At 44.5% G+C, this 72089-nt stretch overlaps 3 protein-coding genes across 4 annotated transcripts; all 3 read right to left on the reverse strand.

Annotated features, from left to right (window-relative positions):
* Positions 1-214: 214 nt before the first annotated feature.
* Positions 215-14142, reverse strand: LOC142464523 (olfactory receptor 5AR1-like). Its single transcript, XM_075567901.1, has 2 exons — positions 14055-14142; positions 215-1256 (listed from the first exon to the last, which is right to left on the reverse strand). Exon 2 carries the CDS (start codon positions 1236-1238, stop codon positions 300-302), a length of 939 nt encoding a protein of 312 aa, XP_075424016.1. The 5' UTR covers positions 1239-1256; positions 14055-14142; the 3' UTR covers positions 215-299.
* Positions 14143-22882: 8740 nt separating this feature from the next.
* On the reverse strand, positions 22883-53278 carry PLA2G4C (phospholipase A2 group IVC). 2 transcript variants are annotated; one of them, XM_075568950.1, is made up of 16 exons: positions 52967-53278; positions 45633-45708; positions 45047-45087; positions 43427-43544; positions 42624-42766; positions 41302-41500; positions 40695-40812; positions 40354-40494; positions 39652-39705; positions 39035-39112; positions 38178-38294; positions 29840-29941; positions 25479-25580; positions 24950-25101; positions 24674-24851; positions 22883-23994 (listed from the first exon to the last, which is right to left on the reverse strand). In XM_075568950.1, the coding sequence occupies exons 2-16, from the start codon at positions 45675-45677 to the stop codon at positions 23843-23845; spliced, it is 1740 nt and encodes a 579-aa protein (XP_075425065.1). In that variant the 5' UTR covers positions 45678-45708; positions 52967-53278; the 3' UTR covers positions 22883-23842. The 2 variants fall into 2 exon arrangements, with proteins under 2 accessions (XP_075425065.1, XP_075425066.1); XM_075568951.1 differs by lacking the exon at positions 45633-45708 and having other exon boundaries at positions 52967-53276.
* A 1255-nt stretch (positions 53279-54533) lies between these two features.
* Positions 54534-56175, reverse strand: LOC142464524 (olfactory receptor 2D2-like). Its single transcript, XM_075567902.1, has one exon. The coding sequence runs from the start codon at positions 56171-56173 to the stop codon at positions 55229-55231; it is 945 nt and encodes a 314-aa protein (XP_075424017.1). The 5' UTR covers positions 56174-56175; the 3' UTR covers positions 54534-55228.
* Positions 56176-72089: the final 15914 nt, after the last annotated feature.

The following is a 72089-nucleotide window of genomic DNA, read 5'->3' on the forward strand; positions in this document are numbered from 1 at the left end:
ATGTATTAGCTTTTGAGTCACGGACCAATATCTCTGAATCTCTGGGTATGACCACCAAATATGGGCCATGTCCCCCTTTTGACCACATCCCCTCCAGCACAGGTCAGGTGTACCGGGGAAGATCTGGGTGGAAAGTGTTTTAAAGGATAAGCGGGAAGGGAGAAGACTGTTTAGTTTGACAGTAAAGATGAAAGCAGAAGGATAGCCATACATGTCAAAAAGAGTTCAAAGAGGAGAAGAATGAAAGACCAAACCCAGTAAATGGAACACACAAAGATCGGCTGATGAAGAAAAGAGTTTTATTTGAGAATCAGAGTACTACTGATAGTCTTTTTCAGGGAAGCTTTGACCTCCTTATTTCTTAGTGTATAGATGATAGGGTTCAAGGCGGGAGTCACCACTGCATAGATAACAGATACCAACTGGTCCTGATCCAACGAGTAGCTGGAGGTCGGCCTCATGTACATGAAGCTGATGCTTCCAAAGAAGAGGGTGACCACGACCAAGTGAGAGGTGCAGGTTGAGAATGCTTTACTCTTCCCCCCCTTTGTATGGATCTTCAGGATGGCAGAGATGATATGGGCGTAGGAGACCAGGGTCAGCAAAAAGGAGCCCACTCCAAGAAATCCTCCAACTGTGAGAATGAGGATCTCATTTAGGAAAGTGTCAGAGCATGCAAGCTTCAGCATGGGTGGAATGTCGCAAAAGAAATGGTGGATCCTGTGTGAGCCGCAGTAGGGCAACCGAGCTATGAAGGTGGTGTGTATGATTGCGCTTGTGAAGCCGATGAGCCAAAGGCCTGTGACCAATTGGAGGCATGTTCTTTTGTTCATGATGGTGGTATAGTGCATGGGGTTACAGATAGCCACATACCGGTCAAAGCCCATGATGGAGAGAAGCAAACACTCTGTGCTGCAACAGGAGACATAGAAGTAGAGCTGAGTCATGCACCCTCTGTGTGAGATCTCTGTGCTCCCCCCAAGTAGATCCACCAACATCTTGGGAACGGTCACTGAAGAGTAGCAGATGTCCAGGAAGGAAAGGTTTCCCAGGAAGAAGTACATGGGGGTGTGGAGCTGGCGGTCCATCCATAAGGTCGCAATTATGGTGAGGTTTCCACCAAGCGACATGAGGTACAAAAGCAGGAATATTAGAAAGAGAAAGGACTGCATGCCATGGTCAATGGACAGTCCAGCCAGAGTGAAATCCGTCTCTGCCGTCCAATTCGGCCATCGCATTGTATCAGTTCATACCACCTGTTTGGTAAATAACATATCATGGTTATTTGACTGACCTCTATCAGAGTTAAGTAGCCTCATACACTGTAAAAGTTTTATAATCATCAAATAGTTTTTTAAACCAGAATGAGGCACCATATACATAAGCACAATACCAACATATATGGTACACAGGCAGAAGACATTTGGCAGCCGTGGGTAGGAACCTCCTTGTCCCTTCCAGTCCTCATCTTAATGCCGGCACACTGATGAATACGGTCCTGCTCTTCTTATACTTGGAATAATTTATTAGCACAGGAGAGGAGCGTGGCAGTACAGTATTTATAAGTGCGTCACTAAGCAGCTGAGAGAGCGGTGAGAAGGTCCCATCAAGGTCAGTAACATCTCTCCTCCCTCAGCTCTGGGGAGTGAGGGGAAGTAGGCTGCTAGGGTGGGCCAACAGGTTGGTGGTGGTATTTTAGGCCAACGAGGGTCGCATGAGGTCCCTAGACAACCGGTTGCCCACTGATTGTGTAAACGAAACCTAGACTTCTACACTACCTGACTGCCACCCAACCATAGATAACAATATTATTATTTTTTTAGATAACCCTTCAAGACTGTTCCACGACCAGAATTTATTACGCCTACACTTACAATCTAATTTTTACTCCTGCATCACTCAAATATTTATTTGCGCAAAGCACATACTGTAACACAATAAAGATTGGGTTTAGTATGAAAATGAAAAGATAAGTCATACCCTAGATCAGGGAGGAGCGAGATTTTTCGGGGGGGCGGGCGGGCGGCGGTTGCAGAAGCCCCGCGCTCTTCCAAGGCATTTCAATTAAATGCCGGGGGACCGTGCGAGGCCTCTGCAACTTCACTTACCATGATTCAGAGGCTTGCTTGGAGCGTCACCATGGCAACGCGGCATCAATTGACCCCGCGGCATCATTTGATGCCTATCGCCATGGAAACGCGACATGTGACATCACGGCACAAATAGGTAAGGGGGGCGCGAGCACTGGGGAGGGTGGGGGTGGGAGTAGGCAGGGGGGTGCAGCTCCAGAAGTTTGTGCACCCCTGCCCTAAATAACCCTTTAGAAGGGCAGAAGGAAATAATAAATGTACAGTAAACTACCCCTTTTAAAACACACAAGAAAAATAGATTTCATATGAAAATAGTATTTCACTTTATTATGGTTTATGAATGCAAGCACAAATATCACAGGGCATATATAATACATAGAAGCTACTGTAGTTGGGGTCTCGTAGCCAGCAGCAATTAGAGAGTTACATTGATCAATAGTACTGAAGCAGTTTGTAGAAAAACACAAATTTAAAGCAGTTGTTCAAGTTGCTCTTTAAAAAAAAAATAACAATAATAATTCTCCATTCTATATGTGCATCAATACAAACTACACACTGACAAGTGATTAGCTAAGTTGCCGATCGATCCATTCTCCTGTAATCGATCGGCAAAGATTCGGCTTGGGGGTTCACCAACTTGCTGTCAGTGCAGCAGAAGAGGACCAAAGATGCAAAGTTGTGGGGAAGATCATGTGACCAGGTAGTCACTAGATACATTTGGTGCACTGCTAGAGAGAGGGGAGGGCCCAAAAAGGGGTGTGTGTCAGAGCCTGTTTCAGAAAAGAAAGAGGATGTGATTTTTTTTTGTTTTTAAATGCTACAAATATTTTCTCATAGCACACAACTGATTAATTTAAAAAAACAAACAAAAACACACATGCAGGATATTGCTTGAACGGTAGCTTTAAGAGGGACCAGTTTACATTAATATTTCCTCAAAACAGGAGACTGCCTGGGACTTTGCAACAGGATTTGTGATCAGGATGTCGTTTCCCAGAATCCCTAGCTGCAGTGGAAGCACTGTATGCCAAGAGATGATGGAGAAAAGCAGGATTACAGACCAGTCAGACATATGAATGTGCTCACCAGGGAGATTTGTTTTTACTGATCAGGATGAAAATGCTAAATAATTTCAGTTTTACAAACACATTTCTGGGGAACTGTCTAAATGGGGTGTGGGTTTAAATGGGCACTGTCACGCTTATGACAAGATATAATGAACACCAAATATCTGGGTTGAACTGAACGAGGCTTAGATATAATAAAATATAATTTATTCCTTGAAAAAGGTGAACACAGCAATATAGTACAATTAACAGGCAAGAAGGTAACACTTACTTAGGGTTGGGGAATGGAGAAGTATCAGCTGGCAATTCTCCAGCAATCTGGTGACATTCCAGGTGGAATCAGAAGAACAACTAAAAACTGTAGGGTTGACACAGTTTATATACCTGTGTAACCCTATTCGTAACATTGAATGCAGACTATTGGTGAACTATTATCTGTATCCAATCCCTAACGTGGAGACACAGATTAACCCATGCCCCTTAACCCATGCCCCCCAGCTAGTTAGCCCATGCATACTGGGACTCTGAGGGTCTTATTTCTGTAGCCACATAATTAAATCAGGGGCGATGACCAGTCTACCAAATGAAGTAGCTGATAGGATCTGCATTGTTTGTAGGTGTAGACATAACACTTACAAACCACTCCAGTTTGATGATTCTCCGCCCTAAGGTAACAATTAGAGTGGCAGAGTCTGTTGATTAGTACTTGGTTCCTAGTGTAAACAATCAGGGAAGTTAACTTTTGATCACAGTGCTTATGCTCAATCATCCGGCTGCCCTTCATGACCTATTAGCCTAGCAGATGGAGTCTGCATTTTCAGAGCAGATCCAAAATACCATATACCCTTTAATATCTACACATATTAATAAGTTCCATTCTGGTGGGCTCAGTGGGTCGAAATTTGGCAGTTCTTAATGCCTACAGTGACTCCACACATTGGCCAAATTGCAACTCTCTGCGACCTCCAGAACTGGAGATACAGAAATGCACTTTAAAACATTAAAATACAGGATTATAGAGGAGCTGAACGAGCTGGTCATAGATCTGCATAGCTCCGCAAACATACCTGCAGAAACCTTCAGGAACCCCACTAAAACCGAGGGAAAACCCCCTTAGGAGACTGCCCAAAAGCCCCCAGTGCAGATAACCCGGTCCCTGGTCTCACACATCAACCCAAAAGGGGAGAAATAGCCTTACTTGAGCAGATGATACACAGCTCCACTCTCCCTGGTGAAACCAAGATGGCCGCCGGGACCGCGCGGCTCATCTAAAGGGACGATCCTAACCACGGCAAACGGCCAAAAGGTAGGGAGCAGCCCTGTCGCAGCCGCGGACACGGAGGCTGGTCAATCTCGGCACCTACCGCAAGTAATTGTAGCCCCTCTCCTGAAAACGCGGCGCATCCCTGCTTTCCCGCCGAGGCTCGCGAAATGGCGCCGTCTGTTGTGTGAGCTATCTAGCTTACCTGCGTCCAGCCGAGGGGTGCAGTCCCTCGAGGGGGAGATCGGCGTGGGGCTTGCAGAATACAGGAGGGGACCTAGAGCAGTGGTGGGAGCGGAGAGAGGGGAAGGGGGAGCTCCGAGGAGGTGGAGAGGGAGAGGTACCATGCGTTCCAGCCTGAAACGCAGCTGTGTCCCAGCCGGATCCAAAATGGCCGCCGCTGGCCTGAATTAAAGGCACAAACACACACAAATAAATTCAGTGGCTGAAAATTGGAAAACAGAGCTTTGAATTGTTTTTACCAACACACTCTCTCCCCACTCCGACTCAGCCCCAATACCTACCCACCTACCTACCTAGGAGAAGGTCAACCCCCCCAGGGAAGGGGAAAAAAAAAAACCTAATAAATAAAAATAAAAAAAAAATGTGAATGAGCATGGTGCCTCAGGAATGAGGGGGCTCACGTCAATGTAAAAAAAGGAAATACAGAACTTACATCACCCAAACAAAATCAGCTTCAATTCTACAGTATAAATAAAAACGACCAATAAACAACAAATATGCCACCCACCAAAACACAAAAAAAAAACCCCACGGGAGGCCGCACTCTTCTTTAAAAAACCAAAGACAGGAACTAAAGATCAGGAAGCGTCTATCGCAGGCAAAGACGCAGAACCAGAGCCTGACTCCGAAGAAGAGACGGATACTCCGCTTACTCGCAAAGAAATGTTGAGGTTTGTCCAAGACATCAAAAGTTCCTTCCGCTCCGAGATGCAGAGTTTCCGTCAGAGTGTCAGAGAGGAAATAGCGTCTATAGGAGACCGTATCGTGGACTTGGAGGAGAAAGTGGACACCACCGCCTCTGCCCAGGAAACCCAAGCCCAAGAAATCCACGAGTTAAAAACACAAGTTAAAACAATTTTCGAAAAATTGGAAGATACGGAAAACCGATCAAGACGCAATAATCTGCGGATCAAAGGGGTCCCGGAGGAAGTGGACAATGCTCAACTGGACGCATATCTCATCCAGCTCTTTGGGTCTTTGTTACCAGAAATGTCGGAAGACATACTCCAGATGGACAGAGCACATAGACTGCCTAGACCTAGAGGCCTGGACCCCAAAAAACCACGAGATGTGATTACACGTCTACACTACTTTCGTAGTAAAGAGGAGATACTGAGAGCCGCTAGATCTACTCCAAGGATAGAACAAGACAACGTTCAGCTTCTCATTTTCCCAGATCTGGCTCAAATTACGCTGAACAAACGTAAAATGTTCGCACAGGTCACAAACACATTGCGAAATAACAAAATACTCTACCGTTGGGGTATTCCGTGCAAGATAATATTTATCTACCAAGAAAAAACATATATATTTCTCTCTCCAGAAGAAGGCGAAGAGAAATTGAGAGCACTGGGACTCCTTGAACCAGAGGAAATGGAGGCCTCCGAGCGGATCCAGCCCCCACCTAAACAACAGCGCCCAACATGGGTAAAGACCCCAACTTCACGAAGAGAAAAGAACCAGCACGCTTGAAATTTAGAGCTGATCAATCATTGAGTTTCCAGTTAATTTGACAGACTGACGGAATGTTGTTCGGAACATAAGATAGAGCTGAACCTGTCGTTTACTCCAGATAAGCTCTTTTTCTTGAACAGGAGTGGAGACACCTGGCATTAATTCACTAACTTGAACCACTCTCAAAGACCAAGGCGATCTGGTTAAGAAGAATCTCCCGAAGATAACTTCCCATACTGTGAAAGGTTTTAGTTTTGGTTTTAAAATACAGGCTACCACGAGGGTTGCTTTGGAAATGTTTTTTTTTTTTCTAAATTGACTGTGTTTCTAAATGGACTGCAAGTCCCAAAGCACCTAGAAACTGATAGACAGCCTGATCTAAGTTGAATGTTTCGTGCAGTTGACACATGTTGGTCCGGGTTTGGAGTTTTCGGGCTCGGTCCACGGGGCCGTCGGCGGGCCGGCTTCTGTGGGTGTCCCTGTTTCGGTGCGGGTGGCTCGGACGGTGGCTCTGTCTTTGACTGGGTCGCTGGATGGGCCGCCTGTGCTGGGGGGCGGCCCGCTGGTGGCTCTTGGGGCCCGGGTGTGGACGCCTTGGGCCTAATTCGAAACCGTTTTCTAGGTAAAAGTATGTCCTGGTTGCAGGATATCTATGTTATTTTTTTTTTTGCACTGTTCCGTTTGTGTCTCTCTTCCCCTATAGACTAAATATAGATTTTTAGATGGCCGAGCACTGGATGCCAGTCTGATCTACTCAATGTGAGAAAATGAAGGAAAGATAAGGTGATGTAAATAGTTACAATGTTTAATTTCCCCCTCGTTTTTCTGTATCCTGATGTGTAAGACTACACATACAATCCACCCCATACTTACCGGGGTGTTGCTTTTGATTTCTGCAGATTTGGCTCCCAAACAAAGGAGCATTGTGGCATTAAGCCGTTGGGCTGCGACCCGCCCCCCACAGGTTCGCGCATCCCGTAACTGCGATACAATCGCATCACGGGACCTGAGATGGTTGGCCCCCCCAAACATAGTTTGGAAACCGGGGTCCTCTTTTTACCCCACCCTACCTTGTCCACCCTTCCCCCACACCCAGTTCTACAAGCATTTGTTACTGCAGAAAGTTAATATGTGTATCTCTCAAGAAGTATGCTCACAATACAGACTGTTTACAATAGTTAAGATACTGTTTCATCTGTTATATATGTCATCACTCTGTTCACCTGTATCATAGACCTTTAAAGCATCACTATGCCGATTAATATAATTTCCCAAAACACCAAGGGCCTCAATACCCCCCCGTAAGAGCCGAATAGCCCTTTCAGAGGCCCAAAGACTAACAGGAGATATCATTTTGTTACAAGAAACGCATCTGAAAAAGGAGGATCAATCACTGCTGTACAGTAGCGACTACCCTCTAATCTATCACTCATCATCCCATACAAAAAAAATGGGGTGGCTACACTTTTCCACAAAAATCTAAATTTCAAGGTAGACAAAATTAAAAATGACCCTGCTGGGAGAATTTTAATTGTTACAGGATTACTAGACTCTACCCATCTGACAATAGCTAACATATATGCCCCTAATGAAAATCAAGAATCCTTTTTCCAGGAGCTCACAAATTTAATAAACTCTGTCCAGAAAGGTTTTCTAATTCTTGCAGGGGATTTAAACGCAATCATGGACCCAAATTTAGATACATTTCCTAGTCTCCCACTACCACCAAAGATAGCTCCCTCAACTCGTGGTCTCGTATCCATGACCAAAGATCTGATGGTGGTAGACTCCTGGAGATTAATGAACAACAAGGAAAAAGATTTCTCCTTCTTCTCTCACCCCCATAACAGCTATTCACGTATAGACTATATTTTAATTGACCAACAAATTAGCGATAACATCTCCTCAGCAATAATTGCCCCCTCTGCTTGGTCGGACCATTCTACAATTATAACTAAACTGGATGGCCTCACCACCAAAAACAAAACAAGGCTGTGGTCCTTAAACGAATCATTATTGTCGAACCCACAAAATCTCCAACAATTGGAAGAGGAACTGGTCCAATATTTTGATATAAATAACACCCCGGACGTTTCCCCTTTTACCCTATAGGAGGCCCATAAATCTGTGCTTAGAGGTAAGCTGATCGCTCTGGCTTCTCGGAAAAGGAAGGAAAAAGCGGAACACATTGTGACATTAACACAAAAGTTATCAGAACTAGAAAGTATCCATAAAGCAAATTCCTCCCGAAAAAACTATAGACAAATAATCTCAGTTAGAGGGCAATTAAATCTTTTGTTAGTGACAAACGCAGAGAGAGCTATACGAGGGACCCAACAAAAATACTATGAAAAAAGCAATAAGGCAGATAAAATGCTGGCACGTAAGCTAAAACAAAAGCAGGTTAAAGCTAGGATCCATAATATTTATACTAAAAATGGAAAGATATCTCATAGCCCCAAAGTTATAAGTGACGCTTTTAAGGAATATTATACATCTCTTTACAATCTGCCTGGCCCAGTGGGAGAATCGGCTAAAAACAAAAAAGCGAAAAAAATTCAAAACTTTCTAACCCAATGCCAGCTCCCCACACTGGAACCAGAAGATGTAATAAATCTTGAAAAAACTATACAACCCCCTGAAATCTTGGAGGCTATCAAATCTTTGAAAAATGGGAAGGCCCCTGGTCCGGATGGATTTTCAAATCTTTACTACAAAAAAATCTCCACAATACTCCTCCCACACTTAACCAATATATTTAATGAGATGCTTTTAGGCCTCCCCCCACCCAGAGATATGCTACGAGCAACCATAGTCGTAATCCCAAAATATGGAAAAGATCCCATGATGTGCTCTAGCTATCGACCTATATCTTTGTTAAATACAGATTTAAAATTATACGCAAAAATCTTGGCCACTAGATTAAACAATATTCTTCCAAGATTGATCCATCCGGACCAGGTTGGCTTTGTCTTGGGCAGAAAAGCACTTGACAACACAAGGAGGACGGGGAACTTAATACATGTAGCAAAACAAACCACACGCTCATCATTATTACTTTCACTAGACGCTGAAAAAGCTTTTGATCGGCTGGATTGGCAGTTTATGAAGGCCACACTTTCACAAATGGGATTTACTCCCAAAATCTTAAACAGCATAAACACGTTATACTCTGTTCCAACAGCCATAGTAAAAACGAATAACTCCTTGTCTGACCCTTTCCCAATATCGAACGGAACCAGACAGGGGTGCCCACTGTCCCCCTTGTTGTTTGCGTTGGCAATTGAACCATTAGCCTGCCAGATAAGAATGAACCCCAATATCACGGGTATCAATGTTGGACAGAAGGAATTCAAGATAGCTCTCTATGCGGATGACATACTATTGACGCTGTCAAACCCTCTTATCTCCCTCCCCAACCTTTTCCAAGCTCTATCTGAGTTCGGCTCTCTCTCAGGATACAAAATTAACCACTCTAAATCTATGGCTCTTGGCTTAAACCTTCCCAAGGAGATGGCAAAATTACTTCAACTTAATTTTGACTTCAAGCGGAATCAGACCCACATTAAATATTTAGGGGTTTAAATAACAAAAGACTACTCATCCCTATACAAAACAAACTTTAAACCTTTATTTGACCAAGTTGCAAAGGACTTGTCCACCTGGAATCCATACATCATACTGTATCTTGGTTCGGAAGGATCGCCACTATTAAAATGAACATTTTACCTAGAATACTGTACCTCTTCCAAAACTCTCCCAGTAAAGATTTGTCAGAAAGACCTAAACAATATTCAAAATAAAACTCTGAAATTTGTATGGCAAAATAGATGTCCTAGAATCCGCAAAGATATCCTTTATAAATCTAAGCTAGAAGCTAGAAGAGTTAATGATATTCTCATCAAAGGTAAAGTCCCTCCGTTCATCTCGTTACAAACGAGCCACGACATTCCCTCCACTGAATTTTTCAGATTTCTTCAAGTTAGGCACTATATTCAATCCATTTATAAGCCAAACCAACCACGTGTTGACGCTATATGAAGACTGGTGTGTACGTCAACCTCTTATGAAGGGCATTACTTCCAGGCTATACCATAGTTTGACGCCTGTCAAAAATAGCCAAATCCCTGATAAATATATGACATCCTGGGAGGAGGAGTTAAATACCAATTTGGACCTTGATGTCTGGAAAGATGTTTGGGAGGCTGCCTCCAAAAATTCTTCCTGTGTGGTGATTAAGGAGAATATTTACAAGCTAATATTTAGATGATATATGACTCCTACCAGGTTGAACTCTTTTCTCCCAGGTGTCTCTCCTTTATGTTGGCGTGGTTGTGGCAAACGGGGGAATATACTGCACATATTTTGGTCGTGTCCAAAAATTCAGCAAACATGGAGAGAAGTGTTTGCTTTAATACACAGGGTTCTGGGAATCACTGTCCCACAGGACCCAATATATACAGTATTGGGAAAACCAATGGCCAATCGTAACAAAAAAGAAATTAAAGTTATCTCCCAAATTCTAAATGCTACTAGATGCACCATCGCCAAAAACAGGAAACAACCGACTCCCCCATCCTTAAACCAAATCAATAACAAAATCTGGCATATAGTCTACATGGAAAAACTCACTGCCCACCTAACTGGTTCCACTTCTCAATTCTCAGAGACATGGGCTCCTTGGTTTAGACATGCAGGTATATCCCCATATTTAGACTAGATTATTCTGAACAGAGTGATTTAAGATTTAAGATTTATGATCTACGTTGTACCTCACCTGGTATTTAATATGTTATATGGTTTCAAATGCTGTCCCCTTCCCCCCTTCCCATACTCTCCTCCCCTCCTAATGTGTAATCAGATTATTTGCAATATTGTACCGTTGTATTGTTCCCCCCCTTTTTTTTTTCTTTTTGTACCCCTCTTACTTTTGGAAAAATGATTAATAAAAAACTTAAGTAATAAAAAAAAAAAAATACAGGATTATAATGAAACATGGGAACAGGGGAACATACATTTTCCTGACATGACAAGGTGTAAGCCACATTCCTGGACCGCAGTCCAGTTAACCCCTTGCCTCCCTGGTGAGGTCAGGGGGTGGCCATATGGGGTGCAACCTCTTTAATACCGGGCCAACCCCCTTCTCCCTCTCCCGGCACCGTTGACCCAAAGGCCAAGATTCACAAATCTCTGTTAGACTTTAATTTTGGAGATGGTAACAAAAAAAGGAACACGCATTTGGAAAGTGACAATTATCACTTTATTCACTAACATTTGTATCTTCAGAAAAATCCGGAAAATAATAAACAATGAACGATTGCAATACATCCTCCTGTAATTTAACACAATTTAAAATGGAGTTACAATGATGTCAAAATGTTGTAGGGGAGGGGGGGGGCTGCAATAGGATTTCTCAGAAAACTGCGTGGCAATAAATAATGTGACAGCAAAAATCCCAAAAATTAACGCATATCCAAATTCACCAAAACCCAACATTTCAACGTTATTATTCCTTTCTTGTTACTTATATCATGCTGCATTAAAGTACACACAGATACACAGCAAGCTCTGATGAACCCCACAAATTACCACATAATATATATGTATATAAGTGTCAGAAGGAGTGCTACTGAGCGTGGCTAAATGTATACAACAAAAAATAAAGAAGCCCAGAGCTACATCCAATATGACAAAACTACAAAGTGAAATACCTATATATCTCTTGAAAAAGGGTCATTTAGTTAAACCCTTTGGCCAAAGCATTTTAAGCCTGCGAGCCACATCAAGGCATGACCAAATATCGCAGGTCCTAAAACTAACTGATTAAAGTGTTCACATCTTTAATGCTCTCTAATATTTCATTTGGGGTTTTAGTTACATACAGTATGTTGGTCAAAGTATGATAAGCACCCAACACTCCGAGCCAACCCCAGATCTGACCAGTGATTCTTATCACACAACCTGGGAGACCAACCATGTGTCTGGGTGTCGAGGACGAGACATGATCAGAAATGGTGGACAATAGACTGTTAAAATGTGGTTATGTTAATAAAATAAAGAATGTGGAACTGGCAACAATGTGACCAGGAGTACACAGACAGAGATTTAAATGTATAACCGAAGACAAATGTATCATTATGTAAGAATGTAAACAAATGTTTACAAGCGTGCAAGATTCCCAATAATAAAAAAAAAGATTTAAAAAAAAAAAAACCCCCAGAACAAAGTAGCAGCCTAGAGACCTACTGTAGATCAGAGGTGAGCCATGGATCACCACCATCGAGCCTTTACTCGGTCCAAGAGATCTAGATCTCTACGCTGCTGCCTGTCCTTCTTCTGCTGCTTTGTTCTGTTTTTATTGGTAAATTAGTATGGATATTTTTCTGTGGACTTTTCCCCCATACACTGCCCTCGTTATGTTTGTTCTTTGTTTTTTGATGAACGGATATTACTGTTTTTTTCTTTATTATACGTGTTTGCTTATATCTTTTTGAGCGCTGGAACTTTCTCGTGTATTTATTTTCCCACCCGCCAACAGGTGGTTCCTTTGCACCTCTTATTTATATGGATTTAAATGATCTCTTATGGAGTGCCGTTTCCTCTCTCTCTTTTCCCCCCCAATATGTTATGATTAATTGGGAGAGGGAGCGGCTCATTGAGTAAAGACACTGACTGGCACTGAGTTTGGAGCAGGGGAGCCTGGTTCAATTCCTAGTGCCAGCTCCTTGTGACCGGGGGCAAGTCACTTTATTTCCCTGTGCCTCAGGCACCAACATCATAGATTGTAAGCTCCATGGGGCAGGGATTTGTGTCTGCAAAGTGTCTCTGTAAAGAGCTACGTAAAACTAGCAGCGCTATACAAGAACATGCTGTAATTAATAAGAAAGGGTATCATGACATTTTGGGGTTTAACATTGATCTTGTGATTTTTTTTTAAAGACCTAGTCGAATCCTCACAGCTTTCCCTGCTATCCAGTTAATAAAAATACAAGCTATAAAATATGCCTCACATGGCAAGGAGGTACCTGTTATAATGAATAGAAGTTTGTTGCCATATGTAAAACACAGCAGTCGCTTCCTGATTCAATTCTGCATCTCTGCTCTGTGCACCGAGCTGCCTCATTTAAAAGATTCACGCTCCCCACAGAATAAGTCACTGGGCTATAGGGACAGGTGACAGAGGGAACGTCTGGGACATGCTGATTTAGGGATAGTCCAAAAGTTCCTCTAACCCCTTGGCTGCTGGAATCCACTACTTGGTAATAGATGTGGTGTTGAAGTGATTAGTGGCACTGACCTCTACAGTAGGAGGGTTCTTCATACTGTACATGGAAATTGTTCTAAAAAAAATATATATAGATATAAAATATTATATTAAGTAGGATAGCTATATATGTATATGATGTTTAAGGAATATATATTAAGCTCTCAATAGGTTAAGATGTTTTAAGTTGTTTTTCTAATGGAGGATCTTAGGGGCAACTTGAAACTAAGTTATAGGATGTATATATATAAAGAAAAAGAAAGCGCAAGACCCTCAGTGTAGTATATAAAAATTAATTGAATTTATAAAACGGTGAGATATGCACATACAAGATACTGTATATAGAACAAATAGGCATTTAGGTATAATATTCTTTTCTTGGGGTTGAGGAGGAGCGCAGGATAAGCTCGTGATATGTGAAAAAATAAAAATATATATAGTGCAGATGGTAGATCACTGCTAAAAAGATAATCAATATATGAAATGAACTCACAAAAATCGTATTATATTACTGCATGTCAGAGATCCATCTCTCTCTGACTGGAGCCCTTTGTGTAGCTGGGGTCAGGATGCCTCTCAGTGGAGTGGATGATATGCAAGTGAAAGAAACCACAAATAGTGCATACTGTATAAACTATAAATATGTATTAGTCACAAATATTAAGGAAACTCACATTTTCCATAAATTGAATGGGTGGTGGAGAGAACCGCCGATAGAAGGGTGGTGGGGTGTAAGGCTGCTGCCCGGTGCTTCACTTTCACTTACACCTCACAGTGTAGTTCCGCATCAGTCTCTGCCGTCGCGTCACTTCCGGTTTTGCGTCACAGGTGAGGGCAGGAAGCCAAAATGGGTCTGGTGTCAGCAGTAGATTGCCAGTCCTTCAGTGAGCAAATTCTCTCCAAACTCTAACTCTACGTGTTTCGCACACTGCTTCGTCAGGAGTATGATTGTATGGGTGTGCTCTTGCATAATATATAGGCCCATCAATTAGTTAGAAAGAAATTTGTGTTTAATTTTAACCCCCTCAGCGCTCACACATAGCGCGAGGTCCAAAACCCATAGGGTGAATACATACATATATACATGGTTAAATAATCTTTATTAAACTTGCTACATATGAAAATAATTCTTTAAAAATTGTTTTTTCACAAACATGATATATGGGTATTTGTGTTGTATATATTAAAAATAGTATATACCCACTAAAATGCTCATAAGTATTATTGCTAAGAATACACTTGATGTGTATGGAGGTAGAGAGGTAAATGGAGGAAGAGGAGAGAGGAAAGACATAATTAATATTCAATCATACATTATAAAGTTTATAACCTAATATTATAAAAAAGCCTTAATATAGATTACAATAAATAAAATATATTTGTCAATACAAAGGGAGAATAAACACACTAGAAATAAAATAAGATATAATAGACTCATAAATTAAAAGGACAGTTAAAATGGACTGTAAAATTTAAGCTAAACTAAAAAAGCACAAATATCAATATCTACATTTAGACCTAAGGGGACATAGTCTGCATTTTGTGGATCCACTATGTTTCTCTTCTGGCCAGACTATTTAACCTATTGCCCCCCCGCCAGTGTTTATTAACTTGTTCTATACCCATATAGAATAGGTATTTCGGGTCAGAGTTATGAAAATTTAAAAAATGTTTAGATAGGTTGTGGCTGATGAGACCTTTCTTGATGTTGCCCACATGTTCCAATATGCGGGTACGTATTGGTCTAGATGTGCGACCAATATACTGTAACCCGCATGGGCATTGCAATAAATATATTACGTAATCCGATTTGCAGTTTATATAACTTTCTACAATAAAAGTCTCCCCTGTTGTTTTTGAGGTAAAATTAAACTTATCCTTTGATTTATATTTACATGCCGTGCATGAATAACAGCCATAAAAACCTATTGGTTTGTCGAACCAAGTATTAGTAGTGCCTTCTTTTTTGGTTTTAAAAGTAGTTGGTGCCAGTTTATTTTTGAGATTTGGTGCTCTTTTGAAAAGGATTTTGGGTTTCTCAGGAATATGGCCCCTAAGAACGGGGTCATTTTGTAAAATATGCCAGTGCTTGCAAATGATTTTTTTTATATCATTTGCATCTTTATTGTAAGGCGTAAGGAATGACATACTGTAGTTAGTTGCATTGTTAGTTGTTTTATCTTTGGTTTTATCCAATAATAGTTCTTCTCTTTGGACTAAATTTACTTTTTCAACGGCTTTCTTTAAAACATGCTCATTATAATTTCTATCTTTAAATCTGTTTAGGAGGATCTTTGACTGTTGTTGATACATTTCTTCTTCACTGCAGTTTCTTTTAATTCTTCGTAGTTGCCCGTAGGGAATGTTTTTTATCCATTGTGGATTGTGACAGCTATTTTCTAGTATGAAATTGTAGCTGTCGACCTTTTTAAAAAAGGTCTTTGTTTTCAACTCCCTATTTTCTATAAAAATGACTAGATCTAAAAACTCTACCTCGTTTTTGCTCCATTTATGAGTAAAAGAAATATTACGGTCATTGTTTTCTAGGGCCTCAAAGAAATGATGTAACTCTTCCTCACTCCCTTTCCAGATGAATATCACGTCATCAATAAATCTGTGCCAGGAGACGAGATTTGCACTGAGATCATGGGGTGGTATGAACTCCTCCTCCCAAATCCCCATGAAGATGTTAGCATAACTCGGTGCAAATTTCGTCCCCATGGCAGTGCCGCATTTTTGAAGATAAAATTCATTATTGAACCAAAAGAATTTTTTTTCTAAAATAAAACCAATGGATTTGAGTATAAAATCTACCTGTTCTTTTTTAATTTCTGTATCCCTCTCTAGGATTTTCTTAACTGACTCTATCCCATCACAGTGATTGATTGAAGTATACAAAGCTTTCACATCTGCCGTAACTAAAATGTATTCCTCCTCCCATTTTATGTCACCTAAAATTCTTATAATATCAGTAGTATCTTTAATATAGGATTTAAAATCTGGGACATATTTGGATAAAAAACGGTCGATGTATTGGGATAGGTTACTAGTCAGCGAGTCAATACCCGATATAATGGGCCTACCGGGGGGATTTAAAATGTCCTTATTTATCTTAGGTAGGAAGTAAAACAATGGTAGCATAGGATTTTCCTTACATAAAAATTTAAATTCATTATCATTTAAAATTCCTGAGTTTTTCCCTTCTAATAAAAGTTCCTTTAATTGTATAAAAAAGGGATTAGTGGGGGCAACTTGAAACTAAGTTATAGGATGTATATATATAAAGAAAAAGAAAGCGCAAGACCCTCAGTGTAGTATATAAAAATTAATTGAATTTATAAAACGGTGAGATATGCACATACAAGATACTGTATATAGAACAAATAGGCATTTAGGTATAATAACCAGTATCAGAGAGGATGTCCCATGTCTGCTGCACAGGATCCACGGATTTCAGCGTACAACCTCTCTCAGTGGCTCCGATCCTGCCTCTGGGATGACTGACAATAGCCTCCGCTTTCACTCTTCCAAGAATGCCACTGTGTGTGGTGGACTCGACGTGGACAAAATGGCAACAGGGAGCGTTATTGCTGGCAAAGCCAATGAAAGAGGAATATTTCCATAGTGCACAGCTCAGGCCCGACCTTTGCGAAAGTGTTAATATCATAGCTGAAAAGTAATGGTTAGAGGATGAAAAGCGCAGAATTTATTGCATGCTATTATTGCGTGTGTGTGTTTGTGTGTTAAGTTACTTGTCCCTAAGCTCCTCCGATGACCACTGTCCAAACTGCTCACTCATCAAATTAAATATACTGTAAATCCAGAACCACTTGTAAGAGCTATGATGATAAGTGTACAATAGCATGGGTCACAGCCCCTGTAGGTTCTAAGGCACAGTACAAAGGATAACATTATTGTATAACTGTAGAGAGCACTTTCACTAGCACAAAATAATGACAATTATAAAGTGCATAGTGTAGTATCAGCTTAGTAATATTACATTTTTATTCACTCTGCTAGAAAATATAATTTTATCAAAACACCATTTTATTATTTACATATAGCCTCCCCTTCTGAGGACTACTAAGTAGTGTAAGGGGTTAATGGCCTTTATGGATTAACCAGGTAGGATCACTCTGGAATTGCCAGTCCCTACCATGTGATGTAGGATATCTTGTGACCAGTGATGTCATCATAGGGAGATAGGTGTACGTGACACAGTTGTAGAAGCAGGTTCCTCGGAGTTCTGGCAAAGGGCCTCACTGGGAGTCTTGTAAATATGCTCGTGTATAGATAAGTATTTTAAGAGTGTCCCATCCATTTTAATTGTTTTCAGTTAAGGAATGTACCCTCTATAGTTAGCACCTATAGTAATGGACCAAGATTGTGCTCATATGGAAAGAGGAGCGAGCAAGTGCTTAGCAGGAGTTCTCAGAGTAGTAGCTCCGGAGCATAAATTGAATCGGCCCTACTGGAAGGTCCTTAGTAAACTCCCGCTCCAGTATGCATGTACGAAGTATGCACTACACAGTAATGGGATACTGATCCCCGAAAGTAGAGTGTACTCCCAACCGGGGCCCACTTGAGAAGGGGCACTATTGACGCTATGAGATTTCCAATCTAACCCACATGAAGATAAACAATTATAATAAGTAACCCAGCATAGGAGTAAGAGCCACCAGGGGAAAAAAAGCACAGAGTAACTTTAGGATTTGCCACCAGTGAATATGTCCAACGTGAAGTATGTCGTAGTATGGTGAGCCTTCCAAACGGATGTGAATAAAACTCTTTTTGTACTACACTGGCGACACACTTTATTCGAGCTTGGCTAGTCCCACGAATTCGGGTATACCCGGGTGTATTGAGGTTTGTGACTGTTTTCTGCCCGAGTACATTGAGTTATTTTCCAAGCAGGGATTGAAGCATTTTATTCCCGCTGGCTGCAATACTGCACAGTATATATATATAAACTGCATTACAATTCATGAATTTATGCCATCTGGTAGACACGCGAAGCATTGCAGCCTATTAAATCCTAATCATTATCATTTAACAGATCAGCCGCCCATCAGCCAGGCATGAACCCAGGCTGGGAAGGCAAATGCAACGGGGCTTGTCAGAGGTTAGGAGTGGCGCATTCCAGGTATCTGCCAGGTACATACCGGGTATTTGCTCGAATAAAGTGTGTCGGTGCAGTATATCTTTCTGAACCTTATTCTATCTGCATATCCACACCCAGCCTGCCCCGACCCATCACCCTGAACAGGTATGAGAGACTGAGCATTGCTATGTATATAGTTCAACTTTATGTAAACTCCTTATAGTCATTATCATTATTTTCATTTGCCAATAAGGTGAATTGTTATGGTGTATGGTTGGTGAACACCAAATGTACACATTCAATTTTGCAGCAAAATCAGCGTCCGATACAAAATGTTTTTCTCACTTAGTCTGAAGCAGGAATTGTGGCGCTTGCCTTATACTTTCTTCAAGGCCTGTTTTAACAACCTGTTTGAGAATACATATAAATATAGAAGGTGATTTAGTAGCGGCGTTCTGACAGAATTAAAAAATATATATGATTTTATCTTTGTAAGAAATGTAGGTGGTTTTTGGCTGGACATCAACGTCCAGCCAGTGAGGAAGCTGCTCATCCAGTAACCAACAGCCAGATATTGGCAGATCTGGCTGTTCATTAATGCTGCATAATCCAGGGGGGTAGCAGATAGCAACACATCCGTCTTAAGCCATGACAGCGAGGGAAAAGATCTCCGTAACATCTCAACGATTTTTTTTTTTTTTTTAGAGTTTGCATTTGAAAAATATCACAGGTTCTGCAACTCTGCATTATATACTGGCTTTGCATCAGTGCGAGGCTGGTTATATACTGGCTTTGCATCAGTGCGAGGCTGGTTATATACTGGCTTTGCATCAGTGCGAGGCTGGTTATATACTGGCTTTGCACCAGTGCGAGGCTGGTTATATACTGGTTTTGCATCAGTGCGAGGCTGGTTATATACTGGCTTTGCATCAGTGCGAGGCTGGTTATATACTGGCTTTGCATCAGTGCGAGGCTGGTTATATACTGGCTTTGCATCAGTGCGAGGCTGGTTATATACTGGCTTTGCATCAGTGCGAGGCTGGTTATATACTGGCTTTGCATCAGTGCGAGGCTGGTTATATACTGGCTTTGCATCAGTGCGAGGCTGGTTATATACTGGTTTTGCACCAGTGCGAGGCTGGTTATATACTGGCTTTGCATCAGTGCGAGGCTGGTTATATACTGGCTTTGCATCAGTGCGAGGCTGGTTATATACTGGCTTTGTATCAGTGCGAGGCTGGTTATATACTGGCTTTGCACCAGTGCGAGGCTGGTTATATACTGGTTTTGCACCAGTGCGAGGCTGGTTATATACTGGCTTTGCATCAGTGCGAGGCTGGTTATATACTGGCTTTGCATCAGTGCGAGGCTGGTTATATACTGGCTTTGCATCAGTGTGAGGCTGGTTATATACTGGCTTTGCATCAGTGCGAGGCTGGTTATATACTGGCTTTGCATCAGTGCGAGTCTGGTTATATACTGGCTTTGCATCAGTGCGAGGCTGGTTATATACTGGCTTTGCATCAGTGCGAGGCTGGTTATATACTGGCTTTGCATCAGTGTGAGGCTGGTTATACTGGCTTTGCATCAGTGCGAGGCTGGTTATATACTGGCTTTGCATCAGTGTGAGGCTGGTTATACTGGCTTTGCACCAGTGCGAGGCTGGTTATATACTGGCTTTGCATCAGTGCGAAGCTGGTTATATACTAGCTTTGCATAAGTGAGAGGCTGGTTATATACTGGCTTTGCATCAGTGCGAGGCTGGTTATATACTGGCTTTGCATCAGTGCGAGGCTGGTTATATACTGGCTTTGCACCAGTGCGAGGCTGGTTATATACTGGCTTTGCATCAGTGCGAGGCTGGTTATATACTGGCTTTGCATCAGTGCGAGGCTGGTTACATACTGGCTTTGCATCAGTGCGAGGCTGGTTATTCTGGCTTTGCAATCTGAAGCCGTGATCGGTCCCAACCACATTAAATAGCTTGTATAATGTGAAACTCATTTGGTGGCTAATCTGTGTCGCATGTGATCTTCATTCAGCATCATTCAAGATCAGGGGTCTCCCAACTCAGTCCTCAAGGGCCACAATAGACCGGCTTTTATGGATATCAGTCTGACTGAGCCACCTGTGCTGAAACAGGGATATCCATAAAAGCCGACCTGTTGGCGGCTTTGAGGACTGAGTTTGGAGACCCCTGTTCAAAATCATTTTTTTTTTTTTATTTTTATACCAAGTACTGTATTAGCCAGGAGTGGCCTGGCCAGGGCGGCAATCTCCCCCCAGGCCAGTCCTATTTGCTGGGATTTGGCCGCTCCCTGCTTTGCAGCAACTGTGGGCGGCACCGCATGTGGCTTTGTTCCCAGCAACAGGTGGGTCTGAGTCTGTACCAGGAGGTGGAGTGTGAGCTTAAGGGAGCGGGGGACAGACGTTTGTATTTATATAGTGTTTGTTCATGCATGCTGCAAATATCAGGTATGTATTTGGTCTGTTAGTATAGGTCTTATATATACAGTACCATATGCAGTACATATGTTCACACATCAGAAACATATCCGGTGTTTGTTTATTGTGCGTTTGCATGTGAACAGAGCTTATTGTATGGTGTATACTTGTGTAGGGTGTGCGCAGCATGAATCTATTTGGTGGTGTGTGGGCTGCCTGGTTCCTGGGCCAGTTGGTTGGGCTCGCCCCACAGGCTAAAATGCCAACCAGACCCTGATATTAGCTGTCCCTGTACAGGCATCGATGGATGGAACACATGGAATCTCAATCCCTCCGGAATGAATCTGTAGAGTTTGGCTGGTATTTAAACTCCATCATATCTCCAAGGTATAAGTCAGTGGTTCCACGTTAATTATGCGGATCTCACACGCGGAGAGTAAGCTCTGCGTAAAGAATGATGTGAAAGCGGTGTTTGGATACATGCAATGAGCGGAGGGACGATGTAACTCACTGTGGTTTCCATGAAGATCAGGGAAAAGGAGTTTGTTTGTATCCACAATAGGAGTTAAGGGGGGAATTCCGCTCATTTCAGGAATTTATGCTTGATGCCAACTTACATTGATGCGGCCTTTGTTAAACAGAATTGCATAACGTTGTCAGCTACGACATTTGGCACTGTGGATTCACAGCAGATAGGAAAGTGGGCAGACTAGATGAGCTACTGCAAGTGGTTCTTATCTGCCGTCACATTCTATGTTTCTATATTGAAGTGCCAAGCAGTTTAAGGACCCAACAGGAATGCCAATTTATCAAATGCTTTATCAGGAAGTAAAAGATTGAAAGTTCCCTCTCGTTTTCAAGAATGTCCTGGGCACAGAGTTATGACAAATAGTACATGGTTATAAGTACATAGTTACATTAAGTGAGCAGGGTTATATATTATATACAAGACATTGCATGCACAGTTAAAGATAATATATTTTATAGGCGTATGCATCAGTTTCAGAATAGATTGATGTGTGAGACAATTTTAGTTTTGAAAGAACTTAGACTGGTGGCGGCAGTGAGTCTCTGCTAGATTGCTCCAGTTGTGAGGTGCACGGTAGGAGAAGGAACAGACGGATACTTTGTTGAACTTGGGATCATGAACAGTCTTTGAGTCAGATCTTAGATAAGTGATGCATGTGGTAGGGGTGAGGCGCTTATTGAAATAGGCGAGTAGCTTGCCCGGAAAGTATTTGAAGGCAAGACAGGGAAATAAGAACTTTGCGCCTAGACTCAAGGTGATGACCAATCTAGTTCTTTGAGCATTTAGCAGTGATGGGTGTTGTAGTTACATATTGAATTGTAGAGGGTATCAAGTTTGCCAAGGTGAGTTTGGGGTGACGTGCCATATACCATGTCCCCATAGTCTATTAGTGGCATTAGCATCTGCTGTGCAATGCGCTTTCTGACCAACAGACGTGGGGAGGATTTGTTCCTATAAAGTACACCTAGTTTGGCATAGGTTTTGGATGTCAGGGTATCAATGTGCAACCCAAATGTTAAATGGGAGTCAAACCATATGCCCAAATATTTTAAACTAGTAACAGGTGCTATGGTGGAATTAGTTTGTTCGGATCTGGAGCTCCTTCATTGGAATCTTTTAGACATTTAGCCTTGGTCTCTAAAACCAGTTTGTTTTGGGAAATCTAATTTTCAAGTCTCAAAAAGTCAGATTGAAGTACGTGTTCAAGGTCAGAGAGGCGAGGTCTGTGTGCTACAAGATGGTGTCATCTGCATACATGTGTATTGAAGCTCCCTTCCAAGCTGTAGGGAGATCATTGATAAACACACAGAGTAGGGGCCCCAGAACAGAGCCTTGCAGGACAGCACAGGTGATGTCCAAGGGGTTGGAGTTTGAGCCTTAGAAACATGTGGGGATCTACTGTACCTGATCGGTAGGAATGAAACCAGTTTGAAAGCATATGTCTTTATTCCAGAGCACCGAGTGTGTTTAGCAAGATAGCTTTTGATACGGTTGATCATGCTGTTGCAAAAATCTAGGAAAATTGCACCAGTAAGTTGTCCCAGTTCCATTCCACACTGGATCTCATTGAGAAATTAGGTGTGTTAGGTTAAGTGGCTTGAGTTGTATCTGGATTCTTGTTTTTAGGGTCAAGCTAAGTGCAGTTGAAATCCCCAAGAACTAGGGCATGGGGATCAATTTAGCAGCGTCAATTGTAAGGTGTCTGAAATATAAAACACCCCTCCTTTCTTTGACCAGTCTTTCCTAGAAATGGAGTATCCTGGAAGGGCGATAGTTGTAGAGGCTTGTAGGAGTTAGCCATGTTTCTGTGAGAATGATGTCCCCTCTATAAAAAGCCACTCCCCATGTCTAGTGTGAATGTGGTGGGCATAAGCAGGTTACTGTGTGTGAGGGTGCAGGAGGCATTTCAAAAGGAGGAAGAGACTAGTTTGGGAGCTACTATACATTTTATAAGAACAAGATACATTCAAAAGTTACACGTTAATGGAGAGGAACCCCAGGAGCCTTGTTAACCTAATTCTATGTTCAGCTCCCATTGAGATCACCCACCTTTATAATGGGGACAGTGCCATGTATATTAGGTGCAGGGTGAGGACGATACAAACTTTATCACATCTGGCAAGTGATTCTGAGCCTGCTCTGCTTCCTCCAGTTTCACAATGTAATGTGACTGGTTTAACCACAACTTACATTTAAATCTGGCACTATCCGATTTAACAATTATACAAAAAACAGTGAAGCAACTGTATGATAATGAGCCACAAGTCATCACCTTATTTCTACATTGACATCTGTACCTCTGATAAACTAATTATAAATTGGCCAGGAGGAGAGGCACAGTTGCAATAAGAACATGTACACAGGTCACGTCGTGTCCCAAGTCATTATCATTCTTTGTACACTTGTTTGAGTTTTTCCAGAATCTTCTCCTTGCTCAGCTCCACATTCCTTTTTGAGACAGCCAGTAAGTCCTGCACCTCAGATTCCTCGTAGTTTAACTTAAAGGTGGTAAACCGTTCCCTCCATTCTTGCACATCATCTGCGGGCAACAGGTCAAGCATTTTACCAGTTAGACCTGCTCATACTTGCCGATTAAACAAAAGCAACTGAGCCAAGGCATCAAGAAACTCAACTTTATATTTATGAATGGACAAGACTTTTGGCTTAGATATTGGGTGCAACGTTCCGGGACCCTAAGGATATATGATTAAGCAAAACAAATCTATTTCAATGGTCTTCAAGGTGACCATTTTTCCAAAATCTCTATGGGGGTGTATGATGTTCCAATTACATAGTCATGCTGAGCCAAAGAATCATAAACGAACATCAATTTCTCAAAACTGAGAAAAACCATTCCTTAATTGGAGTAAAATTTTCATATAGTTAATTACAATTCTGGTTCGTGGGGGATGTGATGAAATTAGCACAAAACTTGACCGTCAGACTTTTGCATCGATCTATCAGTCTTCCGTCTGTAAAATTGGGGCAATATTGGTGCATAAGAAAAAAAGACCATCTTTTAGATATCTGGTTCAGTTATTCTGCTCTAATTTTTTTGGGGTGGGAGGCATTGATAAATATACCCGTGTGTCCAAAATTTGCTGAGACTTTGGGGGGGACTCTTTATGAACTTTAGTACCCAACAAGAAGAGTTTGTCATCAGATTAAAGCGGAAGATGTGTGTGGGGGTAGTGTGGACAGATTTTGGATAAACCAACCTTGACAATTCTGTCTGTTGAAAAGTGGAAAGTGCAACACAACCGGCACGGTCCTGCTCTCGCCTCCATCGAAGATGTAGCAGCTTTTGGATGGATTGTCTTCTTCCCCTTGTTCTATGTGGATCTTGGGGAAAGGGATCCTATTATGCCGACAGTATTCTGCCGTCTGTTTTAGGGTCTGGGTGGAAAGAGTGAAAACCTGAGTGATGTATTCATGGCTATTACCTGAATTATGCACAATGGCTTCATTAAAATGGAATTTCAAAATACAATTACCATGAATGGATCCCCGGCACTGAAATCGAAGGATAGAATGAGATCCACTTGACGATGGGGCGGGAGCATTAAAGGGTACGCAGAGTTAATCTCCAGGCCGGCATCAATCAGACAGATGTACCTCTGATTAGTGAGGTCTTTAGGAATACCACCTGAAACCATCATTATTGATCAGAAAAGGAAACAATAGCTCGCTCTCAAGATCAAAGGGGGGGGGGGGGGGGGGAAAGACATGACAAACAAGACACACGATATTGGTCAAATGTATGTGTTCTGCCAGAAGAAATGATTGACTTCATGACGGCTGTTTGAGTGATATCTGACTTCCATATGACACTTTCATTTACAGATTCTGCTTTTTAAGGAGAGCTCATACAGTCCCAGAAATATGTAATCTCCAATCAATTCAGCCTTCCATTGGTCACAAAATAAAAAAAAAAATATAGATACCGCAAACCTCGACACGAGAAGATGCAGTATTTGTACTACGCAGGTTTGTAATTAAACGGGTGGCAAGGAGGAGACTTACCTGACCTCTTCCAATTATACAGAAAGTTATGGGTCGTTCCCCATTCCCAGTTGGCAAGACAAGCCAAGGCGTGATATATCACCTTAAACATTTCACAGGTGCCTGTGGAGACAGAATGAGATTCTTAAACAGAAAGAACACCAGGCAAAGAGGGGGGAAGAGTCTTTGAACCGCAAATCTCCTCCTGGAGATTTAGCAATCGCAAGAGCTACCACCATCTACAGTATGCACATCACTAATGCAGAGTACTGTATGCCCCTCACTTTAAGGAATACTGTAAGGGTAAATATGCAAAAGAGTTACAGAGCTACAAAGTGTTGAGAGTACAGAGAGTTGGGTTACTACATGGTCTGTGTCTGTGCAGGAGGAACAGAGCCGAGTACAGGGTGGTTGTGTGTGCGCAGATGGGATTAATGCTGTTGGCTGTGTGGAAGTATGTATACAAGAGTAGTGGATAATCTTCATAGGTCAGTAATAGGTCAAAGAGGGGTGTTATTTTATATTGCAGACACCTTACAATTTCCACATTTAAATTGCACCCTAAGCCCACCCTCTTTAAATCTTAGATGGCACAAATGTGCCTCCCCTTTTCTAAGTCCATCCTGATTGCTACCATCTACAGCCCCCCTATAGTCCCTGACATATCACCCAGTTTCTTGGCTCCATTTTCTCTCTGAATGAGCTGCTACTTCTTGGGGATTTCAATTAAGATTGGCTATACCCAAAAAAAACCCCCACAAAATCCAGATACAACTCAAGTCACTTAACCTAACAACTCATTTCCTAACCCACTCGCACAAACTTGAAATCTCACAACCATTCCTTGCTAGACTGGATTCTCTCCTCAAATCCCAGCAGAATCCAATCCTCTGGCATCCTTCCTGACATTTCAGTGACCATGCAATAGTGTACTGTGCAAGGAAAATTAAACCGCCCCAATCAAGCCCTAAAAGTTATCCTCAATAGAGGATTTAGAAACTTTAACCCACACCAGTTTCTGGCTGATCTTACCAATTGCCATTGGTACAGAATCAACTTAATTCCCGACCCTGCGCTCGACTATTTCCAATGCTCCACTACGCAGAATAAGAGTACGGGGGGGGGGGGGGAGCACCTTCCGTGGGTTACAACGGACCTTATAGCACTCTATCATTTCAGGGATGCCTTGAGGAAAAGCTACAAAGTGACTGGCAGTACCAAGGATCTTAACTACAGATGCCTGCGGAATATGTGCACAAGGCAAAGACGATGTGCACAAGGCAAAGACGACATGCAAAAAGCACAATATTACTCTGACAACCATTGCCAGAATACATAAAACCCAGGTAACTTCTGGGAGGTTATCAACAATATATTCCAGCCTTCTAACCATCAACAACCAAGTAATATCACTAAGGGGGTTTTTACTCTGACAAACCCCACTGACATTGCAAATGCATTCAATGATTACTTTGTGGGTTGTGCTACCAACTTATTAGCGAAACGCAGCCCAAACCATAAACATGAACCTCATTCTGAGTACCCCAATAGCCCCACCCTCTCCCAACACTGTCCACAATTTTCAATTTGCCCCAGTATCTGAGATTACACAAGTGCTCCTCAAATTAAAACTAAGCAGCCAATGTGGACCTGACTTAATGCAATCTAACTTCCTAAGACTTGGTGCCTTATCTATTGCCAAACCAACTGCTTCCAGTCAACTATTTTGTCTTCAGGCCATATCCCTAAGACCAGGAAAACTGCCAGAACTGTCCCACTCTTCAAAAGTAGGGGGGGGGGGGGGGAAGAAGAAATAAAGTCTGAAACTAAAGACCAATCTCTCTTCTCCCAATACTATCCAGTCGTGGAAAAATGTATTTACTCCCAATTAAGCGATTGCTATACAAAGACAAATTTCCCTAAGCAATCCAAATCTGGCTTTCGCCCCAAACACTCCACAGTAACTACCCTGCTAAAAGTTTGCAATGAGATGCAGTGTGGAATGGAACGGGGACAACTCACTGGTGCAGTATTCCTAGATTTTGCAAAGGCTTTTGATACGGTTGATCATGTTATCTTGCTTTACAAGCTCCAGTGCTCTGGAATAGGGAAGCATGCTTTAACCTGGTTTCATTCCTACATATCAATGAGATCACAACATGTGTCTACAGCAGGGGGGCACAAACTTTTTTCCTTACGCCCCCCCTGGCGGCAGTCCCCTCTCCCGCACCCCCCCCCCCCCCAACCTCCGCGCCGGCGTCACATGACCTCATGGCGTCATTTGATGCCGCGTTATCATGGTGACGTGGGAAGGAAGCCGCCGGAGCCAAGGTAAGTAAAGGTTTACAGAGGCCCTGCAGCTCCCCCGGCACTTGATTTAAGTGCCTTCAGGAAGCGCGCGGGGCCTCTGTAAACCCCACGCCCCCCCCTGGGGGTCACGCCCCCCAGTTTGCGCACCGCTGGTCTACAGCATCTCAGGCTCCAACTCCCACCCCTTGGATATCACCTGTGGTGTCCTGCAAGGCTCTATTCTGGGGGCCCTACTCTGTGTTCATCAGTGATCTGCCTACATCTTGTAAGGGAGCTTCAATACACATGTACTGTACAGTATGCAGATGACAATCTTATATGCGCACAGCCCTAGTCTCTCCAACCTTGAACACATACTTCAGTCTGACTTTGCGACTTGAAAATTGGATTTTCCAACACAAACGGTTTTTAAACACGGACAAGACTAACAATGGTATTTGGGACCATGGCTACATTTTTAAAACGACCAATGACTGAGCTCCAGATCATAACCAAAACGCCAATACCACCCTAGCTCCTGTTACTAGTAATTTGTAAAAAAGCCCCTAATCCAGTGCTCAGAACCCCCCACCCCTACCCCCATAATATGATGTCAGCGGTTTTAGAAGTATATCCACATCAAGTCTATTTAATGTGGTCACAGTTTAAAGGCAGTCCTGATGTCTGGTTGAATGTATAGTGCCTGAAGCCGCGCTGCAATGCGCCTCAATGCACTCCCTCCACCCGGCACTTTGAACTTGAATATACTAAATCAACTTTTTTGGGGTCATTACATCTGATTTTGCTGCTCACCGGCATTTTAGCTCCTGTTACTAGTTTTAAATACTTGGGCATATGGTTTGACTCCCATTTAACATTTGGGGATGCACATTGATATCAGGACATCCAAAACCTATGCCAAACTAGGGGTACTTTATAAGAACAAATCATCCCCAAGTTTGCATGTCAAAAAGCGTATCGCACAGCAGATTCTAATAATATTAATAACATCTTCTTGTATAGCGCTGCTAGTTGTACGCAGCGCTTTACAGAGACATTTTGCAGGCACAGGTCCCTGCCCCATGGAGCTTACAATCTATGTTTTTGGTGCCTGAGGCACAGGGAGATAAAGTGACTTGACCAAGGTCACATGAGTCAACACCGGGAATTGAACCAGGTTCCCCTGCTTCAAACTCTCAGTGCCTGTCAGTGTCGTTAATCACTGAGCCACTCCTTCTCCCTTATGCCAATTATCGACTATGGGGACATAGTATACGGCTCGGCACCCCAAACCCGCCTTAGAAAACTTGGACACCCTCTACAATTCAATATGCCGTTTTGTTCTCCAATACAACTACAACACACATCACTGCAAAATGCTAAAAGAACTAGATTGGTCATCACTTGAGTCTAGGCGCAAAGTTCACCTTTCCTGTCTTGCCTTCAAATACTTACGGGGCAAGTGTCTCAACCCTACCACACGCAGCACTTATCGGAGATCTGACTCAGAGACTGTTCATGGCCCAAAGGTTCAGCAAAGTATCCGGCCAATCCTCTTACAGTGCACCCCAAAACTGGAACCATCTACCGGAGACTCACAACTGCAACCAGTCTAAGTTCTCTCAAAACTAAAGCGGTCTCACATTTTAAATCTGGTCTGTAATTGTTATATACATTATCTTTAACTGTGCATGCAATTTCTTGTATATCATCTATACCCTGTTCACGTATGTAACTATGTACAGCTCAACCCCATTATAAAGCGATCCGTTACAACGCGGATCCGCTTATAACGCAATGCAAACGTGGCTCCCAATGTTCATATTTATGAATACTTTACAACACGATTATTGGCATCTTAAATACTTTATTGTACAATGCATACAATTGTACATTATTTCTAACGCGATCCGCTTACAACGTGATGTGATTCTTTGAAACCCAAGCACAGCGTTATAAGGGGGTTGAGCTGTATTTTTAACCATGTATTATTTATCATAACTCTGCCCAGGACATACTTGAAAATGAGGTAACGCAATGTATTACTTCCTGGTAAAACATTTTATGAATAAATATGGGAATATGTGACATACCTGTGGTGTTATTCAACGTGTCCTGCAGGACTTCCAGAGTATACTCTACTTCCTTGCTGATTGTCTCGGAAGACATTTCCTCAAGATCTCTTTCCATGATCTCTGGACACAAGGACACATAATACTTCAGTATCATAAGAGCAGCATGCATAGAATACAATAGCCAAGAAGCTCTTTAAGTGTTTTTATGGGACATGCTTAATATGTACAGTAACCATACTAGAAAAAACAAAAAAAAAACAGTAATATCCTTGGATTTTCCATTCATGTTGGCAAAGATGTTGGGGACAGATGCACCAAGAATTGTTAAATGTGGCAGAGATGTGATTGGCCTAAATTTGCCCTCACCCGATTGGTCGGTCCTTATTTGGCCCCAATTAGTTGTGGTTTTGTACAAGAGGTTTTAAGATTTTTAAACAAGCAGGAGTGGGAACACAGAACTGCACGCTGCATCTGCTACAATATTTGGTGTTGTCCACTGCACTGGACGCAAGGTAGCAGTGTTCCACGAGACATCCTGGAGGTTTGTGTATGTCTGTGTTATCTAAACAGAAGTCACTAAACCAATGGAGGAGTGACAGATAAAAGCCAGACAGCCTATAAGCAAAGAGAAAAAAAGATTCCCAGTGCACCAAGAGGTGTCTATCCGCAGGCATCAGAGCAGCTGGGAGGGCTGGTTGAATTCTCCTAGTGAGAGAAAGATGGTCGCCATATATTTAATATCCATACTCCACATCGAACACAGTGGAGGGGATATCCACAGTCGGGGCTCGTAATGGGGACAATAACTCCCAAATCACTTGAGTATTCCTTCCCTCAGGCAAAGGCAACCAGCTCAAACCGGAGCTGGACTGACTGCAGCTCCCGTGACTGCTGCATGCGTGCTCCTGGAGGGTCTCGGATAGAATTCTAAGGATCAGGAATCAGATGTCCCACAATGCTGAACGTGTTTCATGGCACCGGTCCACCATCAGGGTTATGCCTGATATATAGAAAAACACTATACCGGTTTCACAAACTCAGCACTAAGGTAAGTAAAAGTGGGAACTCAGGTGAGTCATTGGTTAAACATATAGAACAGGTTATTTCAACCTTATACCGATTCAATCTGAAAGTGCACACATGCTGAAAATCCCTGTACATGGCACTAGATTAATTCCAGAACATCCTAATATTACAATATAAGATAACATACAAAAAAAAAAAAAAGTATAAAGATCCATAGAAGACACCTCTGGAATGCCCCATCCCTCAATATCCGACTAGCACCCTTTCTATCCACCTTAAAAACACACCTTCTTAACGAAGCATACAAGTAGCTCCGTGGCTGATACTATACACCTCATACATAAACCGTGGCCCCCTGCAGACGCAGTTACCAGAACACCCTCCTACGGTCTGTTCTTCCTACCTACCAATTAAATTGTAAGCTCTTCGGGGCAGGGACTCCTTTTCCTAAATGTTACTTTTATGTCTGAAGCGCTTCTTCCCACTATGTATTATTTATATGATTGTTACGTGTATTACTGCTGTGAAACGCTATGTACATTAATGGCGCTACATAACTAAAGACATGCATAGAAAACAAAAATGTATGTACATCTTTATATTCATAGATATTATTAGGCGTGTTGAAATGTGTGGGATCTAGTGCCATGTACAGGGATTTTCAGCATGTGTGTGCACATTCAGATTGAAATCTGTTTGCTATTGAAACCACCTGTTATATAAATCCAACCAATAAGACTCACCTGAGATAGATATCACACAGTATCCATGCTGTGTGACAGGAAGGCATATCCCTGATGCTTAACCTTCTCCACAAAACGCGTTGGGCATTGTGGGATATCTGAGCCCTCATCCTTAGAATTATATCCGAGACCTTCCAGGACCACGCATGCAGCCGTCACGGGAGCTGCAGATCTGTGCAGCTCCGTTTCTGGGTGGCTGCCTAAGCGAGAGAAGGAATACTCGAGTGATTTGGGAGTTTTTATTGTCCCAATCTTGAGGATCCCCTCTTGCCGTGTGAGACGCGGCGTGTGAATACTATATACGGTGACCATCTTTTTCTCCCGCGTGGAGAGTTCAAACAGCCCTCCCAGCAGCAGATCGACGCCGAGCAGAGGGACTTGGATCAGCGCCAGAACCTTGGGATCTGGGCGATATTGCTCAAACTATCTTCCTTTCTGTAAGGGCAACACTGTTCAACGTTTACGTTTGTTTTTATCAGTAAACTTTAATACACTAGGTTTATCCGAGCGCTTCTCTTGTCTCACGATTCGCCTATAACCAAAACCTTAAAAGATGTAGCAAGTATTGTAACGAAACAGAATTGTTCCCTGAAAAGGGAACAAAGATTCTCGCTCAACCTAAGAGTAATGAAAATGTTAAATGCAGTGTGAATACTGGAAAAAAAATAAACACAAATAAAAACCAACGGTCAGTTGGAGTATAAAGATACGTGAACATGAGATTAAAGAGTACTTAAAAAAAATAACGGTTATATTATATATGCTGATGAGTTAAGTGTGTTAGTAAAACACATTTGTATGTCACCCCAATTTTACCAACAAATCAAAATCGCTGTGTGATTAGTACTAAGGTCAAACTATTGTGACAGATATAGAGTTCACAGCGATTGGCATCTAATGACACCCAGCTGGGTATTGCATTGATTGAATATTCTCTCTGAGCTTGGTTGATTATAAAGCCTTACATAATAAATAAAAAAAGTATAAAATTAAAAATAAATAGGACATTAGCCCTAGGGAAGCTCTAAAGCAGGCTGATTGCCACGGTTGATGAGTGTTAATGAAGGTAATTGGGCTGAAACCATATTTGTGTCAACATGCTACTTATTGTAAATGGCGCTTTGCATTTCAATATCTATTGCTCGAGTATCTAATTAGTGGCTAATTGTAGCCAGCTGAACCTGTTCTAATGTTCCCACAATAGATAAACAATAGGGAGTAAATAGGACGAGAGAAGCGATGGTCCCTATAAAGAACGATTGATCAATAACTTCCTTCTTCGGGGTAACCACAGGTAAGCATGTGTGCTCCAGAGGGAAAGTGGATGTTGGCGGCTATACTGAATGTAGCCCTCAGGAGCACCTCCCGAGACTGCCTACCAGGCTGGCATTGCCAACTTGTGACATCAGCTCAATTAAACACTGATGCGCGTTTCGAGTGTCATAGCACACTTCAATCATGGGTGAGTCAGAAAGGTGTCTGAACGGAGCTTTTTAAAGCATCACATTGGTATGGCACCCATCCTGCTACACACACAAAAAAATAAATACATAAATCAGAGCTTATACAGATACTGGCTGGCGGGTACATACAGGAGGCTATCTAAATACCCATTATGATCCAGGGTGGAAAAATTGCTGTCAGATATTTTACTCAGTACACGTGATCAAAATATTCTACATTATGATGTAAAATATATTGCTAGTGATAAAAAGTAAAAGAAATGGCTGTCTCCAATACAGCTAATTACACTAGTTAAAGAATTGCTTTAAAAAGAGGGTGGCAGCCAAGTGTGTCCCTGTCTATTCTTAAGTACTGGTAGTTGATCTCATCAGGGCTAAAGACTAGAGCCAGATAATATTGTGCTTGAAAATATCATCATGGTGAAACAAGTCTGTTTGTTCTCTGCTGGTCAAACGTTGTTTACAGGTCAGGTTCTTCTTTCCCTAGCGCTGCAACTTTCCCTGTTCCTTTTCTTCATCTGGCTCCCAGTGCTTCAGGTACCTTCATGTGTGTGTTGCATTTCCTTTGCACTATTGTGTGGTTCCCATCACCTTCATTGTCAGATGTTTCCCAATCTGTTGATGAATCATTAGGCTCAACTTGGTTACATCGAACAATGTGGTGTCTAAAATATTCTGCCTTCCTGGAAGTGCCTCGAATCCACGCGAGAACCTTTTGTGCTTGCGTTCCTTTAGCGCCCGTGTGAATCAATATCTCCTTTAAGTTTGATTAAGGGCATTGTGAATATAGTTGGTTTCCCACTGTTCAACTTTTGATTGGATGGACTTTCAAGAAGACAGAATATTTAGACGCCACATTGTTGGATGTCAGACAAGTCGAATTATGATTCATCAATACATTGGGAAACAATTAGCCACTAATTACATACTTGCACAATAGATATTGTAAAGAGCTATTGGAATCTCAATACGTACGCATGTATTTATTTAACAGGGCGTTTTAAATTGTAGTTTTTCAATTTCCCAGTTCTGTTTCAGAGACTACTCTATTTATAACCTGTGAAGGTCACAGATATTGTTTCAGCCTTAATTAACACAATCAACCGTGGTAATTAACCTATTCTGGAGCTTCCCGAGGGCTGGTTTCAGATTATTAATTTGAGTCTTTTCATTATGTATGGCTTTGTAGTCAACCAACCTCAGATCAAATATTCTATGTTACTATGGCAGGGAAATGTACCTGTGTGTCACAATAGTTTGACTTTAACACAATACTGAAGTTTAAAAGGAAGTTCAAAAGAAGTGAGTAAGAAATGGACACCCCATCTGGCCCTGATTCCTGCATGTGAACTACGCTGGAAAGGAGGATATCATCAATACCAGACTGCATCATTACTGCTGTGATGCTGCCTTTACCATTTATATTTGCTGTGACTTCACTTCTCAAATTATGCACTTCTTTTTACCAGCCTCAGTATGTCTCTAACTCTATTCATATATCTCCATCTCTCCTTCCTTCACCACTTCTCAGCTCACATGAACTCCTTTCTTACCTGCATCCTCTGACACAACACAGCTATATCCCCTACACTAAAACACACCCCTACAAATCATCCTCACACATCCTCTTTCTATCCATGCTTCTCCTCCTGGCTTCTGGGGATATCTCTCCCAATCCTGGTCCCTGCCTTATTTTTACTTGCTCTCGTCCTCGCCTGCCAAATGCAATCTCTACTCCTTCTGGTGTTAACCCCTCCAACCTCATACCCATCCCCTGCCACCCTCCCTCCTCTCTCCTGTGCCCTTTGGAATGCTCGCTCCCTTTCTAACAAGTTCCTCTCTGTGCATGACTTCTTTCTCTCTCACTCCCTGCTTCTCTTTGCTATAACTGAGACCTGGCTCACTCAGTCTGACTCTGCTCTGGAAGCTGCCCTCTCCTACGGTGGCCTTTCCTTCTCCCACACCCCGCGCCCTGATGGCAGGGGTGGAGGCGTGGGGCTCCTGTTCTCTCTCTGCCGTTACCGAACCCTTCCTATTCCCCCCTCTCTTGCTTTTCCCTCCTTTGAGGCTCACACTGTCCAGATCTTCTCTCCTCTCCCGGTCCATGTGGCGGTCATCTATCGCCCACCTACCTCTACTCATTCCCCTTCTGCCTCTCTCTCTCACTTTGAATCCTGGCTCTCTTTCTTTCTCTCCTCAGACTCCCCTGTTCTTCTCCTTGGGGACTTGAATTGCCACATTGATGACCCCTCTCTCCCTTGGGCTTCCCGCTTTCTTTCTCTAACCTCTTCTTTTGGCCTTCAACAGTGGACTGCAGCCAGCACCCACAAGGATGGCCACTACTTAGACCTGGTTTTCACTAAAAACTTCTCTCTCTCTGATTTCTCCATTTCCCCTTTTCCTTTCTCTGACCATCACCTCATCTCATTCTCTCTATCTCGCTTCTCCACCTCCATCTACCCCCCGGTTCTGCAGAAACCTGCGCTCTATTCACTTACCTGACTTTGAGTCCACTTTAAGCTCCACCCTCTCCTCTCTCAGCTCTGCTACAGACCCTGACAAACTGGTCAGGAACTACAACTCTGCCTTGTCCTCGTCTCTTGATCTACATGCCCCGCTTTCTCTCTGCCGCACTCGCCCTTCTAACCCTAGACCCTGGCTAAATTCCCACACGCGCATGCTGCGTTCCTCCACTCGTTCCTCTGAACGCCTCTGGAGGAAGTCTCACACTCTCGCAAACTTCCTTCACTACAAATTTATGCTATCCTGTTTCAACTCTGCCCTCTCGCAAGCTAAACAAGCCTATTTTTCTGCACTAATCAACATGCACAAGTCTAACCCACGCCGATGGTTCTCTGTCTTTGATACTCTACTCAAACCACCCTCAGCTGCCTCTCCTTCCTCCATCTCCGCTCAGGACTTTGCTGACTATTTTAAGGAAAAGGTGGAATCCATACGGCAGAACATCCCCTCTGTTTCTTCCTCCCATCCTACACCTCTTCCTAACTCTCCTCCTGCCTTCCTTGACTCTTTTTCCACTGTCTCAGAGGAGGATGTGTCGCTGTTGATCACCTCCTCTCCCTCTACCACTTGCCCTCTTGACCCCATTCCCTCCCATCTCCTAAAACCTCTAGCTCCTACTATAATCCCTACGCTCACACACATTTTTTAACTCCTCCCTCTGCTCTGGAACCTTTCCATCCTCCTTCAAACATGCAACAGTCATACCATTACTCAAGAACAACAAGCTTGACCCTACCTGTCTTTCTAACTATCGACCTGTCTCCCTCCTGCCTTTTGCCTCCAAACTCCTTGAACGTCTTGTATTCTCTCGCTTGCTCCATTTTCTCAACACCTATTCTCTCCTAGACCCTCTACAATCTGGCTTCCGCTCTGCTCACTCCCCCGAAACAGCCCTCACTAAAATAACTGACGACCTCCATGCTGCCAAAGACAGAGGTCATTACACTCTGCTCATATTACTCGACCTCTCTGCAGCATTTGACACAGTGGACCACCCTCTTCTCCTCCACATTCTCCATACTCTAGGTATTCGGAACAAAGCTCTATCCTGGATCTCATCCTACCTCTCCCATCGTACTTTCAGTGTCTCTTCTGCTAACACCTCCTCCTCCATTGATCTCTCTGTGGGGGTACCCTAGGGCTCTGTCCTGGGACCTCTTCTCTTTTCTCTGTACACACTCTCTCTAGGTGACCTAATAACATCTTTTGGGTTTAAATATCACCTCTATGCCGACGACACACAAATATACTTTTCAACACCTGTCCTTACACCTGCTGTACAAACCAAAGTTTCTGAATGTCTCTCTGCTATATCATCCTGGATGGCCCTCCGCCGCCTTAAACTCAACATGGCTAAAACAGAGCTCCTCATACTTCCTCCCAAACCAGGCCCTACTACCTCCTTCCACATTACTGTTGGAACTACAATCATTCACCCAGTAGCCCAAGCACGCTGCCTGGGGTCACACTCGACTCCTCTCTCACATTCGCCCCTCACATTCAAAATATTTCTAAAACCTGTCGCGTTTTCCTCCGCAATATAACAAAGATACGCCCTTTCCTCTGTTGCTCGACCGCTAAAACTCTGACTCAGGCCCTCATTCTCTCCCGTCTTGATTACTGTAACCTCCTGCTGTCCGGCCTTCCTGCCTCTCACCTGTCTCCCCTACAATCTATCCTAAACGCTGCTGCCAGAATCACTCTACTCTTTCCTAGATCTGTCTCAGCATCTCCCCTCATGAAAACCCTCTCCTGGCTTCCGATCAAATCCCGCATCTCACATTCCATTCTTCTCCTCACTTTTAAAGCTTTACACTCTTCTGCCCCTCCTTACATCTCATCCCTAATTTCTCGTTATGCACCATCCAGACTCTTGCGTTCTTCTCAAGGATGTCTTCTTTCTACCCCCTTTGTATCTAAAGCCCTCTCCCGCCTTAAACCTTGCTCACTTTCTGCCCCACACCTCTGGAATGCCCTTCCCCTCAGTACCCGACTAGCACCCTCTCTATCCACCTTTAAGACCCACCTTAAGACACACTTGCTTAAAGAAGCATATGAATAGCACTGTGGATATTCTGAACACGATACATAAAGCTTGGCCCCCTGCAGACGCACTTACCAGAACTCCCTCCTACTGTCTCTGTACGTTCTACCTACCAATTAGACTGTAAGCTCCTCGGGGCAGGGACTCCTCTTCCGAAATGTTACTTTTATGTCTAAAGCACTTATTCCCATGATCTGTTATTTATATTATCTGATATTTATTTGATTACCCCATGTATTACTACTGTGAAGCGCTATGTACACTAATGGCGCTATATAAATAAAGACATACAATACAATACAATACCCACAGACTTAAGGTAAAATTGGGGTGACATGAAGGGTGTTGAGGCCGTTACTTGCACCTCGGGTGACATACAACTACAAAGTGCTATATTTTTTGGTGTAGGGACACCACTGGAAATGGTTGTCCGAAAGCCACAGACCAGAGACCTGGAGCGAGCTGCAGATTGTCACCATGCAATGACCTCAAAGTGCATATTAGGGTTGAAACTGCCAGAAGGGACAAAGAAACAGCTGAAGGAACCCAGCCCTCACCCTTCAAGACATGGGCCAAGTGCCGCAGGCGTTGCGCCTTGTGCGGATCCTTCATCTTAAGCAGGTTCTCGTCAGACAGCAGGATCCCCACTCCTTTGCATCCCTGGCAGTTGCACTCTGAGGGCGGGAAGCACAGGGGATTTAGTTTGTTACCGACCTGGGTAACGTTTGAGCAAATAAAAAAATTAAGTGGTAAATGAAGTATAGAAAAATTAACATTAATGGCAGCTGCAGACCACCCGGTCATCTGGAGTAATCCAAAACAGACTGACCCTTGCAATGCAAAAGCATGAAAAGAAGCCGTTATAATGGTATAATAATTGGAGTTATATGGAGCAGATATACAGAGTAATAGGATGAATTATAGGGAACCGTTATATGGAGCAATAGGAGTTATATTGAAGTATATTCACAATTATAGGGAATGATATGGTGCAGCATGAGGAGCTGCGAGTACTTTGAGTACAGCATTATTACTTCTGCGATAATTGTACTGTTCATGCATCAGTAAGATAGGTACTGAACTAATGCTCATATGGTCAGTGTGAGTACAATCTGCCCCATACGTAGGCATTTAGAAGAAGCTGTTTATTAACTTGTCACAAGCAGGCGAGAGAAATCACGTTCCAGGAAAAATCAGTGGTTATGAACTTCCTGTCCATTTATTATTTCTGTTCTACAAAATGGCCAGAACCCCATTTCATCATGATTAAGGGACCTTTTCCACAAGCTGAAATGTGTCGCAGGCCCCTCTGGCAGCGAATTAGCAGGTAACGCAGAAGCATAGCGCTGGATGCCCCATGCACACGGTTTGTATCCCAGCTCATAACATACAGTAGCCGAGTGCTTGTTCAAACCTGGACAGCTGTAAAGCCCAGCTCCTTGTTCCGCCGTGTCAGAGCAGCGTGACCCAGTGAACACGTCACGAAGGAAGTCTGGGAAACAAAGAGTTACATTTTATGACCACATTTCAAATGCCAGCCTCAGCCAATGTCTACATTGTATTGCAAACCAATAGGCCCATTAATATCCAGTCTTTGTAATCATGTTGTGGGAGGGATAAAGAGACCGTCCTTTCTATTTTTCTGGCCATGTTTTAGCCTGAGGCTGAAGGAACATCCTTTATAGGCATATTTTATATTCTTGGAGCCAGAGACTGTAGGGCACCTTTGTTGTGTCCCTAGGTCAGAGAGACACATTCAAGGTCATCTGAATGCAGTGGTATACTGTGGGTCATACACATTTTCTATCCCAGTCATTACATCCGACATGAGGGAACATACTTAAAGGACAAAAGCTTTGTCACCCTGATGTGGAAAGGACAGACTGAATAGGCTATAGGCCCCCTGTTCTGTTTCACTAGGCCCCCCTATTTCAAAGGGGCACAGACTCAATGGCCCATAGGTCCTCTGTCATTGTGTCACCCTGCAGTTTTAGGACCCAATGGTCCATCCTATGATGTGCAACGGCTTACCTATGACCGTGTTCCAGATTTCCTCCTTACATGCCAGGGCACTGCCCCACAACCCTAAGAGGAAGAGATACTTGCTTAGCTAGCACACCACTGCATGAATGGTAACTCACCTGGTGCCATGTTGGCTTTGCATCAATTTATGCACCCAAACAAAATTATTGGGAAACGACTGTGCCAACACTTTGTATTTCATGGACACGCAGACACATGAACTACTTCAACAGAACAATGGTTCAACACCACCATACATTTGTGTTTGCTTTCACCTGTAAACGGCTACATCTAATGACACTGGACACAATCTGGAGCGAGAAAGGACAAATAACCACAGCTGTCATTGTCCAACATGTGTAATGTGACTAAGATTTCACATTCTGCGCCACGAGGAGAAGAACATTTAAACCAGAGTGTGCTAGAGGGATGCGCATCACATTGCTTTGCAATGCATTGATAGTCTCCCTGTAACTCAGGGGGTCAATTAGCTTGACTTCAATGGTTGAGACTGTTGATAACGCTGATGTCATGGATGATGTTATGCTGCTCCTTCCAGCGAGTGCATCACTGTAAAACATCTCTAGGTCACGGAACTAGTCCTGACCTGCAAATTCCAAAATTGCCTGGATAGATGTGGTTGAGATAGTCACCGGATAATGGTGCCATTTTGGCGCCTCAAAATGAGCGAGACCATACAGCCCATCTCACCTTGCAGGTAACAGAGGTTTTTCTCAGGGGCTTCGTTCTTTAATTCCCCATTTGTGAACTCGCTGCCCATGAGCCGAGTGTCCACAAATGTTTTGTAAGCTGGAAATCCAGATCTGTGTGGTGTGAACTCAAACCAGGTCCCTGAAAGGAGATAAATAGTCCTCTAGTAGGGAGAACGCAGGATTGCAGCTAATAACAGTCATTGATGGGTTTACATATCCAATCCCTTCAGGAATTACACCCCCCCCCAATTAAATTCCTTGTGATGCGATTGGAATCTCTACTTCCCCACGTGACAAATACAGACCGGAGCCTTTCTAGTGGTTTCATGTTGGACTCACCTGGCTCATTCGGCCTCTTCTTCGTCACATTGCTTTTCTCCACAGCGGAGTAGACTGGATACGGGTTTCTGCCATTCTCACAGGCGGCCTGGTGACTGGACATCTTCTGCTCATTAATCTGGGTGAGGACATTAGGAGGGTTATAGTGATACACAAGATTGTGCCTTAAAGTTTCTAAATAGCAATTTTTCATGCATTTTATAAGGACATCTGAAGCAATGTCAGCACAGAACATGTAGTTTAACTCAGTCCATACAAAATGCGGTCCCATCTGGCAGCAAAAGGGATTACTGATGTATACTCAGAAAATAGCACGTGTATCTCGTATATTTTGCCTACATTGCATTTTTTATTTAGAGCTTTACAATTGTAGTTACTATGCAGTCAGATGTATCTCCCCCTGCCCCAGATTTGCTGCAGATGAGCCGCAGTGCAGGGGGGAATTTCCCATCAGGGTTAACACCACAGGTATCCCGGCTTCTGAACGTGAATCCTATTCAGAAGCAGGGACCCCTGCTGTGTTAATCCTTACGGGCAATGAATCTGAGTTTTGGCCCTGGAGAAGCTGCGATTTTCTCTTGGTTATGCATCTCGGTACGGCACCCACCTCTCTCGTCATCTTATGAATGATTATATAAGCCCAGATGTTGGTCAAAGACTGGACCTTCTCTTTGGATGTTTCTTGCAGCTTCTCCCATGCTTTTACCCAGTTGCACGCCGTCTTGGTTAACCGGTTACACACCTTTTGTTCCATCTCCTTCATGGATTTTGACCACATGTCACTGTCGTACAGTGATGCCATGCACCTGGAAGCAAAGTGGAGGTGGCACACATTGGCTTAGGTAATAACCAACATCTCAGAAGTTTGAGAAGATGCATGTACAATAAAAGGACATTGAGTCAGGGAGGTCGAATCATGAATTATAGGCGTGATCACGAGACAAACGGTGTATTCTGGACTGTCAGTATCTTGCCATGTCTGTCTCAATTGTGACTGGGAGTGATACATTAATGATGGGTTCCACTAGAACTTGATGCTTGGAGGTGTACTGTAGATTAAAAGGGTTAAAGTGAAAATGGTCGCTTCTCTAGGGTCTTGTGAAATTCTTTATTTTCATGCTCTCTTATGAGTTGCTTATTGTTCTCCATACTTGGCTGTTTGGGGACTGATGGCATAATTAACTTGCCAGGGAGAAGATTAGGAAGGAATTGGATGGTGGCACTTTGCCTGTAGCAGAGAAAAGACTTCGCAACCCGTCTTCTTTTGAAAGAGATGAAATAAAGATTTTACAAGACTTCCAATCATTAGAGCAGTGGTTCCCAAACTTTTTCGGTTCAAGTCGATCAGGATTTTTCCGCGGCGCCCAAAGCAAAAACAAAGTTGTATATACATACCCAACAGTTGCAGTGCACAGTTGGTGACACACACACACACTCTCAGACCCACCACACACACACAGCGACGGATGTGAGTGACTGGGGGGGGGGGGGGGGGGGGAAGAGGAGGAGAAAAGGCAGGAGATCCGTGCAGGCGGCTCCCCGCCTCCCCCTGCACCCATCGCCAGAACAGGCAAATGTACAACCTCCAGCACAGCCGCTACCTTCTCCTATCACCCGGAGCAGAAGGGGACAGGACACCGCGCAGCCACCAGCAGACAGAGGAGCCAGAATCAGGAAGACAGACACACACACTCACCTGTGTGCTCTGCACAAAGCGGAAGCCCCGCCCTTGGCTTCCTCTGACCTGCACCCAATCCCCTGCGGCCCGGTCGGCATTAAGGAGGGATGGTGGGGAGGGATAATCGCGGCGCCCCTCTAGGCAAGCCACGGCGCACCAGGGCGCCGCACAGATTGGGAACCACTGCATTAGAGGATAAGGCGACATTAAGGTGATGCATCAAGTGTGGCTTTGCAATGTCACTCACGTACCAGGTAGACCCAGAGGTCCCACATAGGTATGTAATGGCATCTAGGAAGTCTTGATCGGCCAGTTCTCGCAGGGTTCCCAAGAGACCGATCATGGCACGAAGCCCCCCTCCGGACCCAAGGACTGCAATGACAGGCTCATGATCCTGTAGAAAGAGAACAACACTAGTGTTAAAAATGTCAGACACATACAAACTATTGGTAGGGATGTTAATTGTATTACCGTACTTTAGAAAGCATGAAAGGTTTAATCTACAGTAACCATTCTACATTTGTGTTGCGTCAATGGCCAAGATAATGGACCCTCATTTTCCAAGCAATTCTCACAGATTCAGGACAGTGGTTTCCAATGGACCTCTCTGCGAGTGATAACTTGGTTCCTTGGGATTCATTGTGTGTAAAGAATAAAACATGCTGTTCCTTTATTTTGCAGAATGTGTCGGGGAGGAGCAGCCACAGCTCCCATTGTTATAGAGAGCTGCACCAAACGCCAACATGTGAAGTATTACTGTATCAATATACAGAGTATTATGTTTATTTAGCTGGAAGTATCGCGATCCTTTGCATCATTATGCAGTGCATGTTTATTATACATGAACATTATACATCAGGTTCATATCCACAAAGCTGGAGATGGTGTGAGGAGATACTTTGTATCATTGCACACTGCATCAGGATAATGTATGGAAGTGCAATATACAATGTAGCTTCATTCACTTTAGAGCAGAAGAGAGTACTTTGATTCTTCTGAGCCCCCCATGGAAAATTTTATTGTAGGGATTTCACCAGAGGCGGAGCACGACTACCTGCCTGCCAGTGATCCCCAGCCTCTGGAAACACTTGGACACTTCTTTTCTCCTCGCGTTAGTAGCTACTTTTTCTCCTTGGGACAGTTCCTTGTCCAGAACGACCTTTGGACCAGTGCTGGAAACAAAATTGTGCGTGCTGTAGCACGGTCAGTGTACATGGCAGATCAGTGTGGCGCAATGGGGGTTATTCATTATACTGCAATAGTGCCGATCGGGGCGCTATCACATGAAAACTGCCCAGATCAGCTTTAGCCTCCACTGTGTTCTTGTCACAAGAGCTTGCAATCTATGTTGCAGTACTCCATGAAAAGAAATGTGAAAAGGTTTGCTCATATTCCCACGGTTAAGAATCAAGCACTCGCAGCCTGTACATAGCACAATACAGTTTATTACAGCAACAGAACAGGGAAATGTAGGGATTGCACCAACATATACCCAGTCTATTCAGCACAATGAGTGTGATAAAGGCACACTCTAGCCTCTCTGGAATGACAGGTGCCACCGCAGGTCTGCCTCCGATGTTCCATGCCAATCATGCTGGGCACTTCCACGTTTGCGAGCGCACACCACAGTACGGTGTCCCAGTGGGGTCAGGATGGCTGGCCGGTGACCTCCGAGTGGCAAAAAACCCTACGCATGTCACCAGTTAAGGAATCGGCTTCCTGACCTTGCGGAAGCCGATTCTTTGACGAAGGCGAAACGCATAGGTTTTTGCCACTCAGGGGACACCGGCCAGCCATCCTGACCCCACTGGGACACCGTACTGTGGTGCGTGTGCAGACACGGAGGTGCCAACATGAGTGGAGCATCGGAGGCAGACCTGTGGCGTCAATTGTGTCTTTCCAGAGAGGCTAGAGTGTTCCCTTATCACACCCATTGCACCGAATAGACTGGGAATGTGTGTGAGTGCAATCCCTACATTTCCCTGTTCTGTTGCTGTAATAAACTGTATAATGCTATGTCCCTCTCATTGTTTATTCTGAAAAGGATTCAAGCTTGCAGTTACCAACATCCATGTTCTATTACGATTGCAGACAGGCTGCGAGTGCTTTATTTCACTTAATGAGCACTGCACCAGTTCACTTATAACTTATTTGCGCCTTATACGGTTTTACCATTGATCACATGGTACTAGTGACCGTTTTTTAGGCTGCACTAAGACACAAATCAGTTTGTGCTCTATATTGTGTCACAGTTAAGAATCGAAGTTTAGTAAAATGTGCATTTGAGGGGAAAAAAAATGAAAGCAAAATCATTAATCAGGTGTGTTAGCCACAGAGCTACTCATATGCTTCGTTAAGCAGGTGTCTTAAGGTGTGTCTTAAATGTGGGTAGAAAGGGTGCTAGTCGGGTATTGAGGGGGAAGGGCATTCCAGAGGTGTGGGGCAGTCAGCGAGAGGTTTAAGGCAGGAGAGGGCTTTAGATACAAAGGGGGGTAGAGAGAAGACATCTTTGAGCGGAACGCATAGTCGGGATGGTGTATAGCGAGATGGCGAAACGCGACAAGTTCACATTGGTCTTAATTACACCTGGAGGAGGGTCTCTAAATCTGCACAAACATAACTGGGGAGCTGTTGAATGGTGTGTGTTACCTGATCGATCGTTGTACATACTCACCCAGAAGCACACGGTTTCTCACATGGGACTTCAGGTCTTTTCTATGGGGTAAAAGTGTTGGAAGTGTTAAAGCCACTCCAAAAATCACAGTGGTGGCCATATTTGATCAATACCAACCTCAAATATTTGAAAGACAAAACATACAGTATACATTTTTTTAACTGATCTCTTAAACTCAGACACCAACACTAAGATTACACATATTAAAAAGACACCATATTACAGTGCCAACACACTCAAAACCTTTTTGAAAAGACACCGAAAAAGCAAAATACTATTTGCTTTACCTCCCAAAGTGAGGTAGAACATACAGGGGTGACTGCAAACTTAACATAAAAGGTTTGTGAAGGGACATAAGATAAATAGGTTTTTAAACTTTTAGGAGGGTCTCCTGTTTTCAAAAACAGGGACAGAACTGGTGCAAACAACAGCTCCATATATATTTGGGAAACACCCAATTGTCTGTCGGGTTTAACAAATAATCTGCATCTACTGTACTTTGCCCCAGCTGGAAGACTGAGGGTGTCAGGGATTTGAGGCGACTCTAGGACATGTTACAGCGCATGTAGAGTAGACAGACACCCACCTCGTGGCGCTCCATACAGCAGAGACCGGCTTCCAGTGCGGCCATCCGGTCGGTCAGTGTAACTCGGGGGAAAACTCTTGAGATAAATTAAGAAGTGCCGACAGGTTGTTACAGTATATCAGAAGGGTCCACATGACAGGATACGACGACAGCGAGAGTGTGAAATTATATATAGACTTGGATACAGCACCAGGAAGGTCAGGGCTGCCAGAGACAGAGTGGGACCATTTGGTCACGGTGGAAAAACAAAACAAAAAACAACCAAATGTCCTTGACCAGCCAGAGAGCTCTGCAACACATTATACAGACAGGATACATATATACTTCTACCCTTTGGACACAGGAGGCGCAGATTATATTGTGGCCATAAAAAAACCCTGGACTTTCTCCTCCCCAACCACCACACCCTCTCTTTTATGACTCGCTATACTGGTGTTCCACATTTTGCCCTCTGTGCCTCACTCTGTGCCATTGTCTGTTAATGCACTGTGCACGTCTGTTGGCAGAGATTGATATTGTGCCTTCATTGCTTCCGTCGCATTGCTTCCGGTGGGGACTTCAGTAACATATTTTGGCATAATAACTTGTATTCGTTATTTACGTACGAGTGCTGGGAACCACGTTGGGTGATATAGTGTGGCCGTCACGCACTCTCTGCTTTTATAGTTCCCCCTTCACGAGCTCATGATTATCACCGGCCCTTCAGAACTTGGTTGGCCATGCGCCCAGATTTACAACCTAGGATAGAAGTGGTTCTGGCACCAATTCAATTTTTAGCAAAGCTTCAAAACATCTACAGGTCCCACTACAAGCCCCTATTTAATGTGCCATGAAGCCGCTGCCCAGAGCTGGAGAAGAACTTTATTCAAATTAATGGGACTAAAATCATCTCCAGATTAATTGTAGAAGGGCCATAAGCAAATCACAAATTGTGTATTAACAAAACAAAAAAAAAGTTCTTGCACACTTTTTCCTATTCTTTGTATGGCGTGTGTCATGTTCATACATACAAACACAGATATGCCATCGTGGAGAGAAGTATTCAAATACGGGATCGTATGGAAAGGGTGAAGAGAACTATAACCCTCCATATATTTGAGAGGAACCACATGAGCAAGGGCAGTGTAAGAAGACTCCTGCTAAAGATTCCAGTTGTACATGGGAAAGTAGGACTCCTTGTACAAGACGTTCACTACACACTGTACAGCAAAGACACGCTTATTTACAGGTCCGACATGTTCAGAAAACTGCCTCTCCCGATAGTCACTCAGCATACAATGCTTCTGCTGCCGCCAGGGATTCTGGGTAATGATATGCAAGTGGTGCATCACTCTCTGCTTCTGATCCATTTAAAAACATGGATCCCTACAAGTTTAAGCCCATCGCTTTACACAGTTTTTACAGCATAGTCTGGGTTAAAGAAGTGCATTGTCAGCAAACCTACTCACAGGCAGCGGTATTGAGCTTTTGGGTCTCAGTGTGAGGTCGGCTACTGACCTTGCAATGTGAAGCTGGTAGTGGCTACAATCATGTCCACAAAGTAAAAAATAAATAAATAAAAAAAATGCAGCATGTGACATTATTCCCTCAGATAAGTGGAGTTCTCATCATAACTCAGAATATCAGTTTCCTCTAGGATTTAATGTCAGTGCTGGTCCAGAATATCCCAACATTTCCCACCAGAGGGCACTATAAAGCCGGCAACATCTGTACTCTGATCTAGTAAAACAAAATCTGTCACATGTAGCCAGGCTCCCCAGACTCACCCCTATCGCTGTATGCGCAGGGAAGGTTGCAGCGAGTGTAGGGAGCGCTCCGACGTACCGGAGGCTCCGCAGTAGCTGAGCGATCAGGGCGCCGCCATGTTGGGTGCTCGCGCAAGCGCAGCGGGCCATGGAGCAGAGGTCGCGCATGCGCGGCAAGAGGTTGCCAAGCCCGCGAAAGAGGAGCGGCTCCTATAGGGTGCAGCGCACGGGACTTCGAGTCCCAGCAGGTATAGCGAAACCAGGTGACGCCAGGGAGCCTATAGGGCGGCCAGGATATCGGGAGGAAGGTTAGAGGTTGCGCAGGGGAGCACGCTTGTCAGAGCCGAGCAGGAAGGAGAAGGAGCTCTATGTATAGGGAGGCCAACAGCCCCTACACTAGACCAGTAATACAATGGGATGGTGTTTTTGCAGGGAAAAATGTAGAAGATAAACGGGCAGTCAAACATTGTTAGAAAATTACACTTCGTGTATACCCTTTGGTAATAAGTATAAAATAAAGAAGTCAAAACCAATGTGGCTAAATAAACAGGTAGGGGAGGAAATGGACAAGAAGAGGAAGGCGTTTAGATTATTTAAGTCAGAAGGGACGGAGACATCGTATCAGAATTATAAGGAATGTAACAAAAGAGCAATCAAATTAGTAAAAATGGATAATGAAAAAAAGGATTGCAATAAGGATTGTAAGATCAACCCTAAAACGTTCTTGAAGTACCTAAACCAAAACATGAGAAAAGAAAATATAGGACCCTTTCAGTGAGATGGGCAGGCAGATTATTGGAGATAAGGAAAAAGCAGAGTTATTAAACAAATTATTTGCCTCTGTTTACCAGGGAAGAATCAATTTCAATAGTAGTGCCGCAGAAGGAAGCCACAACCTCCATATTAATGAACAATTGGTTAACTGAGGAAGTAGTTCATAAGCGGCTTGAAATAATTAAAGTAAATAAGGCACCTGGCCCCGATGGCATACATCCAAGAGTTCTCAAGGAGTTAGGTTCAGTAATAGCCAAATCATTATATTTACTTTTTAAGGACTCCATTTCCACAGGCTCAGTACTAGAAGATTGGCGTAAAGCAGATGTGGTGCCTATATTTAAAAAGGGAGCTGGATCACAAGCGGGGAATTACAAACCTGTAAGCCTTACTTCAATAGTGGGGAAACTACTTGATTAATACAGGATAATATTCAGGAATACCTAATGGAAAACAAAATTAGTAATAGTCAGCATGGATTTATGAAGGATAGATCATGCCAATGTGGTGCCTATATTTAAAAAGGGAGCTGGATCACAAGCGGGGAATTACAAACCTGTAAGCCTTACTTCAATAGTGGGGAAACTACTTGATTAATACAGGATAATATTCAGGAATACCTAATGGAAAACAAAATTAGTAATAGTCAGCATGGATTTATGAAGGATAGATCATGCCAAACTAACCTTGTTTCTTTGAGGAGGCAAGTTGAAATGTAGACCAGGGTAATGCAGTTCATGTGGTCTACTTAGATTTTGCAAAGGCTTTTGATACGGTTCCACACAAGAGGTTAGTGTGCAAAATAAAGCGAAATGGACTCAATATAAACATATGCACCTGGATTGAAAACTGGTTGAAGGACAGACAGTTGTCATAAATGGAACTTTTTCCAGTTGCGCCAAGGTCGTGAGTGGAGTACCTCAGGGATCGGTACCCCTGCTTTTTAACTTGTTTATTAATGACCTGGAGGTTGGCATCGAGACAAAGTCTCCATCTTTGCTGACAATACTAAATTGTGTGAGGTAGTATGATCAGAGCAGAATGTAATTTCTCTCCAGAAGGACTTGGGCAGGTAAATGGCAGATGAGGTATAATACAGATAAATGTAAGGTTAAGCATTTGGGACGCAAGAATAAACTGGTGACTTACACATTAAATGGGGATAAATTAAGGAAATCTTTGATGGAGAAGGATTTAGGAGCGCTTGTAGACAGCAGGCTTAGCAATAGTGCCCAAAATCATGCAGTAGCTGCAAAGGCAAACAAGATCTTATCTGCATTAAACGGGCAATAGATGGAAGGGAAGTAAACATAATTATGCCCCTTTACAAAGCATTAGTAAGACCACACCTTGAATATGGAGTACAATTGTGGGCACCAATCCTAAGAAAAGACATTGTGGAACAAGGGAGAGTGCAGAGAAGAGCCACCAAATTAATAAAGGGAATGTATAATCTAATTTATGAGGAGAGGCTAGCTAAATTAGATTTATTTACATTAGAAAAGAGGCGTCTAAGAGGGGATATGATAACTATATACAAATATATTCGGGGGACAGTACAGGGAGCTTTCAAAAAGAACTATTCATCCCACGGGCAGTACAAATGACTCAGGGGCCATCCCTTAAGGTTGGAGGAAAGGCGATTTCACCAGCAACAAAGGAAAGGGTTCTTTACAGTAAGGCCAGTTACAATGTGGAATTCATTACCCATGGAGACTAATGGCAGATACAATAGGTTTGTTAAAAAAAAAAAAAAAAAAAAGAGAAGGTTGGACATTTTTTTAGATAGGAAAGGTATACAGGGATATACCAAATAAGTATACATGGGAAGAATGTTGATCCAGGGAGAAATCTGATTGTAAATTCTTGGAATCAGGAAGGAATTAATTTTTCCCCTTATGAGATATATCATTCAATGATAACACTGGGGTTTTTGTTTGCCTTCCTCTGGATCAATAAGTATACATACATACAGGATCAAGTATCTTGTCTAAATTTAGCATAGGTTAAACTTTATGGACCTATGTCTTTTTTCAACTTCATCTACTATGTAACGGCACCAGCAGATATTTTAGTAACAGTGCAGGGCCGTGTACAAACAGGAAACTAATGGACTGATTAACTCTTTTCTGCGATGACGTTAGGTGGTGTCGGACCGTCAATGGTCACAGAGGTGCTATGTACTGTGAAGAAGTCAGGTCAACTACTGTATTCCAAAAGTGAAGGACTCTGGGAAAAGTGAGATCAGTAGATAATCTGCGGTCTGAAGTACAGATCTTTGGTATTGAAAAATTAGCCAAACAAATACACCTTTCACTTTGTTAAGCCCCAGAATTGCTGTACTTATTTTGATACATAGGGGTCATAGTAATCCTGCAACATGTGCCATTTCCAGTTAATCTGTTAGACTATTGTAATACTGACCTGTCCTAGGACGTTAACAGTATGATAGGGATGATCCTGCAGTTAAAACACCCATCAGGGAAAAGAATATTACATCCCTGTGTCAGAACATTAGATATACATGTACTGCACATTATCTCAGCAGACTTATCGTACGATCTCATAGGGCGAGATAGTGATCTTTCTAAATTTGGTGAAAGCACTCCTGAAGATAGAGAGAGATTTAGCTGTAGGATTAGGTGCTCACTGGACGATCAGTGTTCACCTCTCCGGATGAAAACAATACAAAAATAGAAAGTGCCCTCGGCACTTCAGCATTAGAAATATAATAATAATAATAATAATAATAATAATAATAATAATAAACCTCATGAGATACAAACAAAATCCAAGTGACGTTGCGAGCCAAAAACATCGCTCAGATGTTATGGTTTGTATCTCATGATGTGTTAAATAAATGCATCTTTATATTTTTCTGGAAAATAAAAAATAGTATTTAGTCCAACAAGCAAACATTTAGCCCAATGTTCCGGTCCCCCAGGAACCTTCTTCAAAGGTCGGAAACGTCAGGCTAAATACCAATTTTCCCACTCCTGTGCCGTGCCGGTATTTTGGAACACCAACGTGACCCTTACCGACTCACAGTTGACCCCGCGCTACCTTGCACCACAGCGGCCTGCACATGCACTAGTGTGGGACGCAGCGCCTTGATAACGCATGCGGAGTATGTTTGATGTAGGAGGTTGTTGCTCTCCCTAATTATTATACCTGGGAGGGTCTCTAAATCTGAATAAATATACACCTATTCAAGCTGTTGCTTGGTGCATGCGTCACATGATGGATGGTTATTGTTTCTTGGATAGCGCTGATGTGTACTCAGCGCTGTACACCGAATTATGCCGGCATAATAAATACCTGTAGAGCTTACAAATCTATTTTTTTGGGTGCCTAAGGCATGGGGGGGGGGGGGGGGGGGAGAGAGAAGGTGACTTGGCCAGGGACAAAAAGGAGCAGACACTGGGTTTTGAACCAGGTTCCCCTTCAAACTAAAACTACGCCTTCAGCCCGTGATTTTGTACACCATTATATATGGCTGTATATTACCCATAAGCACATGCTTCCACTCTGTGGGTTGAAGGTGGTGACAGTCTCATTGTACAGTACCAACAAAAAGACGACCAGATATCTCCTCTTAAACAAGCTGAGAAACTACGTACCGTACATAAAAAAGGCAAACTCCAGCGGTGGCCTTATTTCTTTAATACCAACATCCAAATGTGTATATATAAAAAACTGACTGCACGTGTGTCTAATACCTCTAAAATTAGACATATTAAGAGACTGAATGGTGCCACTCCCAAAAATTACAAGCACGCCCTTAGGGTGCTGCATTGTATAACAAGAAAGTCACTGCACCCAACTTAAAAAAAGTTTGAGAAGCAATATTCATAAAATGTTTTGCAAAAGTTTAGAGCAGTGTTTAACTTTTTTTTAAGGAGCCCCAAAAGCGCATCTGGGATCAGATGCATTGTATTTCTGTACAGATCTTCTGTATTTGGTACCATTTTGAAATGACCTGACAATTGCAGGGAACCTCTTTTAGGGATGTCAGGGGAATCCAAGTGTCCCTGTTGAAACACTGGTTTAGAGGGTCGACTAAGCCCTCGGCGGCGCCGAGTGAGCGCCACGCGCCGTGATGAAACAATGTGTGTGGCGCATGGCACTCAGCTCCCTGCAGAGACAATGGAAATTTGTTTCTGCAGCTCGCTGGTGCGTCACGTGAGCGATTTGCCCAATGATGGCAAACCAGCTACACGATGTCATGGCCGCCCCCCCCCAACTAGCTGGCCAGGAATTGTACGGCCAAGCAATGCGCATGATGTCAAGGCGCTCGAGCACCAGCGCACATGCTGCCAGCCTGGCCGCAGTCTTAGGCCCCCTCGCCCGCGCAGAGGCTGTGGAAAAGCGGGTGCTTTCCCTGGGCATGGTTGACGGGCCGTGCCTATGGCGTCACGGAGCTGGTTCGCCCTCATTGGGCCAACCGCACACGTGACCGGCCTGTCGTGCCAAGAAATCAGTTTCAACCGATTACTTGCGCAGCACTCGCCTCCTCCTGTACCGCGCACCCGTAACCACTGCCTTAAGGCAATCTGTTGGCTCAGCATGCGGACGCCTCGGCACGGGCTGCGGTACCATGGCCCCAGCCTTACAGTATAAGAAAAAGGTCTCCGGTTTTCAAAAACTAGAACACTGGTGCACAAAACCCTTTATATTTCCCAGACCAACATCTAAATTGTTTCTGTTGGATGTAACTAATGGACCTGGCACCTGTGTCAGTTTTGCTTCAGCTACAAGACTGGTGCAAAGAATGTGAGGCTTTTCTATAAGGAAACGGAGAGCGTGCTTATTTACCTCTCCGAGGGCGAGTTTGCTTCAGTGTCTTCATCAATAAGATTATAACGTGGCTGTAAAAATGCAGTCTCTGTTTTTGTAGTCCCCCCCCTTCACCAGCTCATGGCTATAGTGTAGGTCACCGCCCCCTCACAACGGGTGGAGTCATGCTAACCGCTTGTATTTCTGGCAAAGCCAGAAGTGTATAGGTGCCAGAAATGTATAGGTGCCACTTAAGGCCTGCGGGGGTGCAGCGACAGGGGAAGAGAGCGAGAGCAGCAGCTGCTGCAGTGCAGAGTGGGTCTGGGCTGCAGGCACTAAGACTCACCCTCCCTCCCCCCCCCCTTCCCCGAGGGGAAGCCAGTCAGGCTGATGGCAGAGCTGCAGGGGAGACTGGTTGCTGGACCGGATGGTGGGGGTTAAAAATCACAAGCCCGGACGGGTGCTGCAGTGAATTCAGTGGAGGAGAGGCCGGCCGGGCACATGGAATAAGTGCAGCCACTATGCACCGCCGCACCCTCCCCCCCTGCGATGCCCCTACAGTGGAGCAGAGGTCCCACCCACCGGATCGCTTCAGCCCCAGCGTATGCAGCGAGAGAGAGGAATCCTGGCACAGGGAGGCAAGCCCAAGGGAGGGAGGGAGAGGGGGAGAGTGCCCATAGGGCTCTGGGAGATAAGGGAGCATTGGAGTGTGGGTACAGAAAAGGAAAAATATTGTAGTTTTATTTCAATCTGCCTTATTCCCCACACACTTTCCCTTGGACTCAGTGTCCCCCCTAAACCTCATATACAGTTGAGGCACCCACAAACCCTACACTGGTTGTGGGTCACCTGGGCACTAGCTGGGATACCTCCCTTAACCTAGGGATTCCCTCAGCTACAGGAATACGTGTTTCATTCCTGTGCCTCATTCTCCTTTCAGGGCTGTGCTGAAGCAGGGTACCCTAGTGGCGAGTCGTGTTTGCGTTTTCAAAAAGGGACAATGTGCCTACATGTATCCGAGAATCAGGCATTATTCCCGGGTACGTTTATGGGGGAACCGGCAACTCCGAACCCCGACCTCCTAGGCACAGTCTGTCAACGGTTCCTCCGCAACATCCCCCCCCTTGAAACTCACCCACTAGCAACCCCTGCTTCAATGCCCGAAAAGGAAAAAACAAAAAATACTTTTATTAGACAGGGGGTGGGGGGGGGGGGGGGGGAAAGAGGAGAGAAAGAGGGGAGTGAGATGTAATAGATGACAGAGGAGAAGAAGAATAAATAAATAAAAAACACCCCTCAAACTGGCACTGTGTCAGAGTAATTTAAAACACTTGATCTCCTGCTTTATAGCGTTTGGAGCCAGACTCGTAAAGCTGAATACCACATCTCCAGATATATACGTACCTGGAGAGTTCACCTCCTCTGGTGCGGCGTGTGAAAATCCATTTTGAATATCTTAAGCAACAGCATAATGACCCTATACTGCAGAATATACAGGTGATACACACCCACACACGTAAATAAAATTATAATAAAACATAAAACAAAATAATACCCTGTGCACCAATATATAATTGCAAGTAATTGTTTATATAATCAATCCTACCAATATTAATTGAATATTTATTTAGACTGTTGAGTAGATAAACGTATAGTACAGTGTATCTGGAACAGAATGGAGAATAGTGCAATCTAACATGGATTACAGAATCTATAGTGCAGGTAATATTGCTTGTCTCAAGATAGATATTAAAAGTTTGAAGGTGTTAGATTGTCATAGCTGTAGGTTGGGGACTGGTCACTTCTGTCCATGTGGTAAAATGGGAAGCTATGCGAGGGGTCCAACAGCAGGTGCCTTTGGGTCAGAGCCAGGTGCGGCAGCCTAAGGGTGTACATCGAATTCGGACCCAAGGTATTGCGCACCATGAGTGCCCTCATGTAGCAGCAGAGGGGGCGTGGATCATGGTTCAGTTGGTGGGGCTACTTTGACCAGGTCCAGGAATACCATGATTTGATTAATAAAAGGTTGTGGCCATTTGCTCCAAATTAATGTATGTCTTTATTTTGGATAGGTGAGGAGCGTAATGGCGGAAGTTGAGGGTGCAAGGGTGAAGTGTTAAGATAGAGGTATGAGAATATTGTGATCAAATACTTGGTATTTAAGTAATGCCATTAAACAAGTTAATAATCGTTGGTTCTATTTCACTGAAGTCATCACGGAGATCATAGATTCACTAGAGCTTCTTCCCACAGTTTCACCTATTGTAGCAGTTTCCACGCATCCAGGAATGAATGGGCGGGCTAAGTAAATTTACAGTCAATAATTCTGTTAACAGTGGACCCCATGACATTATGGATCTCGCTGTTCCTCAGGCTATAAATGATAGGATTTAGCATGGGTGTCACAACAATATACAGAAGGGATAAGCCTTTATTGAGTCCAGAGGTGCTTCCCGCTGGGGATGCTACATACGTGAAAATAAGTGTCCCATAGAATAAGGAGACCACCATAAGGTGAGACGCACAGGTTTGAAATGCCTTCTGCTTTCCAGTAGAAGACGGGGTCCTCAAAATGGCACATAGAATGGCAGCATAGGATGCAACAATTAATAGGGAGGAGTCCAGCACAACAGCAGAGGCAAATAAGAACATAGACAGCTGGCTGGTGGATATGTCCGTGCAGGACAATGGGAAAAGGGACAGGGCTTCACAAAAAAAGTGGTTGATATGGTTAGGTCCACAGAACAACAACCTGGTTACCATTAGTAAGGGCAAAAAGGATCCCAGGAGCCCTGCTGCCCAAGAGAAGACAGTGAGGTGGATGCAGACAGAGCTTCTCATTAAGGAGGAGTAGCGCAGAGGGTGACATATAGCTAGATATCGGTCATATGCCATAGTGGAAAGGAGTAAACATTCAGTGCACCCAAAGGAACTGCAAAAGAAGAGCTGTAAGAGACAACCAGTGTAGGAGATGGCTTTCCTCTTTTCCAGGATATGGACAAGGGTTTGAGGTACGATCACAGAAGTGTAGCAGATCTCAAGGAAGGAGAAGTTGCCGAGAAAGAAGTACATGGGGTTTTGGAGACGAGGGCTTGGGCACACCAGTGACACAATCAATGTGTTGCCCAAGAGGGTGAAGAGGTAGATACCTAGAATGGCAAAGAACATGACGACCTGATGCTTGCCGGAGATGGAAAATCCTTGGAAAAGGAATTCCTGGACAGAAGACTGGTTACCGAGAGCCATCCCATGCTCTGCACATCAGAAGGAGAACATGCGTTAGAGATTTCAAATATTGGGAAGTGGGGACTGATGAGGATTATGCACGTATGTATATGGGGAAAAAATATATAATAGGAGACAATGGGAATAAGTCCTTCAGACATAAAAGCAAACTTTAGAAAAAGGAGTCCCTGCCCGAAGAGCTTACAGTCTAAGGCTAGGTCCCAGGATCCTGCAGCAGCACGTTGCAGGGACAAGAACCGCCCCGCAAATGGGTCCAGGCCCGCTTGCTGCCTTGTCCACCGCGTTGCATGACCAGATTTTTCTGAAGATAATAAAAAACATTAACAAGCTGGTACATATTTAAATGTATAATATGAACACCCCAATATATTAAAGAGGTACCACATGTACAAGGACATTAGACTCCCTCTCCACATGTAAAGTAAAACTCTACTACCACACGCACACACCTCAGGATTCACTGCCAGTACTGAGACTGGGCTCAGAATATCCCAGCAGAGAAAACTAGAAAGCCAGCTACATCTAGCTAATAAAACAATCCTTCATACAAATAACTAGTGCAGTACAGGCAGCCACCATCCCATATACTGATTGAGCTGATGCCTGTGCAGTACTTAAACTTGGCAACTTTAGTGTAACAGAATGGGCAGCATCCCTGAGACATTAAAAACAGGCAGTTTGCACGCAAGGTGAGGTGTAATCATACTCCCAATCCCAATCCCATACTTCCAACGCATCATAAGTAAAATCATTTAACACACAAGTATAAGTACAATCACAGCGATGTTAAATGATTGTAAAATAGCAAGAAGTGAAAACAAAAAAAAAGTGTCTTAGACCTCCCAGCTGTGCGGCTGGACCCATCTCCACACATTGTAACACCCACTAACCTTAATGGGATCAGCTGTTGGGCTGAACCATACGCCACCCAGATGTATACTCTGTCACACAATGAGAAGTCACTTTACCATGTGTACCTTTATACTGCAAGCTCTCACAGACAGGGCCCTCATTCCCTATATACTGCAAGCTCTCACAGACAGGGCCCTCATTCCCTATATACTGCAAGCTCTCACAGACAGGGCCCTCATTCCCTATATACTGCAAGCTCTCACAGACAGGGCCCTCATTCCCTATATACTGCAAGCTCTCACAGACAGGGCCCTCATTCCCTATATACTGCAAGCTCTCACAGACAGGGCCCTCATTCCCTATATACTGCAAGCTCTCACAGACAGGGCCCTCATTCCCTATATACTGCAAGCTCTCACAGACAGGGCCCTCATTCCCTATATACTGCAAGCTCTCACAGACAGGGCCCTCATTCCCTATATACTGCAAGCTCTCACAGACAGGGCCCTCATTCCCTATATACTGCAAGCTCTCACAGACAGGGCCCTCATTCCCTATATACTGCAAGCTCTCACAGACAGGGCCCTCATTCCCTATATACTGCAAGCTCTCACAGACAGGGCCCTCATTCCCTATATACTGCAAGCTCTCACAGACAGGGCCCTCATTCCCTATATACTGCAAGCTCTCACAGACAGGGCCCTCATTCCCTATATACTGCAAGCTCTCACAGACAGGGCCCTCATTCCCTATATACTGCAAGCTCTCACAGACAGGGCCCTCATTCCCTATATACTGCAAGCTCTCACAGACAGGGCCCTCATTCCCTATATACTGCAAGCTCTCACAGACAGGGCCCTCATTCCCTATATACTGCAAGCTCTCACAGACAGGGCCCTCATTCCCTATATACTGCAAGCTCTCACAGACAGGGCCCTCATTCCCTATATACTGCAAGCTCTCACAGACAGGGCCCTCATTCCCTATATACTGCAAGCTCTCACAGACAGGGCCCTCATTCCCTATATACTGCAAGCTCTCACAGACAGGGCCCTCATTCCCTATATACTGCAAGCTCTCACAGACAGGGCCCTCATTCCCTATATACTGCAAGCTCTCACAGACAGGGCCCTCATTCCCTATATACTGCAAGCTCTCACAGACAGGGCCCTCATTCCCTATATACTGCAAGCTCTCACAGACAGGGCCCTCACTCCCTATATACTGCAAGCTCTCACAGACAGGGCCCTCATTCCATATATACTGCAAGCTCCCAGGAGCAGGGCCCTCATTCCCTATATACTGCAAGCTCCCAGGAGCAGGGCCCTCATTCCCTATATACTGCAAGCTCCCAGGAGCAGGGCCCTCATTCCCTATATACTGCAAGCTCTCACAGACAGGGCCCTCATTCCCTATATACTGCAAGCTCTCACAGACAGGGCCCTCATTCCATATATACTGCAAGCTCCCAGGAGCAGGGCCCTCATTCCCTATATACTGCAAGCTCCCAGGAGCAGGGCCCTCATTCCCTATATACTGCAAGCTCCCAGGAGCAGGGCCCTCATTCCCTATATACTGCAAGCTCCCAGGAGCAGGGCCCTCATTCCCTATATACTGCAAGCTCTCACAGACAGGGCCCTCATTCCCTATATACTGCAAGCTCTCACAGACAGGGCCCTCATTCCATATATACTGCAAGCTCTCACAGACAGGGCCCTCATTCCATATATACTGCAAGCTCCCAGGAGCAGGGCCCTCATTCCCTATATACTGCAAGCTCCCAGGAGCAGGGCCCTCATTCCCTATATACTGCAAGCTCTCACAGACAGGGCCCTCATTCCCTATATACTGCAAGCTCTCACAGACAGGGCCCTCATTCCTTATATACTGCAAGCTCCCAGGAGCAGGGCCCTCATTCCCTATATACTGCAAGCTCTCACAGACAGGGCCCTCATTCCCTATATACTGCAAGCTCTCACAGACAGGGCCCTCATTCCCTATATACTGCAAGCTCTCACAGACAGGGCCCTCATTCCCTATATACTGCAAGCTCTCACAGACAGGGCCCTCATTCCCTATATACTGCAAGCTCTCACAGACAGGGCCCTCATTCCCTATATACTGCAAGCTCTCACAGACAGGGCCCTCATTCCCTATATACTGCAAGCTCTCACAGACAGGGCCCTCATTCCCTATATACTGCAAGCTCTCACAGACAGGGCCCTCATTCCCTATATACTGCAAGCTCTCACAGACAGGGCCCTCATTCCCTATATACTGCAAGCTCTCACAGACAGGGCCCTCATTCCCTATATACTGCAAGCTCTCACAGACAGGGCCCTCATTCCCTATATACTGCAAGCTCTCACAGACAGGGCCCTAATTCCCTATATACTGCAAGCTCTCACAGACAGGGCCCTCATTCCCTATATACTGCAAGCTCTCACAGACAGGGCCCTAATTCCATATATACTGCAAGCTCTCACAGACAGGGCCCACATTACCTTCTATATCTGATTGTGCCCGTTTGTCCTTATTTGTAGGCAACTCTGTTCATGTAATTATCAAATCTCTGTCTCCCCACTGTACTGCGCTGCAGAACATGTTGGTACTTTACAAATAAAGAATAATAATAATAAAGTCAGAAACAGGGTAACAAACACAAGAGGTGCTCAGAGTGGAGCAACATTCGTGCACTTTCGAATTGAGGCAAATATTGGATATTTACAAGTTCCGGGAATTTTTTTTAAAAATACCAAAAAAAAAAAAAAAAAAAACTGGCACAACCCCAAATAGAAACAGCGCATCAACTGTGGTGGCAAGAATGTAGGTGGGGTTTTTTTTTTTTTTTTAAATCAAAATTGTCAAGTTTCCCACATGCATTTAAAAAAATAAATAAAATATATTTTTTTAAAAACCATTATACCTTCAAATAGCATTTGAGAGAGTCCTGCAGTTTTGCCAATTTTTTTTATTAGAATCAACATTCCTAAAGCAAACTGGATACACTTCCCACATTTGCAGTCACTCATACAGAATTGGGGCACCAGCAGTGTAACATGTAAAACAAGAATCAGCAGAACAAATGCACTAGAACGGACATCAGCATTGCAAGATCACACAGCAACAATGCCTCACTCTGCATACATACAGCACATGCAGATGTTTTCACCTTATGCTGTGCTGGGTGCACTGGTAATGCGTCCTCTATCAGAGTTGTATATTGCAGGTAGTATAGCAGCTGGATGCGCCTGCAGTCTAACGCCACAGTGTGCAGAAACCTTTTATGGGAATCCCATTGTGTTAGGGAAGCTCAGGTGCCACCTCATTAGCGAATCATGCTCCGGGAAGGCTGTATTCCCTAAACAGTACCATGCGCCTCAGCAGATAGCAATAGAAACACTTTGGGGATGATTGTAAAGTTATTTTTGATCAGGTCAGTCTGCACTGGTGTCAAAGGGAGGAAACGTTCATATATTAGAGTTTGCCTCCTGGTAAATACACAGAGACTAATAATAAATAAAACCAGCAATGCGCTCTAGTGGTTGTAGAAAATTATATATCAAGATAGTCCAAAAATGAGAAAGTATAGTGACTTTCTGCTTGCTGCTTCTTGAAGGAGGGGACGCCTGAGTCCTCAAATAAGTACCTGTGTATATTGTGATAAAAGCGCATGGGAGAACAGCAGCATAAAAAAAAAGCCAAACTTTAACAATAAAAACACTTAACTAAATTAAGGCTTGGAAGTCCTTAAACCCACCAGCCTGTGTAGGAGTCACAGAGCCCAGGGAGTGTCACTGCTGACCGATCTATCCATGCAGATAAGCATTCTTTACACTGAGTGCATTTACCATTGCTTTTTACATTTTAAGTGTTTGTTATTAAAAGTTTGACCATTTTTTGATGCTGCTGTGCTCTTATGCGTTTCTATCACAATAGACACACTGTCTCATTTGTAGTGCTACCGAGTAGTGACCAAGATGAGACAAAAAGGCCCCAATGCTAAATTCAATGACAACTTACTGGTTACATTAATATATGTTTTATCTATATTCTTTAATAAATGTGATTAATTTAGTTCAATACTTTGGCCAAAATATTTTAAGCCTACAACCCCGCCATGGTAACCCCATTTCTGCAGGTCCTACACTACGGATATTATACTGTCTTAATGATGCGTTTCTTCCACTACATAGAGAGACAAGGGAACAAACTCTGCAGCCAAACACATGGGGTGTGACATATGCAGTGCCTAAAGGGTTACATTCTCAGAAGCACTAAAGGTGCTCGGTATGAGCTACAGTGCAGTTAAAACTGGGTGATAAAGAGAGAAGAAAATCTATCATTTTAAAAATTAAGGAGCACGAGAGTGCACAAAAGCAGAAATAAAATCAAGCCAGATACCTACCGTGTATCCAGCAGCAAATAAATCTCTGGCAGGAAGAGATCTCTAAATAGGCTGTTTGTTCACATGTGTCTTCCAGGATTCACTGATTAAGTGGGATGGGTGAGCTTCAACAAAGGAAGAGGGCTGACAAAACCTCCCCAAATTGATACTAATTTACATTGACATACTGAGTGTTAGCATGCTCAAAACCCAAATCCCAAATCCCACAACCCAAGTTCACTCCATTTTATATATATTATTTTTTTGTGTGTGTAATTTTGAACTGTATTTTCATCTCATACAACATGCAATACAATAAAGGTGCATTTACACTCATTTGATATTTTTAGGAAACCTTTGCAAGAAAATACACATACAGGAAGATATTTCCACACGAAGACACACATTGCCTTGTTGCATTGAAACATTTTCTGTGCCTACTGTATGTGTCACGTGTAATAGATTTGCTAATCGGGGTTTACCAGATTTACCCATTGAAATAATTGCGTTGCCTTCATGTGGAATTCCTTTGACAAATATGATGCTGTTTCCACACTTTCTGATACTCCCATGATTCTTCCTGTTGATACAGCGGGGTAACTAAGGAGGTTATGTCTTTGGCAAGTTTTTGATGCAGATAAGAGTGAAGAAGACAAAATCCTGTGCAAATATTACTGATTCATCCCATGATAGTATGTGCGTTGTGAAGTCCCTATCTAAATCCTATTGACTTTTTTTTGTAGCATTTTAGAATTGTAGCACAGGGCAGTAACAGAAGATAAAAATTCCACTTCTTGCATTTTGCTCCCAAAAATGACCTGGATTTATCTGTATTTATATCTGCCTCCAATGGGCAGGCATCGGGGAGCCAAGTGGTTCCTATCTGCTGCCAATTTCTGTTTCTATGCATGAGCGTCTACAGTTTCATGTCAATGACACTTTGTGTAAACAAATGACAGTAAATCAGGAGAATAGGAGAAATGGGAATAGATGGTGGGACATGGTTTGAAGTTCAAACTTAGGTATCACAAAGGAAGCTGTTATATGTCTATCCCCCCCCCCCCCCCACCCCCTGGCGGCATCCCTGCACGGTCCCGTCAAGATGGCTCCACGACGCCAAATGGTGTCGCGTTGCCATGACAACGGGACTGCACGTGGCCAACTCTGGTCCTCAAGGGCCACCAACAGGCCAGGTATTGGGGATATCCCTCTTTCAGCACAGGTGGCTCAATCCGTGGTTCAGTCATTCTGATTGAGCCACCTGTGCTGAATCAGGGAAAGAGATAAAATGTCCCACTACCTTGTATTCTCACATAGGATCACTTTTTCTCTTTGCAAAACCATTTTGGGCTTTAAGGATTATATAAATCCTGCTAGTGTCAGGCACTGGAGGGGTTAATTCCTCATGTAGGCCCTGTTTGCTATTGCAGCCTTCGATGCAGTAGTGTATCCAAGGGCGGGCCTAGCAACAACCAGAGAGTGTCAGCCTAGGGGAGTGTACTGGCTGGGTCACAGAGCTGACTCTTCTTGAACCCTTATTACAGATTAGGGGTAACCAAACAGGGTTAAACCTTTATTTGAGAGCCTGGTTACCTCCCTACCGTCAAACTCCTACCTAACAAAAATACCATTTATCGGAACTAAATCCTTAGGGATACAGCAGATTAATCTGAGAGGTCAATTTTAGATTACTTTATAACTCAAGATATTTAAAAGCAAATTGTACCCAGATTTGTTATGAATACTGCTGTAACAGGATACAGTATATGCTTATGTTTATCTCTGTGATCGAAATAAAGATTTAAAAAAAAAAAAAAAAACATCTTACTGCTCAGCTAAAATAGGTTTTGGTCCACGTTCCTTAATAGATGTACCACTAATATTTTAATGGCCGAAGGCAAATCCCACTGTTATGTAGTTTGCAAACAAAAACCTGAAGTTGAAATAAAGAAAAAACACTCATTTTAACCTCATTTACATCTTTAATGTTTCACAAGGTGTTGCTAGTCGGTTCAGTACTGAAGGGATTGAGATACGTTTCACTTCTTTGCAAATTAATGCTGTAACGCCTGTGAAAAGAACAATACAATATATCATAGATTATATATCGCATACTGTTTTGACAAGAGTTTGTAGCTGCAAACCAAGCAATATCCTACATGTGTGTGTAGTTTAAAAAAAAAAAAATCAGTTCTGTATTAGGAGAAAATACTGGTAGCATTTTTTTTAAACTAACTCTAAATTAAAATTTTAATGTATTATAATGTAACAAGCATTTTTTGTTTTTATAGCAACAATTTACAAAGTCACATCCCCTTCCTCTTCTGAAATAGGCTCTGACACACTCCTTTTTGAGCCCTGCCCCCTCTCTAGCAGTGCACCAATTGTATCTAGTCACTGCTTGGTCACATGATCTTCCTCACAGAGCTTTGCATCTTTGGTCCTCTTCTGCTGCACTGACAGCCAATTAGTGAACCACTGAGCCAAATCTTCGCTGATCGATCACAGGAGAACGGATCTGTCGGCAACTTAGCTAATTACTTATCATTGTGTGTATTGTATTGATAAACATATTATAGGGAAGAAAAAAATACTAATAAAAAAAAACAAAAACGCTGTTTTGCATGAAAATCACAAGGGCAAAAACTTTTAAGAAAGAAAAATAGTGTTTACATGTCAAAAATAATAACCTACGGAAACATTTTGCAATCAAATATGAGAAATTATTTTTGTGCAAAAATAAATTCCTTGGGCTAAGTGGAATTGCACCTCTGCAGGGTTAAAGCAATTCATAGACTTGGCTCTACTTTCTGTTTCTGACACAGTGGTCTTGGCTGATATGAAGGTCAATTAAAAACAAACAGGGTTCAGACAACATTAACCAAGTACAGTATATGAGTTACTAGATGGATAGAATACTCATTGGATGCCTTAAATCTGATAGAAATACTGTATGCAAAAGCTGGCGTGCGCAAACTCGGGGGCACGCCCCCCAGGGGCGGTGGGAGATTATCTGCGGTGGGCGCGGGGTTTACAGAGACCCTGCGTGCTTCCCAAAGGCACTTAAATTAAATGCCAGGGAAGTGGCTTCTGGAGACCCCTCACCATGGCAACGCGGCGTCAAATGACGCTGCAGGGTCATGTGACATCACGATGCAACCCAGAATGCCGAAACCAAGGTAGGGGGGGGGGGGGCGCGGAAAGGGGGACAGCCGGCAGCTGGGCGCAGGAGAAAAAGATTGTGCTCCCCTGTGCTAAAGTAATGCAGGAGGTGTCCAGGATTTGGCAAGTCTCAAATACTATGCTAAGTGATAGTGGAGTTTTTATGAAATGTACCCTGAACCTTCAACTCATGTAACATAGAGGTACCGTATTTCCTAGATTGTAAGACGCCATCGATTGTAAGACGCACCATCGATTTGGCCCTTACAATCGAGGAAAATTACTTTTTCCCTTACCATGTTTTAGGAGATGTCCCATGTCAGCGGAGACTGAAGCGAGCGGCAGGAGAGGTTCCACGTCTGCAGATGGTTGAAGATGGACAGCGGGCGGGAGTGTGGCAGGAGTACGACGGCAGGACTGGTCCCAAGTCTGCAGATGAATGAACATAAGAAGACAGTGGGCGGGCGTACGGTGGCGGTGGCGGCGGCGGCGGCGGCAGGAGTTCATAATAGCAGGAGAGCTGAGCAGGAGCAGAGCAGAATAGAGGAACGGCTTGGGAGGTGCACACTGTAACCGGAAGTCAGACACCGGTCAACTTCCCGTGCCGCTCTGTTCCTGCTCAGCTCTCCTGCTATTATGATCTCCTGCCACTGCCCACCCGCTGTCTTCTTATCTTCATTCACCTGCAGACTTGGGACCTGTCCTACTGCCGCACTCCCGCCCGCTGTCTTTCTTCAACCACCTGCAGACGTGGGACCTCTCCTGCCGCCGCCACCCGCTTCATACTCCGCTGACATGGGACCTCTCCTGAAACATGGTAAGTGAAAAGAGGGGGTTAGTACTGTAGGCACTTTTTTTTTGTAATTTTTTTAAATACATCGATTCTAAGACGCACCCCGATTTCAGACATGTGAAAATCGAAAAAAAGGTGCGTTTTAGAATTGAGGAAATAGGGTAATTTGGATATACCAGTCAACGGGGTCACCTGTAAAATGTCTCTTGGCTCAACAACTAGTGCAATATTAGTGCCACAGAATGGTATGGACTATTAGTTTTTGATTATATATACAGGTAAACCCCGTTATAACGCGGTCCTTGGGGTCCACCCCGAGACCACCGCGTTAGTAACGGGGTCGCTCTAATTTAAAAAAAATAAATGGCCGCCGCGCTCCTGATCGGGAGGGAGTGAGGAGTGAAGGAAGGAAGAGGTCTGCACAACATGCGGGCCGCATGTGGCCGGTCTGGCCTCTCTGTGCGGCCCGCGATGACTCTGGCCGGGCGCCAGTTAATTAATTAAATAAATAAATTAAAAAAAAGTTTTAAAAAATGGCGGCGATTCATCCCTCCTCCCTCCCTCTCAGCCCCCTCCCTCCCAGCCCCCTCCCTCTCCCTCCCAGCCCCCTCCCTCTCCCTCCCAGCCCCCAGGTTTTGCGGTGCGCGGTAGCAGGCTGGCGGGTTGGTCATAGCATGCCGGGGGTGGGGCTTAGTACCGGGGATAGAGGATGTGCTGAGCTGATCTAAAAGGTGTGTGTGTGTGTGTGTGTGTGTGTGTGTGTGTGTGTGTGTGTGTGTGTGTGTGTGTGTGTGTGTGTGTGTGTGTGTGTGTGTGTGTGTGTGTGTGTGTGTGAAACGGGCTGGTGGGGGGGTGGGTGTGTAAAACAGGCTGGTGGGGGGGGTGTAAAACGGGCTGGTGGGGGGCGGGGGTAAGTGTGTAAAACGGGCTGGTGGGGGGGGTGGGTGTGAAAAACGGGCTGGTGGGGGGGTGGGTGTGAAAAACGGGCTGGTGGTGGGGGGGTGGGTATGAAAAACGGGCTGGTGGGGGGGGGGGGTGGGTGTGAAAAACGGGCTGGTGGGGGGTGTGTGAAAAACTGGCTGGTGGGGGGGGTTGGTGTGAAAAACGGGCTGGTGGGGGGGGTGGGTATGAAAAACGGGCTGGTGGGGGGTGTGTGAAAAACGGGCTGGTTGGGGGGAGGGGGGTGTGTGAAAAACGGGCTGGTGGGGGGGGGGGGGGGTGGGTGTGAAAAATGGGCTGTGGGGGGGGTGGATGTGAAAAACGGTCTGGTGGGGGGGGGGTGGGTGTGAAAAACGGGCTGGTGGGGGGGTGGGCTGCTGACATGTGAGGGGGGGGTGGGCTGCTGACATGTGAGGGGGGGGTGGGCTGCTGACATGTGAAGGGGGGTGGGCTGCTGACATGTGAGGGGGGGTGGGCTGCTGACATGTAAGGGGGGGTGGGCTGCTGACATGTGAGGGGGGGGTGGGCTGCTGACATGTGAGGGGGGGTGGGCTGCTGACATGTGAGGGGGGTGGGCTGCTGACATGTGAGGGGGGGGTGGGCTGCTGACATGTGAGGGGGGGTGGGCTGCTGACATGTGAGGGGGGGGTGGGCTGCTGACATGTGAGGGGGGGTTGGCTGCTGACATGTGAGGGGGGGGGCTGCTGACATGTGAGGGGGGGTGGGCTGCTGACATGTGAGGGGGGGTGGGCTGCTGACATGTGAGAGGGGGGGTGGGCTGCTGACATCTGAGTGCTGTGAGAGCTGTGTGCTGTGAGAGTGTGCTGTGAGAGTGTGCTGTGAGCAGTGTGCAGTGAGAGTGTGTGCTGTGAGCTGTGTGCAGTGAGAGTGTGTGCAGAGGGAGTGTGTGCGTGCAGTGGGAGTGTGTGCGTGCAATGGGTTGTGTGTGTGCAGTGGGAGTGTGTGCGTGCAGTGTAGAGTGTGTGCAGTGAGAGTGTGTGCAGTGAGAGTGTGTGCAGTGAGAGTGTGTGCTGTGAGAGTGTGTGCTGTGAGCTGTGTGCAGTGAGAGTGTGTGCTGTGAGCATTGTGCAGTGAGAGTGTGTGCAGTGAGAGTGTGTGCAGTGAGAGTGTGTGCAGTGAGTGTGTGCAGTGAGAGTGTGTGCAGTGAGTGCTGGAAGTGTGTGGTGTGTGCAGTGTGCAGTGGGAGTGTGTGCAGTGGGAGTGTGTGCAGTGGAGGTGTGTGCAGTGGAGGTGTGTGCAGTGGAGGTGTGTGCAGTGGAGGTGTCTGCAGTGGAGGTGTGTGCAGTGGAGGTGTGTGCAGTGGGAGTGTGCAGTGGGAGTGTGTGCGTGCAGTGGGAGTGCATGCATGCAGTGGGAGTGTGCGCGTGCAGTGGGAGTGTGTACGTGCAGTGTAGAGTGTGCAGTGTGTGCAGTGTAGAGTGTGTGCAGTGTGTGCAGTGTAGAGTGTGTGCTGAGAGTGTGAGCAGTGTGCATTGTAGTGGGTGTGCAGTGTGAGCAGTGTAGTGTGTGCAGTGTGTGCAGTGTGTGTAGTGTATGCAGTGTGTGCAGGGAGTGTGTGCCACGGGAAAACCGCGTTATAACCGATTCGTGTTATAACGTGTCGCGTTATAACGGGGTTTACATCCTGTATATATATATTGTGACAGAGTCACTGACTCAGTAAGCCGGAATGGAGGATGTGTTACTTTCCAGCACTAAACCAGTTAACCTACAGTTGGAGATCTGCATACACCTGCAGCCTAATTAAGCAGGAGGCCTGAGAGACTGCAGGTTTAAAAAGCAGGAAGTGCTACTTCTCCCGGGTAGGAAGCTGTAGCTGCTGCTGCTCTGGTCCTCCAGTCCTGCGAGGAGCTTTGCTGCTGGGACCCCAACCCAGGGTAAAGATAAAGATACAGATTGCTGCGAGGCTGGACACAGCTTTCTCCCCGGAACCGTGTTCCTGTTTGCTGTTGGAGCTGCATTACAGATAAGACTTTATTATTATGCTTATTGGTTATCCTTTGTGTAGCATATGTTTTGGGCATGACCAGATTAGCTGGCTGTCCTGTTAGTAAGGGCTCAAGAAGTGAGTTAGTTTCCCTAACGGGAACAGGATTTAATTTCTAGAAAGTAGTTTTTAAAGGGACAGTGCACCCGTACTTTACTTTGGATGTGGCTAATAAACCACTATAGTTGAACGTTTCCCATCGTGTCTAGCGTCTTACTGACCCCGCCGCAATGCCGTCCTGCCACAGGTGGTGTCAGAAGTGGGATGCTACGCCTCTGGGCGTCAGTAGATGAAGATGTGTTGAGACACTGAACTCAAGCGGGAAAAAAAAAAAAAGGATTTGTGCTGAAGCATGGAAGTTACAGCTAGCAAGCGCTGAGTGTAAATTTTGCCCCGTCGGGTATGAAAGGATTGCTGTGTAAAGCTAATGCCTTTTGCTGAAGTGAGTGAATTTGCAGCTAGCAAGTGCTGTGAGTAAAGTTTGCCCTGTCTGGTAAGAAAGAAAGTGAAAATGGATTTTTGCAAAGAAGTTGCCCTAAGAAGAACCCAGAAGGTTCAAATATTGTAAAGCAAGTACAACTTGCGTGTGTTGTGCAAAGTCTGCCTCGTCGGGTGTGGAAAAAAACGGGTTTTTAAAATGGCCGCCGTCAATGTGTCAGTTTTGCAATGTACATAACCATACAAAACAGTGTCCCTTCAGGCCATATGATGATTATGATGACGACGCATATGTGACCCCGAGATGATAAACGTACCCGCAGATGAAAGCTGCAAAAGTGACCAGTGTGTGTGTGCCCAGTACCACTGATGTCTCTGGAACTAATAAAACAAAGAGAAAGAAGAAAAATATTTTTCAAGTCACTGAGGAAGTGACCGAACCACTTGAGCCTGTGGTATCAGGACAACAGACGTCAACAAGCCACCGAGATGTGCTGCAGACCGGAGTGATGGGCAGAATTGTCACAGGAACGGTGGCAAAGGAAAAGGAGGAGCAAAGGGAAGCTGAATCCTTGATCCAGGTAAAAGAGGCCTTAATTTCTGCACTCCAAACTGCCCACCGTGATTATGATGTCTTGCAGGAACAATGGAATAGGGAGCGAGAAGCTAACGCCGAGGTACAGAGGTGTATACTCCCAGCTATACTTGAGTATGAGGCGTTAAAGAAAACAGAGCGTCTCTTACGGAGTGAGTTGGAGGAGAACAAGTCCTGACTGGAGACTATGCTATCAGATGTCCCAGAGAGATGTGCAAAACTTCATCAAAGACTTAGAAGTTTCTCACCAAGAAGCTAGCGCGCTCAAAACAGAGCTGGAGCTCTCACGCCAGGAGAGCCACTGTCTAACTACAGAGCTGGGTACTTTGAAGAAAGCCAATGAGACGGTCCTAAGGGATATAGAGACTGTGAAAATGGAGAATATAAACCTGAAAGAAGAGGTTTTAAACCTGACTGGTCAGGTCAGTGATGGGACTGAGAAGTTTCACCAAGCGCAGAAAGCGAAGACGCAATTGGCGCAAGAAAAATTAGACGTACAGGCTGCTCTGCAGAATGCAGAGAAAATGCTGGAAAAAGAATTCCTCGCCCTGGATCAGCTGAAGATCACGTTGAGCGCCACAAGAGCATCGCTGGAGGTGGAGCTTAGAAGCCAGGTGACTCTGTGTGAGAGGGAACATGAGAAGGTCCAAAGACTGAAGCAAGAGCTGGAGAAGCAGAGAGGCAGTGCCATCCCAATGAGTCAGTATACCAAGGAGAAAGAGGCCTGGGAAACAGAAGCAGCAGCGATCCTAGCAACAAGAACTGCAGAGCTCAAAAAGATGAAGGAGGCGTTGATGCAAACCCAGAGTAAGCACCGGGAAGAGGTGAAGGCCCTGAGAGGGGACTGGCAGCATCAGATTGAAGAGTTGCAGATGGCTGTCACAACCTGGGAGTCACGCCGCCCTCGGCGTGCTCCTCACTTACCCGCGGCTCCACCGGACTCTCCCGCGCCTCGCAGCGATCCTCCCTCCAGGATGCCGGTCGCCATTTTGCCTAGACGCGCGCGCGCACGCCAGCACTTCCCTTCTAGTGTCAGGTCTGGGCGTGTGTCCGGTCATGCGCCCGCAGGAACGGCCACACGGGGGCGCGCCCACATAGAGGAGCGTCAGCCTCTTAAAGGCATATCGCCCATTTGTAATGCTGCAATCAAATGCATCCGTTCGTCTACTCCCTCCCCCAGGAGTTCCTCTGGACCTATCCCTGACTCAGTCTGCCCCATTCACACACCTCCACCTTGCTACTTGGCCATTGGACCCTCTTGCCTATATATACCCTGCAGCTTCATTAACTCATCAGCTGAGCATAGAACCAGTTGTTCTCATCACTCTCTGCCTCCCTAGTCCTGTCTTGTCCTGTCTTGTTTTGCAGTCTTCCTCGAGTACCGAACCGGCTTCTGCTACGTCTACCCGCACCTCTGGCATCCCGAACTCGGCATACGGCAACACGACTCTCCGCACCTCTGGCATCCCGATCTCGGCAAACGGTAAACGATTACGTCCCAATCTCTAACCCCAGATTTAGCAAACAGCACCCTCTACCATCCGTACCTCTCCTGCCCCGATCCGGACTCCCAGACCACTCTACTCTCAAGACGTGCCCTCGTGGCTGTGGGTGGCGTTATATCCTATCCCACCTCAGCACCGCGGTCCCGTCTCGTTTGTGGTGAGTACGTCCTGACATTATGCTCAGCCCTACAAACATGGACCCCGCTGAGGTAGAGCGCACTTTAAATGCCCATACAAATCTCTTCACCAGGCTAGAGACTTATCTGGAACAAGCTGATAGGCGAATGGAAACCTTACAGCAAAGCGTTCATTCTCTTACCGTTCAAGTCCGAGCTCTCAGTCGACCACCTTCCCGTGTGGCTTCCACAGCCTCCGCAATCGCCTTTCCAGCACCTCTGTTTGCTTTGAAACCTCGTATTCCGGCTCCCAAACACTATGCTGGGGATCCCCAAGGATGTAGGGGCTTCCTTAACCAATGCCTCATTCAATTTCGACTCTCGCCCTCTCGTTTTGTCTCTTCTGTCTCCAGGGTCGGCTATATCGTGGCTCTTCTCATCGACGAGGCGCTGGCATGGGCTTCTCCCATCTGGGAACAACAAGGTCTCCTCACACAGGACATCGATCTCTTCGTCGAGGAGTTCCGAAGAGTCTTCGACACCCCTGCACGGCAATTAATGGCAGCATCTTCTCTTCATCACATAACCCAGGGAGATCGACCCGTCGCCCGGTACGCGGTGGAGTTCCGTACACTTGCTGCTGAGACGGGATGGAATAATGAAGCACTATCTTCAGCGTTTTGGCAAGGTCTGTCCGAATCCCTAAAGGATGAGCTCGCAGCGCGGGAACGTCCCACTGACCTAGAGGATTTGATCAGTCTGTGTGTTCGAGTGGACCAGCGTCTGCAGGAGCGGAGAAATGAACGTTCTCGTTACCGTCAACGGGTTTCAAGGCATCTTGCTCCATCATTCATGGCTCCTACACCCCCTTCCGGTGACGTCCCAGAACCAATGCAGTTGGGAGGTAACAAGCTGTCTGCTGCCGAGAAACAACGTCGGTGCAATGCTGGTCTCTGCATGTATTGTGGCAATTCCGGTCACATATTACCTCAGTGTCCCCACAAGCCGGGAAACGCCAACTCCCAATGAAATCCCGGAGAGTTTCGTTGGGAATATTGACACTTTCTCCCATCGTCAAAGACGTCCTTCCCACCAGGATAATGTTGCCAATAACACTGTCT

This window comes from Ascaphus truei, chromosome 13 (genome assembly GCF_040206685.1).
Source record: "Ascaphus truei isolate aAscTru1 chromosome 13, aAscTru1.hap1, whole genome shotgun sequence".
Lineage (NCBI taxonomy): Eukaryota > Metazoa > Chordata > Amphibia > Anura > Ascaphidae > Ascaphus > Ascaphus truei.

What these genes read in the sequence shown, in the direction of transcription:
- PLA2G4C (XM_075568950.1), bottom strand. Translation starts at nt 45,677, where the DNA reads ATGGCCGCACTGGAAGCCGGTCTCTGCTGTATGGAGCGCCACGAG. An exon ending in GGGACCTCTGGGTCTACCTG is followed by an intron (nt 41,501 to 42,623) that starts GTACGTGAGTGA and finishes CTTTGCTTCCAG; the next exon opens with GTGCATGGCATCACTGTACG. An exon ending in CACGTTGAATAACACCACAG is followed by an intron (nt 25,581 to 29,839) that starts GTATGTCACATA and finishes CTGTCTCCACAG; the next exon opens with GCACCTGTGAAATGTTTAAG.
- LOC142464523 (XM_075567901.1), bottom strand. Translation starts at nt 1,238, where the DNA reads ATGCGATGGCCGAATTGGACGGCAGAGACGGATTTCACTCTGGCTGGA.
- LOC142464524 (XM_075567902.1), bottom strand. Translation starts at nt 56,173, where the DNA reads ATGGCTCTCGGTAACCAGTCTTCTGTCCAGGAATTCCTTTTCCAAGGA.